This window comes from Prunus persica, chromosome G5 (genome assembly GCF_000346465.2).
Source record: "Prunus persica cultivar Lovell chromosome G5, Prunus_persica_NCBIv2, whole genome shotgun sequence".
In the NCBI taxonomy this organism is placed as follows: Eukaryota; Viridiplantae; Streptophyta; class Magnoliopsida; order Rosales; family Rosaceae; genus Prunus; species Prunus persica.
In genome coordinates this window covers 4,378,820-4,449,141 of record NC_034013.1, presented here as the reverse complement: position 1 = coordinate 4,449,141, position 70,322 = coordinate 4,378,820, and the positions used below count along the sequence as shown (strand labels likewise).

Here is a 70,322-nt window from a genome sequence, read left to right as displayed (position 1 = left end):
GTCTAATACGGTGCACCAAATGAGCCCTATACATTTTATTTTTTTAAATTGTGAAGTGTGAGTATGTATGTATAGTTTGATATTATGCATTTCAATAATGTCCTTTGGTTTATTTTTATTTTTATAATCAATAAATTACATTGAAATCTCAAGAAAGCATATCATAAGAAAGAGAACTAATTGGTTCTTCTTTGCAGACATGGACTCACCAAAGTTAGTTAGAGTGGATGTATTCTCTACTCTGCACCTAAATTCAAATCCCCCTCCTTGTAATTTAGATTAGACTAAAGTAGAATATCACTTATATAAAAACAAAGTGGCTATTCTTCAACCCAAGTATTAAAAGCCAGGTTCCTTAATGTAAGGCTCATACAAGAATTCATAAATAATATATGATATTAACTTGAGAAATAGTCATTATGAAGAAGCCAAGAGCAGTAGTATAGTATTCTTCTCTATTCAATAATTGCACGATGCACGACTACAATCAAGATAGTATATATGGTGCAGCTATAAGTTAGGGGACCTTACTATATATGTTGTCTTCAATTAAGTTTCCCACACATAAAGGAAAACCCTAATTATTCAAGCATTGTGAGCATCCTATCTATTGACGAGTAGAATTGAATGGTTAACGTAGGACTTTAAAGAGATCAAAGTTAAAGGGCTATGGATTTGGCTTGAAGTGGTCAAACCTAGGGCTGGCTATTTCAACCGAAACTCTACCAAATTGATCGAACTAGATTGGTTTGGTCGGTTTGGTCTGGTTTCTTATTTTTTATTTTAAAATTCAATAGCATAATCAGACCAAATCAGATGAACTGATCCAGTTCACGGTTGCTAGTTTTACAAACCGCCGGTTTGTAGAACCGAATCGATCAACTCCAGAAGACCTTAAATATTTATAAAAACTATACTGAAGGGGTTTCAAACCCTTGACCTGCAAGTCTTTATTAAATGAGCATACCATTGTTGTGGTTGATATTATTGTGTTATAATAGTATAGAGATGATATTTATACACTTGCCAATAGGATTAAAAAAAATATTACAAAAGTGTTAGGGTTAAAACCCTAACATATATGCCTTTTTCATCTCAACACCGTCTTCTTCTTCTTCCTCCTCTTCCCTCTCTCTGCTTCCACTATTTATTCTCTCTCTCTCTCTCTCTCTCTCTCTCTCTCTCTTCTTCCTCCCTTTCTTTGTTTCCTCTGTTACTTCACAAAGTTGTCGTCATCGTCTTCTAGAGCCCATAGTCCAAGCCCAGTGAAGCCATCGTTGGTGCTCGCCAAAACCAACTGTAACTACCCCGATTTCTAGGCGAATCGACTGTAGTCAGTCTCTCGTCTCATTGGCTTAACCTTGGTCTATATAAAAGCATGGGAAAAAGGGAGTGTCAAGTGATCGTTTAGGCCATTGCTCTACACGTGGTAGGGTTTATGGTACATTAGCTGAGGAGTCCACCTTTGGCCAACATGCGACACAAGGTTAGGTCTACATCCCATAAATCATGGGCTTTGGAGGCATGTGTCTCAAACTACTCCCTTTTACAAAAATAGTGCATGAGACTCAACTTCTTTTAGGGGGTTGAGTCGACCAGATTTGGACTACCATGGGCTAGGTATGTCCTTGTGCTGACCTAATCATGAGCATTTCTTTAAGATCTCTACACACTGGGTCATAGGTGGTATATAAGGTGGTGATGACGTGGCCTGCTCATAAGGAGCCTTATTGGTCATTCAACTTAGGTAGATACATGTGTCAAAAAAAGTTCCCCAACTCCCTATTTTAAGGTTACTTATTGGGTGGAGGCTTGAATCAGCCTTTTGTTCCAAGTTGAATGGTTGATACTTGTAAAAGTTGCACCTAAGTTTGGGTGGGTTAGTCTGGCCAGGTTGACTTGTAAGGCATCGAGAGTCCTCCCCACTTTAGACCAACAAGAAACACCTCATTGTTGTTTATGAACCATGCAACTAGCGCACACACACAAACCACACAAAATAGAAGCGCACACACACACACACACACACACACACTACATAATAAAAGCAAAAACATAGAGAGAACACAAGAATTTATAGAGATTTGGCGTTGTGCCTACATCCTCTTGGTGATCGCCCTGAGAAATTCACTAGTAATAAGAACACATTTGGTCATAATAAAGAACCTCATTAGCTCTTACTATACCCTAGCTCTATTATTTTGCGTGAGTCTAAGAACAGCCACCTGAGCACGCCTTGTGTCTGCTCGAGCGACAACACACAGTCTTTGGATTAGCAGCCCCGTTCTGACTTGTTTCCTCTATTTCTTCAGCATCTTTTAGGTGAGCCAACATCAACACTCCTTTGTGTCTGAGTGTTTGCATGTAATTGACCACCATGATTGGTACTAAACTAGATGTCTCAGGTCTTGGGTCGAGGGCATATGCCCAACCAACCCTTCACTATCGAGACACCACTTGAAAGTATTTCGGTCTACACTTACAATCAGACCTAACAGGGTTGCCCTATCTCATGGTTGGCACCGTCATGATCGGGTCATATAGGGGTAATCAGCTCATAAATTTGGCCTTGAAGTGTCTAGAACAACAAAGGCACCACCTTCCCAAATTATGGATTCAAACCTGCAGCTTTCTACATGTTGGCCACTTATTAGACCTTATGGTCGACAAGACGAAGGACAAATGAACCCTAAGCGTCACCATTTCAATGAATCACGAAATATCCTCTTATGATCCACATGTTAGTACACTGTTAGACCTCTATTCAAACACTCGTTTGGCTTAAAAGTAGCCGCTTCTTCCCATGTTGATGAGATTGTACCTCTTCACTTTGCCTATAAAAGGAGGTCTTGGTGCAATGGGATAGGAGATCTCACTTTCTTTCCCATCAAATTCAAGCATTCCATGTTTCTCTTGTAAACCATTTTTTCTTTTGTGCATTCCACAAAAACTTAAACTAAACACATGATTGAATAATTGTGATTGATATTATATGTTTCCAAGAGGAGAATATATATACAAGTATAAGTTGACTTTTCTTACAAGGAAAAGTAATTAGGTAATTACAAGGAATCCTAACTAAGTAGTTATTCTAATTAGGTAAATGTGGATTACACCAGGAAAACATAGATCATGAAATCCCTCGACTATGGCTCACGCTAATAGTCCTCCTCAAGTTAGTGCATAGATATCTCATATGACCAACTTGTCAAGTGATTCATGAAAAACTTTTGCTGACACCGCATGCATTAAGACATCTGCCAGCTATTCTTCTGACTTTACGAAAGGTATATCAATTAGATTAACTACCAGCCTCTCCTTGATATAATGCATATCCACTTCAACATGCTTAGTTCTGTAATGTTGAACTTGATTATTTGTTATCTCTCTCACAGCTTGGTTGTCACAGTAAAGCTCCACGACTTTCTTTGGTGCAAAAACAATTTTGGACAAGAGGATCCTTACCAAAGAAACTTACAAACTCCCTGTGCTATGGCCATGTATTCTGCCTCAGATGAAGATCGAGCCATTACATTCTGCTTCTTACTTCGCTATGTAACCAAATTACCCCAAATAAAAGTGAAGTAACTTGATGTAGAACGTTTATCTGTTATAATCTGCATGTGTATAACCCTTAACATCCAAATGTCCCAGTTTTCTAAATATCAAGCCTTGGCCTGGAACTTTCTTCACATAACTTAAAATTCTCATAACTGCCGCTAAGTGATCCTTGCTAGAAGAATGCATGAATTGGCTAACGACACTAATTGCATAAATATTATTTGGTCTAGTGTGCCAAAGATAAATTAGACTTCCCACTAAGCTCTGATATATCTCCTTGTTGGTTGGCACTTGATCAGGATAGATTGCTAGGTGATGATTTTGCACAATAAGGGTTTTGGCTGGTGCACACCTTAACATACCAATTCCTGTCAATAGGTCTAGAACATACTTCCTTTGAGAGAGATAAATAGTAGTAGCAGAGCGAGTTACTTCGATTCCCAAAAAATACTTCAAAGCCCCTAAGTCCTTCATCTTAAACTCTTAGGCTACTTCTGTAACTTACCCATTTCAACAACATCATCACTAGTAATTACCAAATCATCGACATAGATTATCAGCAAAATAATTTTACCGTCTATACATTTGATAAATAGGGTATGATCTGAGTTACCTCGATGATATCCATACTTATTCATTACTTCAAAGAACCACCCAAACCACGCTTACAGAGGCTGCTTCAATCCATAAAAGACCTTTCAAAGCCCACACACCTTCCCATTGCTATTAGACAACCCATAACCAAGTGGTATGTCTATGTACACTTCTTCTAGATCTCCATGCAGAAAGTCATTCTTTACATCGAATTTCTTAAGAGGCCAATCTAAATTAACTGCTAAGGACAATAGAACTCGCATCATTTCATTTTTGCCACCGATGCAAACGTATCCTGATAATCAACTCCATACGTCTGTGTATACCCTTTGGCCACAAATCTTGCTTTATATATGTCTATTGTGCCATCAGCTTTATGCTTAACTGTGTACACCCATCGACATCCAATTGGTTTCTTTCCTTCAAGTTGTGGAACTATCTCTTATGTTCCATTCTTCTATAAGGCCTTCTGTTTGGACCTAACTCTAGCACGCCAAAGTACAAAAGACAGGCCCATGGTAAAATTACCTGCCCAGCCCAAAAAGCTTGAGGATAACAAAATTAGGATCCAGACAGATTGGGCTTCACGCCAGGATGTCAAAACAAAGCCCCCAGCCCAAGAAAGACCAACGTGGAAACTGTCATTTGGGCTTCAAGGATCAGCCCGTAATTTTTGTTGGGTTCAAACCCAAGGGATTAAAAACATACCCACGTGACTACCTCAGCTTTGAAAAGTCAGCAATTCCAACTAAAATAAAAATATGAGAGGGACATCTTTGAAGCACTGCCAACAGAAGATCAAAACCCATCTGTGTTCGGAGATTTTGCTCCAGAGCAATACACCATCTTCCGAGGAATTCACGGATCGCACTTTCTAAAGTTAGAATGGGAAACAGAGAGTTGTTCAGAAAATACAAAAAGAAAACCAACCGCCATAAAATTTAGCCCACACAGACGGTGGCGTTGGTTGAAATAAAAATCTGCTACCCAGGAAACCAGGGAAGGGACTGCTTTAGGAGGTGACTACTGAAAGCCTATCTGCCATGATTGATAAAAATCCCTTTTACTTTACATTAGGGAAATCTTTTTACCGCCCATTATTAAAATTTAAACAAAAGACCACCTCCCTAAAAGGGTCTCTTATAAAAACAGAAATAGGCGAAGAAGAGGGGACACTCAATTGATCAATCAAAAAAAAAAAAACAACAAGAAATCAACCAAAAGCTCACTTGGATTCCAGGGGAAACCAGCTTTAGATCAGAATTCCAAAGTTCAGACTTAGAAAATAAGTCTTCTAAAACGAGATCTTCCTCGTTACAAATTTGGTTAAGCAAAAGCCAAGGCAAGCAGAGTTTGAGTTTTCACAAACGTGGAGACCTCAGCGAACTTATGAAGAGTCCTGCTCAAGCAGAACAACACTCGTAGTGCAGTCCCTAGCCTACCAAACCCCCGAAAATAGCCACTTCTGCCCCTTCAAACTGAAGAAACTGCAGTTCTGTCCACTCAAAGGCCTCACGAAGCGTGAAGCAAACATAAAACTCTGCCAAAATCAAACTTTGGTATCGATTTATAGCTTAGCCTAGCATCTGAAGTCACGAAGCAGTACGGACCGGCCCAGACGCGTCCAGTCCAGCCCAAACCAGAGCCTTCCATCCAAGCAGAAGCGGAGTTCCGGCCATCTTTTAACCCTCCTAGCGTTGATATGTATATTTATTGTTTTGTAAAAGGCAGTTCTGCCTAAGACAGCCCAACTTCTATCGAATATTTCTGGCCAGAACAACCATTTAATACTGAGATAAATTATGAAAGTCCTCACCAGTCTGAGGCAAGAAAAGAACTTACTTGGGAGATATTCCTCACCCAAATTCACAGTCATTTGTTTTAGAAGTCAGTAACTTGGGGCGCAAGTTATCCACTCTAAAAAGAAGTCTGCTAGGATTTACATTGCTAGCAATGGCACGCTCACACACCAAAGAAAGCTGACTTGTCGACCAACAAATGGTCTCCAAGCCAGTGGGGAACTTCGCCCCTCCATCTCAGGAGTAAACACCAAAACGGGTGAACACCTTCATCTTCACATTCATTGCTTCCACCCATTTTAGGTCTTACAAAGCTTTTTCCAATATATTAGGAATTTTAATTCCTTCCATCTGACTGACAAATGCTTTAGCTTGAGGAGACAATCTGTGTGTGGAGATGCATTTCACCTTGCCTTTTGGTGAGAATCTGTCTGGTGGTATTCCCCTGTTTGCTCGTGTATGTAATTTTTTCACAATTTCAACAATATTTTGAAAAGCACCAGGATTTGAAGGACTTACCACAGGGATGTTTAGTGGAGCATGAGCAGGTATGTTCAAGAAAAGGGGGTCACTGTTGTACAGTGCAGGGTTTTCAGCTAGGCTCGACTGGTCGGCAGCTTGCCTTTAGCAGCTGCTTGGCTCTGCTCAGCTGAGCTGAGCGGCTCGAGTTCCTATGCACTATTTTCTGCTTCTTTCCTTTGTATTTCTATCTCAAACCAATTATATGCTTCTTTTACTGTATTCTCCCCTTGAAGAACATGATTGGGCACGTGTGACAAAAAAAAAATCTCATTCTCCACAAACGTAACATCTATGGTAACATAAAAGCGGTGACTAGAGGGATGGTAACACCAGTTGTTGAGACCCAAAAAATCCACAGTTGGGCCCAAATGAATTCATAACCAAAAATGATACATTATTTAGGAAAGGCCTAAGTTGGAGCATACAAAACCCGCCACGCACAAGTTACGCTCCGCATGCCATGCCAAATAAATAAACTTGTCATGCTAGGAATCGAGATTAAGGTCATAAAAATAGGTAGCTCTACAAATCCATCAAGCATCGTAATTAAAAAACATGCCAAGCAACATGCCATGCCAAGCGAGAAATCGTTATACCACACCCAACCACACTACAAGCCTAAAGTGGGCCCAAGCCACTCAAATGCTCGAGGCTTGCTTGAGTGGGTTGTGGTATGGATGGTAATAGGTTGTCATGAAGCCCATTGATGGGCCAAGAAATGGAGGTTCAGGGTTGCTTAGGAGCCTTGAAGCCCAAGCCCATATCTTAGGCCCAAATATATGGGTAAGCACAAAAGGGAAAATAACCTAAATAACCCAACCATAAAGCCCAGTCAAAATAGCCCACTAAAACTAACCCCAATAACCCAATATTTGATAAGGGTGGCCCATTTGTTTGGTAGGTTGACTTCCTATCCTAGAAGACCCATACAATTAGAAGTAGCAAGCAACAAAAACTCCATCTTTTGGCTGAAGGATAAAGCCATGAAGAAGCATGGAAGACCATGTGGGTTGAAGGGAAGGAAGAAACAAGTTTCAAAGTAAAAAACATGCAAGGACCCAAGGGATATTAGCATGTAAGTTGCCAGGAGGAGAAGCACCCTTCAAACCAGCGTGTGCACCTATTTGCTTTCCTTCATCAGATCTGGCCAGGGAAGGAGGAAGGAAAGAAGAAGAAAAATAGCTAAGAATGGAGTCTCCCACTGAACAGCTGCAGGAAATAGGGGCCTTGAACTCCCAAAATTCCTGATTTTGTGCAAATAGACAGAGGAAATTTTACCAAGATAAGAAAAGTCAAGGGAGGAGATGAGAAAGGAAGGGAAAAGCTTGACCAAATTGGGTAGAAACCATTAGGATAGTTTCCAGCGGCTATAAAATGGGGCTTCTTCTACCCAATGAATCATCCACATCCAAAGAGCAAGCTTCCTCTCTTACTTGCAAAAACTCAGCAATTTTGTGCACTGTTCACCCTTCTTCCCAATTTTCTCTCTTTTGGCAGATTGCTCTAACATTTGACAGAGTCACTATCAAGCTGCCGGAAAAAGCACTCTAGCCACCCTCTTCTCTCTCTCCCTTCTCTCTTAGCCAAATCTACTTGCAAAACCTTTCCCCCTTTACTTGGACACCCCTTCTTCCTCCTAAGAACACATAATTTTCTCTTTATTGCTAAACTCATGCCAACTTTGCTTCCATGCCACGATCTCTTCATGTCAAGCTAAGAATGCATCTGTAAGCACTAAGAATCTACATGTAAGCAGCCATCATTTTCGTTGGTGAAAGTAACTAAGGTGATTCCTAATGCTTTACTACCCTTTCAAAATATTTTGGGGCCTAATCTTTTAACTCAGACATAGGGGATATTTTTCTTTAGTTTGCTCCTTACGGCAGCTCGGTCCATCTGTAGCTGCCAGAAGAAAAAGACCCCTACACCACTAACCCTTTTATTGAGGTGCAAAACCCACAAAGATACAGCGGAGGGTGCACGAATCCAACTTGGTCCGGTGAGATTGATTGAGATGGGCATACACCACATAACCAAAAATGAGCGGAGTAAGATTAAGATGGGAACAAACAGGAACATGAGTAGCCAATGTCAGAAGTGGTGTTTTAAAACCCAAAACACGTGAAAACATGCGATTAAGAAGGTAGATATACTGAATAGCTACAATCCAAAGGGTTTGGGGAACACGCCCCCCAATAAGGAAACAATGAGGAAAGCCCCTCAAGAATATGACGATTTTTCCATTCAGTCATGCCATTATGTTTTGGAGTTTGTAGACACGTAGTTTCATGGAGAATGTCTTTTTCAGTGAAGAAGTCTGCGAGTGTGTGGTTAACAAATTCCCATCCATTATCTGAACGAACAACTTTAACCGAACACAAATTCTTGAATAAAGAATCAACTTCACTTTTATGCTTCAAAACATAAAGCCAAATTAACCGAGTATAATCATCAATGAAGATCATAAAACACTGAACACCAAAGATAGTAGTAATCAGAGATGGACCCCAAACATTTGAATGGATTAAATCAAAAGGAGATGTGCTTTTATTCAAACTAGGGGGATAAAAAGTTCGATGACTTTTTGCAACAATACAAGTCTCACACTGAAAATCAAAAAGTTTTACTCCACTAAATAGAGATGGAATAAAAAACTGCAAATAGCCAGAGGAAACATGACCCAATCGCAAATTCCATAACCAAATCTTCTTATGCTTCTCACTAACAATGCCCTGAACCTGATGAACCTAACCCGGTGCAATGTCATCCACATACTAAAGCCCTGCTCTCTTAGTACCACTCCCAATGATCTCACTGGTCTGAACATCCTGAAGCAAACAAAAGGAAGAGAACATGAGCGTGCAACAATCCAACTGTTCAGTAACTTGCCCAACTGATAATAAATTATGCGACAAAGCTGGAACAAATAAAGTTTTATGTAAAGAGAGGGTAGGAGTTAGATTCGCCGTTGGCAATAACCACACTTGTTTTGGTAGGAGTAGTCATAGAATGAAAAAAGGATTTATCATAGGCCATATGATTAGTATCACCCGAATCAAATCCAACCTATAACTCGTTGGTCAGAAAACACCAAAGCTTTTCCTAGTTACCTTCATAGTTAGCACACTCTACAATGGATAACTGAAAGAGAACAGTAAGAGAATCATCAACTAAAGGAACTATCGTGGGCGAGGTTGAGACACCTGAGGTAGCATCGGTGACCGGGCTAACAAAAGACCGGTCGGCAGAGGCGACAACAGCTACACCTTTCTCGCCATTCTTTTTCTTCGCGTGCGTCGTCTTTTAAGGAACCACTCCGAAAACCCATTCTTGTGAAAATACGCGGCCTCTGTATGACGATTCCCATTACAGTAAGTGCAATGCATGTTTTCTTTTTCCTCAAGCGTTGGAAAAACTAGTAGCACGAGCTTTGGAAATTATTATAGCAGAGGATTCAGTCTTTCCATCCTTCTTGAGCATCGTCTCCTGTCATTGGGCCTTTTTATGAACAAAACAAAAGGCTCCTCCAATTTTGGCAATAGACTCAACCTCAACAAATCTCCTCTAATTTTGTCAAACATCTTTTTTAAACGTGCAAGAAAATAATAAACATGGTCTTTCTGTATCCCAGCCTGTCGCATCTTCACATCATCAGGGCACTTCATGTTGATTGGACGACGACAATCTAGTTCCAACCAAACGCTCTTGAGCTCATTAAAGTAAGATGCAATATCGTGACCTCTTTGAGTAATACGGGTTGCTTTATATCGTAATTCATAAATCTATGACTCATCAGATACATCATAATACATCTAGGCTGTACTCTCCCAGACATCTTTAGCTGTTGGTAGATCTAAGAACAATTCTACTAAATTAGGTTCCATGGTTTTTATCAACCATCCTTTAATAATGGAGTCCTCAATACACTATGAATCAAAGCCCAGAGCATTTTCCTCTACTGGAGCCACCTTCCATGTCAGATAACCTTTTTTTCCCTGGCCTGACACATGAAGAAACATCATATTTGACCAAGTGCTATAGTTCTTTCCATTCAATCGTATGGTGAATGGGCCAACGGAAGTATCATTGCACACTATAAAATTTTTTTGTACCATGTCAAGATTTTTGAGGGGTTTCTAAAGCACTGGAAGCACTGAGTTTTGCGATTACGGTGGGGTTGTCTGGGTTATCTTAGAAAGCCATGGAGGAGAGAGAACAAGTTTGGATGGGTTGGTGTTGTAGGAGTCTTTTGCCGCACTAGGTTTGTGACGACAACGGATTAGCTGCTGTTTTGGGGCCACTGGTTTTTTTTTTTTTTTTTTTTTTTTTTTGTATTCGGCTCTAGAGGATGCTGATAGGTAGGGTTTGTATTTTTGTTTGAAAGACCAGGGTTAACCGGCTCTGATACCAACTCAAACTAAACACAAAATTGAATAATTGTGATTGATATTATATTTCTCCAAGAGGAGAATACATATACAAGTAAAAGTTGACTTTTCCTACAAGAAAAAGTAATTAACTAATTACAAGGAATCCTAACTAGGTAATTATTCTAATTAGGTAATGTGAATTACACTAGTAAGTGAGAGATCAAGGGATCCTTGAATTATGGCTCACGCCAACGCAAAATACCTATGTCCTTGTAGTTATGAACATCAAGTGTGAATAACACACCACCTTAGTTTGTCATTAATTACTTTCTCAACCTCATTTTGATCATGAACACCTTGTCCACTTGGTTAAGGTCTTGCGACCTAAACTCTAAAGCAACAAAGTTACTTGGTTCTACACTCATTCGTTTTACTTGTACTGTTTTTGGCTCCTAGATAACTGCTTATATCAATCCTACAAAACACCTTCACATTCTTATTTCTATGATCTATGCTGCCAAGGATGGTATTGTTCACAGGCTTAAGTGGGTTGTAGTCCAATGCAAAAATCTGTAGAAAACTAAAGAAGGTCCAAATTTTATAAGCTATTTCTACTCCCCAAAAATTTTAGCCTCCCCACTTGCCTTTGTTTAATATTCTTTTTCGCCAAACGTTGTAACTTGCCTTTGTTTAATATTAGTCCAACCTTTTTTGGGTTGACTCTAATATAATAAGCTAAAAATATATATACATATTGTTATTTAATAATATATCTTCACCCTCCTTACATTCTCTTTGCCTCCTTACCTTTTTTTTATTGTCAAATTTTACAAAATAACCTTAAACCGTATTCTTTGGCTTTTGTTTGGCCTAACAAAACAGTCCTCTATTTTCTTTTCTTTCAACCACTAAAAAGTATCTCATATTTCTTTGAACTTTAATTAAGAGGCAATAAAGAATCATAGGTGTTTTTACTTTATTTCCTCTCAAGGTAAACTTGATTGTAGTTTTTAATCTATTTGCTTTTGTGTATTTACAAAAGAATGCTATTCTAAATATTTGAGTTTATATTATATGTATTTCTACTACAAGTATTGACAAATTAAGGTGATTTGAAACTCCACCAATGCTACAATACGCTCAGGTTCAGGTACAATAAATCTTTTTTTTTTTGAGTTTTCTGTACGATAAATCTTTATAGTATGCACAATGAATATTATTATTAAATATTAGCTTTATGTTCCATGGCTACAATTGAATTGCATATTTTGGATTGCTTTCTGTTGGATTGCATTTGCATTGCTTCTAGCTTTGTAGTATTCTTGTTTGGACATAATGTCATATGTTGATGATAACACACCAACAAAGAGGGGAAAAACAATTGATTCATTCTTCAAAAAAATGGGTAATGATACTTCAATTCTGGAAGAACCTATGCATCTCGAACCTCAAATAGTTGGACCTAAAGAATTTGATGCTACTTCTTTAGAACGGGATCTAGGGAAACGTATTGCAATATGTGAATACCCCATTAATCAACATGTTGAGATTCAAAGGGAGTATATCAAATTGGGGCCTTATCAACCTAAACTTTTTGAGTATCCAATGACTTTGTTCGGAAAACAGAGACATCGGTTTCAGTATTCTTGGTTCTCACAATTTTCATAGCTAGAGTATTCTCCTTTGTCACTAAGGCATATTGTTTACCAGGCTTTGTTTTAGAAAAAAAAATCTCGCAAGTGGGTCTGCACTAATTACTGATGGGTTCAACAATTGGAAAAGAGTTAATTCTGAAAAAAATTGTGCATTTTTGCTTCATGTTGGAGGTCCATCTTCACTCCATAACAAATCTGTAAGATGTGCTGAGGACTTAATGAAATCTTCTCAACATATTGGGAAAGTTATTCATAAACAATAGAAAGAGCAAATTTTGAAGAACTGATTACGGCTCGAGGCATTAATTGAGAATGTTCGATGGCTTACATTTCAAGCATGTGCTCTTAGAGGTAATGATGAATCGATAGACTCAATGAATCGTGGTAATTTTATTGAATTGATAAAATATACAGCTATGAATTTAGTACATAATACGAAAAATATTCTTAAAAAATTTCGATTGGATGGATGGGATATTTTCCAAGAAAATGTGAAATCATTTTGCAAAAAACATGACATCGATATGCCAGATATGAATGCTCGTTATAAAGTTGGTACATGTCGTTCTTGTCAACAACGTGATGATATTACAATGGAGCATAATTACAGGGTTGATTTATTTAATGATACAATAGATTATCAATTGGAAGAGTTAAACAGTAGATTCAGTGAAGGAACAATGGAACTTTTTATTCTTAGTTCTGCTTTGGACCCTAGCAATGATTTTAAAGCATTTAAGATTGATGATATTTGCAAGCTTGCAGAGAAATTTTATCCTACCGATTTCATTGATAAAGACTTGCGTTTGTTGAGGTGTCAGCTAGAACTTTTTGAATTTGAAGTACATCAACAAGATATTGATACCTTTCAAAATATGTCTACTCTTTCCGAACTATGTCAAGTATTAAATGAAACGAACAGAGCAAAGGCATATTATTTGATTGATAGGTTGGTGCATTTACTGTTAACTCTTCTGGTTTCTATAGCAATTACAGAACGAGCATTTTCAGTTATGAAACATGTTAAGACTATACTTCTCAACAAGATAGAGGATGAGTATGTTGCAGATTCCCTTATTGTCTATATTAAGAAAGAACTTTATGTGAATATTGATTCAGATTCAATAATCAATGACTTTGGTTCACTCAAGGAGCGTAACTGCGTAGGGTTGCACTTCACTAGGTCAGCTCTTTTTTTATTTTTTTCCAATGTAATATTTGTTTGATGTTTGACAATATGTGTTTAATTTAATGTTTATTTATATAATTTTTTTTTAAAGAAAAGTAAGCTTATAATAGATATCTCATTATATATAAATTAATTAATTAATTAATCCACTTCTAAAAAAATTCCTGATTCCGTCCTTGTATGCTGCTATGCATTATGGTGAAAATAGCCATAGTACGATGGGATTATATGCTCAAACCAACGTCAAGAAGATGAAATAGTATAATCGGTTTCAAACTGTCAAGTGCATTCGATATGATTGAATAAAATTAGAAGTTATATATTAGAAAGTATTCTTATTATTAGAGAGGTGTGTAATTAGTTAGGATATGTCATACATTCTTGTTATTCCAATGGATGATTAAAAAGATGAACTAATATTGAAACTTGTCATATATAACTTAAATTTACTTCTCAAACTAGCTATTCGTATGCTTAAATGAATGTTTTACATTACCGTTTGTTTATGTCAAAAACTCTCCCTGCACCATTTTTCCAAATGCCTTAAAATTTGTGAAGTCAAATGGACAAAAGAAGAGCAAGTACAAACCGTGAAAAAAAAAGTGCAAACTATAAATTTGATCACTGTTCCGGCCAAAAGAGATTTTGATATCTTTACTTTTGTCATTTTCCTAGTGTGAAATGCCCATATATAGTTCTATATGTTCTCAATTACCCATATATAGTTCTTTCACCAAAAACTTACAATTTTATGATCCAAAAAAACAGAAGAAAAATATCATATTCAGCGTTTCTGATAGACTTGAAATCAAGCACTGTTCAAGAGTATCAACAAGCTAAGCACACCTTAGCTTAGCCTGGTCCAAAAGCAAGAATTGAACTTACCAAAAGACAAAAGCAAGAATTTAATTCCATAAAATTTACTAGTGTAAAAGCACTAATAGATGTAAACAGTGCGTCAGTTGGTCCCACTTAAAGACTAGGCAGATCATTGATCGAGTAACCATTACATCTCCAGACTGTGAATTAAGTGGATTCAACAAGAGTCTTCATCTTCCCACTAGGTCCTGTTTGCTTAATTCCAAAAAGTTGGAAAACTGAGTAAGCACTTTTGTTACTTTCCTTTAGGGCAGCGTGGGGGCCAAGAAAGAAGATGACACCATCACTTCAATAACACAAGGAAAAAGTGCTTTTGTCCGACGCAGAATGATGTGGAAGGAGCTTGGTGACTACTGCAGCTCTACATGGAAACCCAAATTCCCCAAAATCACTGCTGGCTTGAGTTTAAGCACTTTCAATTCTCTAGCTTTAGGCATCCTCATATTCATTTGTGCTTGTAGATTCATCTACATATCCATGAATAACTAACACAACTAAAAATTTATTCAAATGATTATATGCCTAACAAGAAAAAAGTTGAAATGCGATAATATTTGTCACATTCTAATTCTATATATCTTTTAGTAGTTTATTTCACCAAAGTCAAGAAATGTGGATTGAAATCTATCTCACCAATTAAAATTTCTATAACCTAATTTAACCGCGGTTCGAGCAAGATAAAAATAACTTGTATAGCATAATGTGCAAAAATGCATTAGAATGACGAGGCCACATAATCATGTACCCTATGATGAGGGGTACAATAGAAAACATGTTGTCGGGTTACTTTACTTCACTATAATATATAATCTGGTTATACTTTGTAAACGTAAATAATTCAAGTTGTATACAATTATATGTATATCTATCTTTTCGGGTAATGAGAAAAATACACTGCTAATGACCTGAACAATTATTAATTATGTACTTAAAAATTACTCTTATATTTTAATTATTACGTGATGAGGGAGATAAATACATAATCTTAATTGAGTTACTGCAGTGTGTGAACTGAGTTCAAGTTATGTGGACGTGGGCCAGTCCCATTTAGAATTTTGTGTACGCGTCAGACAAGCAATCTTTTGAAACTTTCGGTGTCTGTGTGCAATTTTGGACTGTTTGTTCCCCCAAAAACCTATATATAAGCACACCCCATTTCCCACTCCTTTTACTCTACCTTTCTTCCTCCTCTCCTATTTTGTCTTCTTGGCACTGGCTCTTGTTCTAACAACATCTCTTTATTGGTCACATTGCCGCTGCCCCCACATTAAATTTTTTTCTTCAATTTCTAGCAAATTTTGAATAGTTTTAACTTCTGGGTACTGTGATAGGTTCCAGTTTTGGAAGTTCTAACTAGTTTTGTAGTTGAAGTCCTTGTGCATTTTCTGTTTGAATACAAGGATAGTGAAATTTGAGCAATATCACCTTCCGGGTATTGCTTCAAAGCCTTCAATTTTGTTCCTTCTCATCTTATTTTGGGAATTTAAAGAAAATTTGTGAGGGGGGTTGGTGGGGGGTGACAAATCGATCATAAGAAGCACATTTTCAAAGACAATGATTCTGCTCTTCAACGGGTTCAACCTGTGGAAGTTTTACTCAATTCTTGATAAGAAATTAATTTTTGATAAAAGCTTTTATTTCTGGATTTTCCAGATCTTTAATACGTACAGTTTGGGCTCATAGCTACAGCTTTCATATCATTCCTCATTATCTTCCTAGCTCTCTGCTGTTATAATTTTCATATATTTTGTTCTTTCAAATTGGGATACTTTTAAGAATTTGGATTAGTTAGGAGGAGAGTGGAGTTATGGGTGGAGCATCACTACCACCAGGTTTTAGGTTCCACCCAACTGATGAGGAACTAGTGGGATATTATCTTAAAAGAAAAGTGGAAGGTCTTGAATTTGAACTGGAGGTTATCCCTGTGATCGATTTGTACAAATTTGATCCCTGGGAGTTACCAGGTAACCATTCAAGCAATTTCATTACATTTTTGTCTAGTGTTTTGCTTTCTCAGAGATTGAATATGTATGTTAGTGTGTGTCTGCTTACTAGTCTGAACAGAGGATGCCATAAAGATAGTTTTTTTTCTTTTTTGTTTATTTGAACTTCTTTTCTTCTTCTTCTTTATGAACTAAACCTGTGCCAGCATCTCCCTTTTCTGATTGGGCATGTGGGCTTCTTTATTTCCAAAAAGCCAAGCTAATTGGCTTTAGATATTCTTCTATAACAATTCAAATTAAATAAAGTACAAGAACAGTGAAACTTGTTTCCTTTCCAAATTCCAATTGGTTTCAGTAATTCTGGCAATCTGATATATACCTGTGTTTTTATTGCAGAAAAATCATTCCTTCCTAGATGTGACATGGAATGGTTCTTCTTCTGTGCACGTGATCGAAAGTATCCAAATGGCTCAAGAACAAACAGAGCTACTAAAGCTGGCTACTGGAAGGCCACTGGAAAAGACCGGAAGGTTGTCTGTCAATCCACTGTCACTGGGTACCGCAAGACCCTTGTTTTCTATCGTGGACGTGCTCCTTTAGGAGATAGAACAGATTGGATCATGCATGAATACCGTCTCAGTGATGATCTTGCTCAGGGGCCATCAGGTCATCAGGTACATCTACAATGTTATTGTGTTTGTTAGACAGTTCCGTAGCTGAATACTACAATTTTCGTTTTAGAGAGCTTTAGATACCTATTAGTTCAAAAAACTGAAGTTATATTTGGCATTTTGATAATCTCCGCAGGGAGTTTTTGCTTTGTGCCGTGTTATTAAAAAGAATGAGAATGCACAGAAGACAAATGATTCCCATGGAGAGCCCAAGGCCAAGAGGGTTGGAAGTGCTTCGAACAGTGGGGAGGATTTGAGCTCAACAAGAATCTCAAACGAGCCCTTGAACATCTCTGATGATTTATCCTCTCGAGCGAGTTACCAGCATAACGAGAGTCATTATTCAAGCCATGTTACTTCTCCATATGAAGTTAATCCAATGGCAGAGTTTGATCCAACTTCAAGAGAGACCAACCCTGCAGACTTCTGGGTCTCGCCTGATTTTATTCTTGATTCTTCGAAGGTATTAATGCAAGAAAAAGAAAACGAAGAAATTTTGAAAGACTAATGCTCATATTCTTATAAATTTCTCAAACATTTTTCCTTGGCTTTACTGCAGGACTACCCACAGTTACAAGAAGCTATGCCTAATTACTTTCCACAGTACAAAAGTGCAATGGCATCATGGCAGTCATATGAAAACACAGAATCACCTTATTCCTCATACCCAAATTTCACAGGGGACGTAACAATGGCCGATAATGCGAATCAAGTAGCCGACATGTCACCTTTCTCTGGACACACAGGCTACATGGGCTATTATGGGAATGAGGAAATGCAATTTGAAGGTTTTGACCAGCCTAGTTCACTGAGAAATCCAACATCCTTCTGAAAAGAAAAGAAAGGAAAGAGCATTGTCACTCTTTCTTTTCAATGCAGGGTCTGAAACCAAACTCTATTTTGTATGCAAGTTAGCATAGATGGGAGTTTGGGGGAACTTGGAGAACTTTGGTCGCAGGAAGACAACATGGTCATTGTGATGTAGGGGTCTGCCCGGTGCCGGATTGATCAACCAGCGTACAATGTATTATGTCATCCAGAGGGGATATCCAAGACAACGCCTTTTAACGTTGTTTCTTGGCAGTTAAAAATAATTATCACTCTTCTTTTACGTATAATGAGTGGTTTGTGTTCTCTGCAGAAGTACTGTGTGGACTTTATCTGTTGTTTGGAGTTGTTTCAGAAGCTACTTGTAATCTTCCCCCGTTTTTTTACTATGCAGTGTATTAGTATCTCTGGGTGACAATCACTTTTTTCGATTGCACTTGGAGTTGGTTTTTACTACCTTGCTGTGGTTACAATATATAGTGTAATTTTCCATGCCATGAGCATGTGGAACCCATCTTTATGTATTTGATTCCTTTTCTATGATACTAGAAATTATTAACTTGTCTTACTTCTTGCTTTCTAAATGGTTGATCTCCTTGAACTATTTCCACTTTTCATAAGGCAAAGAACAATAGGTTTGTAAGTATTCAAGGTAAAGACTAAAGATAGTCATAGGAACAAAGAGAAAAGTGGCTACATGTGAACTGAAAAATAGTACTTGTGTCTCAACTTTCAACCAACAAAGTTATCATCTTCAATCATAATGCTCTTCAAATTATTGGAGTTTTCCAAACTTAATATTCTCTTGAGATTTAAAGCTAGTGAGAAAGTGCATTTTAAAAGGGTTGATAAGCCATCCCATTAAGAAGTTACATCCAGACACATCCTTTTAAACTTTTTGGTTGGTTTGTAATCAATGGAATTGGTGGGGGTCACTTGGGTTTTGGTGGATAGCTAAAAGAGCTCACTCCTAGAATTTCATCACCAAATTAAAGATTCACTTCCTATTGCACTTGATCTCTTGTTTTTGGCTGATTCCAATCAAAATTACTTTATAACTTTCAGATCTTACAGCATATCTGATAGTAAATGGAAAACTCAAAGGGTAAGGGATTGACGGGCCCCATGATACATTGCCACCACCTTATCTCTTCTAAAGCTTTTTTTTTTTAATGGTTAGCAATCAAACAATGGTTGTCTACAAAGAACAGGAGGGCCTTTGTTCTTCAAAAGGAAAATGGAGTTGAGGGATCTCATACAAAATTTAAGTTGATCACTGTTCTAAAAAAAATTCAGTTTATGAATTTACAGGTTGCAGGGGTTCAAACTTGAAATCTCATGCTCTAACAGGATCACATCCTTTCTGGTTGTGACTTCTGAAAGCAAACCTTTGTAAGAGTTCTGTGTTTGGTTGTGAATTTAAGCTGGAATCTGCAGTTGAATGTGGAAATAAATAGTGGGAAGTGCTTTTGTATACCACACTTGGACAGAAGTGGTATGGGGGTGCTGCTGATGAAAGCTAAGACAGGCTAAGAGCTGTGCTCAAATTGGAGCTTCCAGTTTTGTTACCTAATTTAGTAGTTGGTGTGGTTTGATTTTGGGGCAGCAGCCACCCATCAGAATTTCAACCATTCTTCTGCCTCTGAGGTGCTTTAGGAAACCCCAAACTGAAGATTTTCTCATTGAAAAGTGCAGCTCTTTATGGTGTGAACATTCCACCAAAGTAAACAAATTATAACTTTAGTTTTGTGACAACAGATTAAATAAGGGCAGGATGCCTTGGAAAGGTCACAAAAGGTGTCATTCCAGACCCAATGAGTTTCAAATAAATGTACATTTCTCTCAGCTCAAGTTTTCCAATTGTTCCCTGCCTCCCCCTTCATCACTTTCTTAAGCATCTTGGTAAAAAAGAGACTATACTATTGTGACTTTAGGAATGCTATCTTAAAAGGCCTATAATTTACTCTTTTTCTATCCAAGACCCACCATTATTTTCTGAAACAGAATCTCCCGCCCCCTAATCTTTCACTCTCAGCACCTACTGCTTGGCGCCTAAAGTATCGAATAAGCACGCCCAGCTACTTTTCCCTTGTAGTGGAAACAAATAAACGAGTATTCTCCACTTGTTTTGGTTGAAAACGAAATGAAAGAGGCAGCAGCTACATCTGCAAAGTCAAATGACCAAAGCAAATGAGGCAGGTTCATTTCTTTGCAAGTCTCCTGCTGCAAAATTTGAGACGTTCGAAGAGTGCCTAAAACAATGATTTCTAATGCCACAAAACACGTATAGGTGAAAATCTTATATGTAATCTAGTCGAGGAATAGTACGTGACCAATTATTGTGAGAAGAGGGTTGTTTATTGAACTTGAGCAATAAGCATACCCTTTTATTATGTTTAGTACAAGCTTGCAATTTGAGGGCTACAATAAACTTCAACTTCTTCAAGGGTTGCTCTAGACTCATCCCCAAAAAGTGACTCCTTCCCATCTTCCCTCTTTGCATATGACAATCCTAATCTAGATTTGGCTTGCCTTAAATCACCAATACCCGAATTAGTATCCGGACCTGCAAAACCACCCATAACCGGCGCTAGAGGTGGCCCGATAAGCAGCCCATCGGCCCCAAATTGTGGCCCGCCCCGAGCATAATCGAAAAGGGCTGCACCACTGCCTCCTACTTTGGGTAGCACAATTGGGTCAGCTATTTCATTATCTGTCCAGTAGAAGAGGAATGCATCAAAAGTGTCATAGTAATCATCTGTGCTTCTGTAGCCTTCAGGGTTGAATGCCCCAAACTTGAAGGACTTGTTTGTGTAGCCAATTATGGCGCATGGCCCCTTGAAATCACAGCAGTTGTGGAAATTAGCTGCACTAAATCCATCAATGGTGGCCTTATAGCAACACTTCAGTTCCCTACCTGCTCAAAATCGTTTCAAGTCTTAAAGCGTAAGGACCCTATGATTGGATCTGTTTTCATATTTTATGCCCTCTCATAATGATATGTGTGTTGGTGTATAGGTGTAGCTGCTGTGATGGAATTAGAATATGAAGGTTCTATTCTTGTTAGGAAGGCTGCCTTGGATCATAGTCCAAGTGTACAGCAGAGAATGTAATAGCATTTTGCCACCTGTCATTATCTTATAGGGTAATGATTGAATGGCTAGATTTAGTGATGTAATAGGGAATATCTCCTCCCTAACGGTTTTTGTCAGTGTCATGATATATACATGTTTTGGTGCTGGGCTGATACAGCTAGCATTCTTCTAAAAGCTCTCTCTCTCTCACACACAGAAATCTGACCTCTCTTTACTCAAAAGCTCTCTGCATTTTCATTGAGATTTATTACATGTTTTGATTGAATCTATATGCATGATAATGTTCTGAATATGCTAACATGGTATCAGAGCCAGGTTTGATCTTGTAATACTGGGAGTTTCTCTGTGCTAAGCTATTGAAGCTGCAGCTGAGCTTGAGTTCTGCAGATCTAAGTCTAACATGGCTGGATCAAGTGGTGGTGAGTTGAGAGCACCAATTTTCAATGGTGAGAACTACGATTTCTGGAGCATTAGGATGAAGACCATCTTCAAATCTCATGGACTGTGGGATTTTGTGATCAAAGGACTTGATGGTATGGATCTGAAAAAGTCAGATGAATCTGGTGATCAGAAAAAGGAGACAGAAGAATCAAGTGGGAAAGGCATGGTTGCTGAGGTACTCATGAAGGATGCCAAGGCCCTTGGATTGATTCAAGGAGCAGTTTCAGAGGAGATATTCCCACGAATATCTCATGAAGAGACATCAAAAGGTGCCTGGAGTATTCTGCAGCAAGAATTCCATGGAGATAAGCAGGTAAGGAGTGTTAAATTGCAAGGCCTTAGAAGGGAATTTGAATATACAAGAATGAAGGATGATGAATCCTTAACTGTCTATGTTACTAAACTATTTGATTTAATTAATCAAATGAGAAGTTATGGGGAGGAATTGCCTAGGGAGAGAATTGTTCAAAAACTGCTTATTAGTCTGCCATCTACCTATGACTCTATATGTTCAGTTATTGAACATTCTAGAGATCTGAATGAGATTGAGGTGCAGGAGGTTGTTGCCTCACTAAAGAGCTTTGAGTTGCGTTTAGATAGGCATTCTGAAAACAGAACAGAGAAGGCATTTGCTAGCCTTAGTGTAGATGCCAAACAGACTAAGAATGGAGAACAGAACAGCAAGCAGAATAAGAATTGGAAATCCAAAGGCAAGAAGTGGGATAACAAGGCAAGTGAAGGCACTAAAACTCCCTGCAAACACTGTGGTAAGCTACATTTTGGTGAATGTCGATTCAAGGGCAAGCCAAAGTGTTATAACTGTGATAAACTTGGTCACATTGCAAAAGACTGCTACAGCAAGAAAACACCACAGCAGATCAACTATGCTACTCAAGTGGAAGCTGCACCAACAATGTTCTATGCTAGCAATGTAAGTGGTGCTGATGTAACAAGGGATGAAGAGATCTGGTATTTGGACAGTGGGTGTAGCAATCACATGACAGGAAAAGAGGATTTGTTGGTGGATATTGACAGAAAAGTGACTGCCAAGGTTGAAATGGGAACTGGACAGCTTGTAGAAGTAACTGGAAAAGGCACTATTGTGGTTGAAACCAAAGCAGGCAAGAGACATATCAAAGAAATAATGCTTGTACCTGGACTGAAAGAGAACTTACTCAGTGTAGGACAGATGATAGAACATGGCTATTATTTGGTATTTGGTGATCACAAGGTGGAAATCTACAATGACAGCTCTCATACAAATCTGGTGGCAAAGGTTCAGATGAAAGGAAACAGAAGCTTTCCTTTGAAGTTGCAAGCTGAAATGCACTTTGCTTATAGAGCAAGTGTAGACCATTCCACTGATCTCTGGCATAGAAGGTTTGGACATCTCAATATGACTAGTCTAAAACTATTGAAAGAGCAAGATATGGTAGTAGGGCTGCCAGAAATTAAAGAAGATAGACAGGTATGTGAGGGGTGTGTTCTAGGCAAGCAAAGTAGAGAAGCATTCCCAAGAGAAGCTATTTCTAGAGCATCAACCCCACTAGAACTTATTCACAGTGACATCTGTGGTCCTATGCAGACAGTTACCAAAGCTGGAAATAGGTTCTTTCTCACTTTCATTGATGATTGCACAAGGATGTGTTGGGTCTATTTCTTAAGGCACAAGTCAGAAGCTCTTTGTGTGTTTAAGAAGTTCAAAGCCACTGTGGAATTGCAAAGTGGCTACAAACTAAAACAATTGAGAAGTGACAGAGGAGGAGAGTACACTTCAGTGGAGTTTGAGAGGTTCTGTGACAATGCAGGCATTGAAAGGCAGCTCACAACCCCATACACACCACAGCAAAATGGTGTGGCCGAGAGGAAGAATAGAACTATAGTAGAAATGGCCAAATGTTTGATGTTGGAAAAGAAAATTCCACTTGATTTCTGGGCAGAGGCAGTCAACACATCTGTGTACATTTTGAATAGATGTCCAACTAAAGCCTTAAGCAAAAAGACACCATTTGAGGCTTATGGAGGGAGGAAACCAGGAATTAAGCATCTGAAGGTATTTGGTTCATTGTGTTATGCTCATGTACCAAAACAGCAAAGACAGAAGCTAGATTTGGCAAGCAAAAGGTGTATTTTCTTGGGGTATGGCAGCTGTGAAAAGGGATACAGGCTCTACAATATTGAAACTGAAAAGGTTATCATTTCAAGAGATGTGATATTTAGTGAGAATGAGTGTTGGGATTGGAATACAAAGAAGGAGACTAGTGTGAACATTCAGCTCACTGAAATTAGAGAAGAAGAACAAGGAGCAGAAGGGAGTTCTTATGAATTTGAAGAACAATTGGAAGTGAATGAGATGCCTAGCTTAAACACTGAAATCAGTGACCGGGGAAAGGGAAGCAGGATCACAGGATGTTGATCACACTCCTCTCAAGTACAAGAGCATTGCAGAAATTTATGAAAAATGCAACATGTGCATTATAGAACCAGAAAGTTTTGAAGAGGCAGCAAAGGATGACTCTTGGAAGAAAGCAATGGAAGCTGAAATCACCATGATTGAGAAGAACAATACATGGGAGCTTGTGAATAGACCATTTGATAAACCAATCATTGGAGTCAAATGGATCTATAAGACTAAACTGAACCTAGATGGATCTGTGCAGAAGAATAAGGCTCGGCTGGTGGCAAAGGGATATTCTCAAAAGCCTGGAATTGACTTCAATGAGACCTTTGCACCAGTGGCTCGACTTGATACTGTGAGAACCTTGGTGGCTGTTGCTGCACAGAGAAACTGGAATCTGTTTCAACTAGATGTAAAGTCTGCATTTCTTAATGGAGTGCTAAATGAAGAAGTTTATGTAGATCAACCATCTGGTTTTGTGATGCAAGGAAGTGAAGATAAAGTGTATAAGCTGAAAAAGGCTCTATATGGTTTGAAACAAGCTCCAAGAGCTTGGTATGATGAGATAAATTCCTATTTCATCAAGACTGGTTTTTATAGAAGTCCAAGTGAAGCTACTTTGTACACAAAGATGTCTACAAGTGGTATTCTCATTGTGTCTCTATATGTAGATGATATTATCTACACAGGAAGCTCAAAAGAAATGATGGCTGCATTCAAGGATGATATGATGAGACAATATGAGATGACTGACCTAGGACTACTTCATCATTTCCTTGGTCTTGGGGTCCTACAAACTGATTCTTGCATCTTTCTTCACCAGAAGAAGTATGCAAAGACTTTACTTGACAAATTTGGACTTAAGGATTGCAAGTCTGTTGCAACACCTTTGGCAGTGAATGAAAAGTTGTCAAAAGTGGATGGAAGTGAACTAGCAGATGAGACATTGTATAGGCAAATGGTGGGAAGCTTGCTATATCTGACTGCAACCAGACCAGATATCATGTTTGCAGCAAGCCTCTTGGCTAGATTCATGCATAATCCAACCAAGAAGCACATGGGAACAGCAAAGAGAGTGCTGAGATATGTTCAAGGCACCATAAACTATGGAATTGCCTATGATAAGGGAAAAGGAGCAGTGTTAATAGGCTATTGTGATAGTGATTGGAGTGGAAGTGAAGATGACATGAGGAGCACATCAGGCTATGCTTTCAACTTGGGGTCAGGTGCATTTTCTTGGGCTTCAATCAAGCAAAGTAGTGTTGCTCTGTCAACAGCAGAGGCTGAGTACATGAGTGCAGCAGAAGCTACTGCACAAGCTATGTGGCTGAGGTTTGTGTTATCTGATTTTGGAGAGGAACAGGTAGAACCAACTCAGTTGTTGTGTGACAACACTTCAGCTATTGCTATATCAAAGAATCCTGTTCATCATCACAAAACCAGACACATCAACCGCAGGTTTCACTTCATAAGAGATGCTCTACAAAATGGTGAGATTGATTTGCTATATTGCAAAACAGAAGTGCAGCTTGCTGACATTTTCACCAAGCCATTAGCAAGAGACAGATTTGAGTATTTGAGGAAGGCTCTAGGTGTTATTTCAGCACAACACCTAGAAGGGAGTGTTGGTGTATAGGTGTAGCTGCTGTGATGGAATTAGAATATGAAGGTTCTATTCTTGTTAGGAAGGCTGCCTTGGATCATAGTCCAAGTGTACAGCAGAGAATGTAATAGCATTTTGCCACCTGTCATTATCTTATAGGGTAATGATTGAATGGCTAGATTTAGTGATGTAATAGGGAATATCTCCTCCCTAACGGTTTTTGTCAGTGTCATGATATATACATGTTTTGGTGCTGGGCTGATACAGCTAGCATTCTTCTAAAAGCTCTCTCTCTCTCACACACAGAAATCTGACCTCTCTTTACTCAAAAGCTCTCTGCATTTTCATTGAGATTTATTACATGTTTTGATTGAATCTATATGCATGATAATGTTCTGAATATGCTAACAATGTGAACCAAAAGAAATCAAAAACAACAAACCCACCATTATGTTTGTATTGAATATTTTTGGGGAGAGACATGTGATTGCTAGAGGCATTATGCATTAGAGATGTACAAGAATTATGGGTTTTGATTAATGATTAGTGATGCATGTGAAATGCAATTGGGGGAGAGAGAGAGAGAGAGAGAGAGAGAGAGAGAGAGAGAGAGATGAGAGAGTAAATATACCACTTAAGAAAGTTTTGCCAAGCAGAGAAGGAGAGAATGGAAGATCAGTTTCATGGTACTTGTTGGTCTGTGGCAATTCATCCTGTTTTCTCTTGCCTATGTTCCACCCAAACAAGCTACATGGGCTGCTTCTTCTCTTCCACAAATAACATACAGTGTGGTTTGAGAAGCAAGAAGCCATGCTCAGATGAAATGATTAATTACTAACTAGTCTACACCCAACAAACACTCTCTCATTCACTGACATCCTCACAAATATTGGCAAGAGCTCAAGTATCTTATCCTTATATTTTCTCTACCCCAGAATTAATATTTGTCAACTATTGGTTTCATTTTTTTTGAGTCAATTAGGTTTTTTTTTTTTTTTTTTTGGTTGACAAATCATCATACTTATATGTTGTAACCCAGTTTGGCTATATCATTATTGTGCATCGTATTCAAGCTCATCCAGAATTATAATTTATGTAATTCGAATTGTAAATAAAAATAGTTATTAAAATTCTTTATGGGCCTATATATTATTTGAAGCCCATGAAGCAAAGAATCAAAACCTTATTTACGGTTAATTTGTACGATTGTATAACAAATGGGTCCATAGCTCAGTGGTAGAGCATTTGACTGCAGATCAAGAGGTCACCGGTTCGAACCCGGTTGGGCCCTTAAAAACCTCCTTTTTTATGCTTAATTCTTCTAAGTCATTTAGCTGCACCAGATTTTAAACTGAATAATTGAAGTGCAAATTATTTTTTACAATAACCACAACAGAACCTGGAAAATGAATAATCTGATCAAAACAATAAGATTGATGCCTTTGGTTTCAATTATTTGAACTAGATTATTATTATCTGGTATGAAGATGAATGAACATTTGTCTGTAAAAAAGACAGGTAAAAATATGTCAAATAGTTTCATTTAACAATAAGCCCGCCACTGCCAATAAACAAGACATAGCAAAGTACTTTTAGATATTTTATTATCAATCAGCCCCATGAGAAGGCAGTTGATTTTGAGCAGGATTCACTGGTGGCTTCTCACAAGTCACAACAATATCCTCAACTCCATGTTGATACTCTTTGAAGCATGCAATCCTTCCCAGTTCTTCAACTTCAGTAATAACATTGTCAAGCTTTGCCACAGTCTCCACCAGCAAGGAAGCAAAAGCAGCAAAAGGAAGTGCTTCTGAGAACTCAAGGCTAGTGATTGCAATTTTGCTCACCTGGGGCCTCAAGAATTTCCTCTCCGGCTCCTTTGACTGCTCGGTTGTCCTCTTGTTTTTCCAGTCGAGCAATGCTGAGCTGTCGGTTTTCACACTCGATAGTGAGACTCCTTGCTTTTGGGTGGCGTGAGCAGCTGCCAGAGCAAGCATGTTGGTGGCCTGGTTGCTGTTGGAGCCTAGGAACAGTCTTGGTTGTGATTTTATGGCAGTGTTAAGGTCTTGCAAAGCTTCATGGAGATGATCGGAGAGTATCTCAGGGGAGCAATGGCGACGGTTTCTTATACTGCTGGCAAGTTCCCTTAGCCCTTTCGATACTTCTCCCGCAAGTCGAATGCTGGGGTCCTTGAATAGAGCTCTAACAGATCTTGGTGTCTGCAAGAGAAATTCCCAAAAAAAAAAAAAAAAAAAACCCTCATCAATAATTAAGAAAATCACAGCAAAAATGAGATTCCCTTTTTGGCTGAAGCATGTGAAACTATTTTCCAAATCTGTGATCTGTCATAACAAGAAGCATGTGACAGATTTCCATATTCATTATGAACTAATTATGAGGTTCTCTGACTCATAATCATAATTCATAACCATCATCACCCTTTAGAATTTTGTTTTTTTTTTTTCTGTCTCTTGGAATGAATATTATTACGTATCATATGTATTATTAGAAATAAAAAATATAAAAAAAATTGGGGCATGCATACCATATTGTCTTTTTTAGCTGAATAGATCCATTCAAGTTTTACCTGAATTTCAGTTCGTATGCATCCATGTAGAGCAACAACTGTGTAGCCAAAATGGCGAAGAACGTTTCCCAACTTCACGTACCGCTGCCATGGAAATCTGTAGCAGTGTCTTGAGTGCCTTGGTTCCCAACTTGCATGTAGCGCCTGCTCATATTGCAACAACAAAAACATTCAAGAGGCAGAGAAAGACTCATTGTCTATCCATGACATCGAATTTAATGAATAAATTAAACCAAAAAGATTTCAAAGGACCTACCATTGTTTCGTCCATAGATTTTGAGTCCAAAACAGCCTTATAACCGTCATATATGGGATCCTCTGTCGATTGGTCTCCGGATACTTCTTTTTCTGCATCGCTGAAGTATTCGTTGACACAAGCTGCAAATTCAGAAGCTACTCATTACTTGTGTCATTGGCATAATCATATTAATTTGAGAAGTTATTTAGATTAGGATTAGAAAGTAAAGACATAATAATAAGCAGCTTTGCATACCTTCAATAGCTCTAGCTAGGCCTTCAAGCTTAAACACTGTTGAATTATGGAGCATTTCTCCTGACCAATTTGGAAATACCAGTAGACTCATTAGCAGGCAGATACCACAGCCTATGGCAATGGTGTAGAAACGCTCATGTGCAATCTTCAGGACATTGTCGACGCGGTAGCTTGACACGGTTATCAGGTTGAAGGTCAAGAGAAATATCACAATTCCATAGTCATAGTTCTTCCTAATATAAGGAAAGAACCTCATGTATGTAGCTGCAGATCCTGCCAAATCAAAAAAAAAAAAAAAAAAAAAAAAAGATATCCAAGTATTAAACTAGCGATTTTTTTTTTTCCTCTAATTTTAGAGGGAATTCATAATAGCATAAGGAACTGAAAATTTAACAAATGAGTAAAATTTAGATTGAAAAATCATGCTAAAAGAACTACTTTCGATTAACATAAACGCCAAGGTCCACTTGGAAATCTTGGTCTTTTTTAGCTCTCTAGAAAATGTCTAAACGTTGCTTAGCTAATAAAAATGAGCTTACCTATAAGAAAAACTGCAGCTCCGATGAAAACTGCTCGAGAAGTCTGACCAGATTTAGTTGCAACATACTCGATGAAAAATGCCAATGATCCGGCTATCAGTGTTCCCAATCCTCTGTTGAGTCCTTTGCATAAAGTTGCCCCTATTTTCAAAGAGCAACAAAAACATCAGACACATATATACTTTTGTTCATCACATATGTATCTTGATTAAACCAAGCATAGGCTAATTTGTACCTGACAGCTCTAAGTCTAATAAATAAGATTCAAAAAAAAGTTTGAGCAAACTAATAACCTGCAGTGAACTCTAGCACAACAACCACAGTCATGACAGCCCAAATGGCATTCTGGCCAATTCCAACATACAGCGGCTGTATCAGGTATAACAAGGAAACCAGTGTCAAAGACAAGCCAACTTTCAAAGCATGGAACACCCTTCTTGGGTCCTCTCGTCCCACCTTCCACACTGTCTGCCAAACCAAACCCGGAAATCGCCTCATCTTATCAACAAGAATTCGCAAACTCTTTTCTGCATTCCCTTTACTTTTTCCAGAATTTGTGTCATCCATTTCCATGCCTGCATGAACTTTGGGAAACATATAGGAAAACCCCCAAAAAATTTAGAGGACACACAAACTGAAAATGGTGGAGGGAATTGTTGTGGAGAAATTGGCAATTCTAATGCAATACAGTGATCAGATGATTCTGATAACTATATTTTGATACACACATACATACATACATATGTATATGTGCATATGTGTGTGTGTGTGTGCGCGTATGTATATAAAAAAATTCAGTTTAAGGAACAAGACCATGCAGCCATAATTTGGGAAGTATTAAAATAATGGCTAGTATATGCTTTGGCTGGCTGGCTGGCTGGCTGGGAGTCTTGTTGTACTATTCAGAGAACCCCAACTTTCTCTGATACAGCTTAGTGTTACTTTATATAGGGTGTGAAAGTGAGATTGGTGACTCTTGCTACATTTCACATGCCTATCACAAAAGTGTGCTCATATTAATTGTGGGTTGCTTTCACAAGTGGTAAGAGTCAATACACAATAGAAAACTGATTTCCTCACTAAGACTCAACCCTGATTAGAGGTTCCTATAATTCACACTTTTTTTTTCTTTTATACAGGAGAAATTGAGGGAGGGGGAAATCGAAGTGCAGGAATAATGCTCTTAATCACTTGAGCTACAAGCCCCTCGCCATTTTCACTCTTTCTCGTTGCAAAAGAAAAGAAAATTCATTTTAACTTTTTGCGCATGGGGTTTCACTGACTGACACATTTACCACTCAACAAAGTTAAAAACTTGTATTGAGCATATACCTTCTTAGATCTCAAATACTTAAACCAATTGTCCATCATGTCCATATCTCAACTGTCAAATTATAATCTCATACTCATATAAATTAAGATTATTACGATTATTTTTGAACTTTTCTCTGCATAAAGATGTCATCCAAATGAAACCCCAAAATTGTTTAGCAGAATCTAAACTTGTTTATTAATAATCTGCATCTGCTTAATTCGCAAAGAAAACAAATATCAAAACTAAAGTTAATTACTTTGTCTTCATCAAAACAAGGGGTGGTAGTACAAACCAATTGTTTGTGCAAAAATCCTCTTAGGAGAATATTCGCTTGTGGATTCTTCCGATGTTGAAGTTTTGAGTTTGGTCAACGGTGAAGCGTTGACCAGTGGCACAAAGTTGGTGTGGAAAAGAAATAATGCACGCAGCATTAAAAAGTGCAGCTAGCAAGTCTTCAGGCTCACGGGTAACAAGTTATCACACAGCCAATACTAGCCAGAAAGGGAAGGAAAGGTAAGCTTATTGTTAAACCTAACATTATGATTTTCTTGAACCACTTTGTTGCATGTAGGCATAGAGAGGCATATAGATGCATAGCTGTTGTTCTCAAACAGCTGTGTGTGTTTGATTTTTTTGGTTTTGGAAACATCTCTCGTGCATTCTCAACTTCTCAATGTGAAGCTTAGGTTTCACCACTTGGCATCTTCTAGCTCCTTCTCCTCCATCTGACCTGCTTCATGCCACCGGCCTATGAGGGTTCGTGGCTGATTTTTATTTTCTCCCTCTGTAATTTATATTTGCTTAGTTTGTATTAATAATGAGGTGAGAAACTGATCAAGCAGTACAATTTGCACCACATATTGTAGCAAAAAGAAGCAGAACGGCTAAGAAATCTGTTGAAAAATATTCCAACTTGGCCTAACCCAGTGCCTCCTATTATTCGATGTGATAGTGAAGCAATACTATTCAAGGGAATTGATCTGATCACTTATTAATTCCTCCATTGCTTTCTGGAAAACAAAGTCACCAGAAACTAATTTCTGTAGCATTGTTCCTATTTAGTCTGAAAGAAAGCATTTCTATAACGTTTCTTGAAACGTTACTTTCTTCATAGACACATATATATCCAACACTTCCTGTATTGATGATATGTTTGTATTTTTATATAATACAATAAAAAATGACACCATAAAATGAATAAAAACCCTCGCCTCAAAGAAAAGCTTTAAATTAGAGATGACAAATTTGGACACAAAACAATAACACAAAAATGACACAAGATAATCGCACTCATGCCATAACCCGAAAATGCCATTAATTAACATGTTTAACAATCATATCGTATTGTGTTAACTAGTCGTGACATCAATGTACGTACCCCATTCTCACCAGGATTCGAGAATATCACCACAACTTCAATCACTGCACCTAGACTTGGACATGCCGGTCTGGAAACCAAGCTGCAGATCATTTGGCAGCTGCCGCACTACGAAGGTTGAGCCTGGAAAGTCTGGATATCCAGACCCCACACCTCACTTGTGCACGTTCTCTACAATGACGGACGTCTCCCTTAACCTCCAACAAGTGCCTAATGTCGTGTGCCGGTCTAGATAGCTCTAACTCCTCTGAGTGTCTTGTCGTGTCTCACCCTGCGATTGGTTGTCTGGACGCGGTTCTTGTGTTATGTCAGATGTTTTGTTGTTGGTTTCCTTTGTAATGTTGTGTTTTAGTAAAAATTAGTTAAAACTTCAATGTTGTTAGCTTATGTACATGCTAATAAACGAATTAATCGTGTGAACCTAGATGTAACAGAACTGGACTTATGTGTGTCATCTCATGTTACATGTGTAATAAAAATTTCATGTGCGTCGGTGCAAATTAGTTGACAAGATATATAGTAATTGAATCGTGTTCGTGTTAATTCTGGTTGTGTAACTGTGTTGAAGTATTGCCAACACAACACGCGAACACGAGTTGTTATCCCTACTTCAAATCAATAACGCTTGACAACCCTCTTAGAAAAAATGTATCAAACCAAACCAAACCCATTCCAAATTTCAAGATCTTGGTTCAAAATAGAGAGAGAAATCTCTGTTGCCAAATTCTGTAAATTTTAGTCCAAGCTCCAGATCTGAGAAACCTTATGATTTGGCTGCGTGCAATATTCATTCACCTTGAGATATGATAATTATTATATGGGCAATGTATTTAGGGCAATTGATTTTTCATGAATCACCACCTAGATTTGCATTAATTCTCAATGCAAGCACTCGGATCTCTCATTACCAAATAATGACATGCAGAAAGATTTCTATAGATCCTCATATCCACTATGATTCTCATATTGCATGCCAAGGAACAATGGAAATGCACAAAGATCTCAAACCCTATGTATAGAAGATCAAAAAGTAGCATGAAATTGGAGCCATATCTTTGTCTTCTGTGCTAGCTTTTGTTCAACAATTTCTCAACCCTACCAGTGAATAATTATAAACTTTTCATCCAGAAAACCACCATCAATATATTAGAGATTTCATTATGGAAGGTAATTGCAAATCTACTAGCTTCTTTTATAGTAATTCCATATGTCGCTTGTTCAGTTCTTTACCTTTGATCAAGATGCTAGGGTTTTTACTAACATTTGTTTCTCTACGTGTGGTTGCTTTACCTATTTTACTACTTTACTAACATTTGTTTCAAGGTTCGAATAACTCTATATCTTTTATTTTCATTTCTTACATAATCTGCTTGGAATGATTTGAATCAAAGACCTTGTACCATTAACTCATTGCTTAGCTCCTTATGCATGCGTAAAGAGTAGTTTTTTCCTTACGATAGCTGAGGCTGGCAAATCACAATTTGACATATGCTACTAATTTTTTCATGACGAGTCATTCTCATGTATTAGGTGTCGAGCTGTGATTTGCCCTACCATACATCATAAATCTTCACCGAGTTTTTTTCTTTTTTCTCTCTTTTTAGAGGTCCAAGTTGTTAATGCAATGTATGCTTTGTTCATATAATTTGAGTTTCTACGTCTAAATGATGTGAAATCATTATAGATGCTTCTTGTTTTCAACATTTCAGATAAGAGAGATGCAGGAGGTATTGATGCAAGGCAAAAGGTGCTTGTTGGTTTAGTGCCGCTGCTCTTTCTCATCTTCATGGTTGCGTATTATGTGTATACCCATAGAAAACGAAGCCAGCAAGATGGTTAGACATTGGAGAGTATTTAGTTCCCAATTCCTCTCATCATGGCATTGTAGCAAGTCATAATTTTTTGTTGCTAATTAGGGCACTTCCACGATTTTTTTTGTTTGCCTACCACGCATCATGGAGAAGATGTATGGTAGGGAAACACATTGTGGGACAATGGTGAAAAAAATCCAGCATTAAACAAACAATCAAAAAATGGAGAAAGAAAAAAACAATTTACACACCGGACAACGAAGAGACCATTATACACTTGTAATCAGCACATCTCCATGGAGGAAATAGGAACAGAAAAACTCAGATAGCTCATATCTAGTTTCACTGTTTCAAATTTCCAGACTATATGCTACTGCCCTATAACATGCTCCAAAAAAAAAAAATCAGCACCATTTTACAGCAATCATAACAATCAATTATTTCCTCGTTGAGCTGCAAATGTATGTTACTATATAAAAAGCATTAGCCGATTTCGCTAATGAAACCAGGATGGAAACAACCGAGAAACAGATGTTCTTGTCACTCCAAATTGTAAAAACACAAGCTGGAAAGAAAAAAAAAAGCTTTCTTTTTATATTAGCACATATCTATTTTGCTGATGTGCTCAGCATGTAGCCTGAATGACCAAGGAAATTTGAAATGTATATTATTTGGTATACCAGAAATAGTCATACTCGGGGAGAAGACAGAATCCTTCTCTAGGAGAACTAAGAACTTGCACCAAAAACACGAATCCTATGTTCAATGGGAGCCCGGCAACACGGGCAGGTCACTTTACCTTTTTTCCCATAATCATCATTGCAATTGGCACAAAGAACTTGATGAGCACATGGCAGGAAAACAACGGAGACTTCATCTTTCATACAAATTATGCATTCCCTATCACAGCTGACTTCTTTCTCTGATGAATTCTCCAGGTTATCTAATTCACGAAGCAGCTTAGCAATAGTTTCTCCTTGGGGTTTTGCACCCTCAGAAATTGCTTTTGGCAAAGCATTTGATGGATGAAGCAATTCGGTAGACTGGGCAGATATTTTTAGGCGTGAGAGTTCCTGCTCAAGTCTTTGGAGGTCATCCTTGTGACGCTGGAAATCTATTTCTATCTTTAGGCGCAGAGCCTCAAGCTTTCGTTTATTGCTAGCCTCAGCTGCTTCCTTAGCACGTCGTTCCTCTTCCACTTGTGCTAAGGCTTCCTCCTTAGCCTTCAGCTCCTGCCCCCATTTCACCTGTAACAAGAAAATAGCTCAGCAGAATTGGTGCACTGGTATGGGATATGTAGAATCCAAAGATCAATAAATATTAATATGAAACTCCAAAGCACATTATGGAAGCACATCAATGGAGAGTTATTTTTTACCACCAACCAAAATGCTCAACCCCACAAGCTTTAAAAAATAAAAATTTGGAAAAAAAAGGGTTAGCCATGGCAGCCCAGCCAAGGAGTGCTGCTGCCATTGAAAGTTGACCCAAAAAAAAAGGTGGGCTTTGGTTTAGAGATATTTTGAGAGTAGTGAAGGATTATGTGAGCACTTCAGTGATTGGTACTTTTAATCTTATCATATAAATTTTATAGAACAAAAAAAGTCAAAGGGAGGAAGAATAGAGGGAATCGTAAAGGAGAGAGAGAGAGAGAGAGAGAGAGAGAGAGAGAGAGAGAGAGAGAGAGAGAGAGAATCAATATGACAACAGTCTGAAACCCTATGACAATTATGACTCTTTTACATGGCAATCCCAAAATGATTAAGTATAAAAACACCTTACAATTAAACCCTGATAATTAATACCTAAACTATAATAAGCAAAAGCTGAATATATAAAATAAATATCTTAAATTCTAAAGTTCATAAAAATAATGATTAAATCAACCTAATTTCTAGGTTTGGGCTTATGGCCAAAAATAAAAATTGTTTTACCTTGCATCCTTCACTGGAGGGTTTGGTATCACATTCCATATAGAAGTGGGTTGTTCTAATTTGAACCCCCCAAATTCCTCAATTGATTCACTCACTTATTTGTAAATTTATAAACCCATTGAATAAAAAGAAAAATAAATCAAAGATAAAATTTGGGGGAAAAAGACCTTTCATCCCCTTCACACCCCCATCCAAGGGGTGCCAGAATCTAGCATCTAAGGTTTTTACTACGTTTAAAAAATTAAAAGACAAACTTTGGAATAGAAAAAATGGATTTCTAATCTGTCCCTTACACAAACCCTCTTGCTACTAATTTTACCAACCAGTTTACTCCATTCAAAATGTAAGGAAAACTTTACCTAACAACAAAGCGAAAACTTCAAGAAAAATGGATGTGAGTCCCAATTTGGTGGCTACACTCCCTATAAATAACAGGATAAACAACATAGCAAATGTACCAACTTCATCAATGTCAATATTGACTTGGTGATTGTTGCAGTTAGCCATATTTATACGGCTACACAAAATAGCTACAGCAAAACTGAACTGAACTTTAGAACGATTGGAAAAAACCATATACATATTCATACATAATTGCCACCAAAAAAGAAGTACCCATGTAAATATGAGTACACAAACAGAACAAAAAATAAAATAAAATTTATTGGTAAGCAACCCTTAGTCACCATCTCAGCCTTTACCACTAAAATTCAACTTCAAAACCCATCAAAATCCCCACCAAAACAACCATTAAAAACAACAAATCCACCCATCAACTTGAAAACTACAGGCCCTTTAACCCAAAATATAAAGCCTACCCCTAAAACTCCCAAACTAGGGAGAGAAACAGAAGCTGAGTTGTTTAATAAAGCAATGCCGATGCCAACAAAAGTCTAAAGACTATACTCACACAACTGAAAATATCACAAAGTTTCAGTCAACAACTTAAGCTGACCAAGGATGGGAAGCTAATTTTGCCTGAGAAATTACCAGCGTAAAACTATATTTTCAATTACCAAAAAAAATTGAGGGGGGTCAAGTTAGCAAATTTGGGGTTCAAACAGAACCACCTTTTGGTTTATCATTTATGATACACAGAAAAAGGCAGCTAAATATGATGACTAGTTTCTTTGTGCGTATTTGCAACGTTTCAGATACAATTGTAAAAAGTATGATATAAATACCCATTACAATATAAATATATATAAGCTTACTACATTTCTCAAACATGGTTAACCCATTAAGATATCCGCAATGGTTGTTCAATACTTCAATGCAATAATGTCAGCATTCTGTCATCCTTGAACTATTGAACAACCATTGCGGATGCTCTCATAAAAAGAAATGAAAGTAAAAAATTAAAAATAAAAATCCAATCAACTATCAAACCTACAGCCAACAATCACAGTTCCAGTGATACAAAAAACTGGTAAATTAGAATTTAGGAAAAATTAAAACCCCAGAACCAACCTGAAGATATTAACAGTTTAAAGCGAAAGGAGCATCTAGCTAGGACACAGTACAGGATTTGCTATGAAAAAATTTTAAGTCAAGAAAACTTTACCCAGAACCCAAGTGATATAGGACCAATTACATGATAAATGAAGTATTCCAAACTTCATGGAATTACAACAATACACTTCAGTACTTCACAAGTGGCTTCTTAGGTGTAGAAAGATTACAAAACAGCAAGAAAAGGTTGGAAACTCCAAACGCCCCATCATATCATAAGCATATTCGAAGTACAACAGAATGAAATCAGACAGATAATAGACCAAAGAATACCAGCCTATGATCCTTGACTTCTTCATTACTCTAAACCAAACTCTAGAATCCCATGCTTTTAGATGGCAAGGATCCTGAGCTTGCATATTGTAGTATCTAAACTATTCCCCCACTCAATGATCCCTCTTCCATTAAACTGTGAGACCTTAAGTTTTGAGTGGTTGCTTCACTTTAGTTAGTTGTTCGAAACTAAACATTTGGTTCTAATCAAGGGGTTGCTTGACTTTCTATGAATCAAAAAACATGGCCCTATGTAACCAGACATATTAACAACATGTAAATTCAAATAACATAAACATGCACTATGTAAAGAGACACCTGAGGTGGGTACCAATGTGCAGAGATAAAATATATGGAGTCAACAAACCTCAGCTTCTTTCTGATCATGCTTCATCCGAGCCAAATGTTGTTGCAATTCTGAAATCTTCTCTTTCTCCTCTGCAATCTCTTCCTGCAGTTTAATTTTTTGTTTCTCCCATGCCAACATCCTCTTCAGGCACTTTTTCTCCCTCTTTGCAACCTCCAAACAGGTTAAGACTGACTCTGAAGCACTCAGTTTAGAAGCCTCCATCTCTGCTCTAATTTCTGCATTCTCAGTCTCAAGCCGTCTCACAGCTGCATTTGCCCTGTCCACTTGACCACTGGCCTTTCTTAATGCATTCTCCATCTCCGATAGTCTCTTCATAGTTGAGTCCTCGAGAGTTTGTTTCCCTTTCTTCAACCTTTGAGTCTCCTCCCTTTCAAGCCTCAGCATTTTAAGCTCTGCCAGGTCGTGGCTGAGCTTTGTTGCAGCTTGCATAGCCTTTTGGTGGGCCCACTCCTTCCGGTCCTTAACTTGCTTCTCAAGCTCTTCAACCTGATGAAGAAGATTTACTATCACCTCATTCTTTTGATCTTCCCCCACAAACTCTAAATTCTCATCAAGATTCAAATCACGAAACTTACTCATCACTGAGTTAACCACCTCCTGGTTCTTCGAATTTCGTGCTTTCTCAGACTGCTGAACCGGAACTTCAGACTCCAGTGCAACCGGGGTATCCCCACTCGCCAAATTACTCAGGCAACCCTGTGGTTGTGCATTTAACTGTTTTGAGTTTGCTCGAAAACCAGCTGCAAATATTGCAACATTCCTTTTCAACAATGACTTCATTGAAGGAGAAAGGTTAAACCTCTTGGGACACTCAATATCCCTTTGCAAAGTCAACTCAGCACCATAAGGGAAAAACCCATGAACAGGAAACTCTGAACTTCCCCCATTTCCAAACCCCCAACCACCATGAAACCTACAAAGAGCCGGAGCCATAACACCAACTGAATGGTTACCATTACTACCAGACTCAACACTAGTAGATATCGAACTACTATTTTCAATACCTCCTCCGGGAAGCACAGGAATTTCCATAGTACTTGCTCGACCCACATGAAGATCACTCATAAGCAAACACCACATGGCATCACCTTTACTCAAATGTGGTCTAACTTGCTGCAACATACACACCATACCCGCAAGCGAGTACTCCTCTAACTGCCTCAAGTCAGCAAAAACGGGCTCAGCCTCATCCGACTTCCCATTACTGCTACCACAATTACTATTCAAATAAGCCAATGAGTTATGCAAAATGTTGGTCAGCACATCCATGCCACCATAGCAGTGCCCATTTCTCAATATCGCTTTAAGCGCAGCATCCTCATCATAACCCAATGCAACTAGCTTAGAAATAGCCTCATTGTACAAAAATTCTAAATTCTTCAAAAGAATTTCTTCTAATTGTTCCTCAGTGCAGTAACCCCACCCACTCTCATCGAAATTGGAGTTGGGGCTTGGGCTCGATTTAGGGTTCTGGGTGGAATCGTTGTTGGAACCCAGATGGTGATTGAATGGTTTGAGACCCGATTCGAGTATGGATTTAGAGATTGATGCTCTATCAATGTGGCAACAATAATCGAAATCGGGTTTTGCAGATCGGGGCCTACGATTTGTACGGATGTGCTTCTCTCTCACAGTGCAACCCATTGTGTGTAGTATATGTAATTATATATCTAGCTGTATCTATAGGCTCAAAAAAAAAATTATAAAAACAAATCGTTAAAATAAAAGCAGGAGAGTTACAAAGAAAGTGCATCGAAATATGATATTAACCAGAATGAAAATTTCAAGAAACTCACATGGAATTGGGGACGATCGGCGTCTGGCTGTTGTCTCAGTTGCCGAAACTGAGAGAGAAAGCGAAGCGAGAATAGGAGGAGGGCATGCAAAACAGGAGGAGCTTTATATTTCTTTTTTCTTTTTTTTCTTTCTTTTTGGTTAGGTGTTGAGTGAGTTGAGCGTGTGGAACGGGAAATTTGGAAACCCGACTGCTAATGTTCCTACTTTTTTTCTGTTTTTGGGGGCAAATTGGTAAATGCATTAACCAGCCACACATACCATTACCATGTGTATTGTATGGTAAATCACCAAAAACATACAAAAATAACTCCAATGGCAGTTCGAAACCGCAAGAGGTTTCTTTCTTCCCAATGTAACCAAAAAAAATAGAAGAACAACAAACTAGCGCAACACAACACTGAAATCAGATCAAGTGACAGCGCTAGACATAGCAAGGAGACTTCAATATCCATCCCCTGATGTTGAGGGAGGAGATTTCTCAGGAAACTGGTGCAGTGGTGCCCGGCCCCCTTTTAGTTCATAATCATAAGTTGAATATTGATGCAACCTGGGAGAAACAATCTTTGCTGGCGGGTTTGAGGACTGTCATTTGCGATGCTGAAGGAAAATTTGCTACCTTTCTGATTTGAAGAATAATATACATGTACTTTACGGAACATTCTTGGGGAGAGAATTGAGCCCGCCGTTTTAGAAAATGACCCTTTTTTTGTGTGTAGTTTTTGCTCAAAGTCAGCTACTCTTTTGCCATATGAAACTCACAAGAGCCTTCTTTTTTTGAAAAAATAAATAAAACAAAATGGATTAGTTTATTGGACCGTTATCTTGGAAAAACAGTGTCAGTAAGGCTACCAATTGGATTTCAAGAGTAATTATATTATACTTTGAAACATAAATTCATCATTGCACCCTTTAATTATACAATAATATTCCGATACCATACAATAATTTCTCTCTCGAATTTCAGCATATGAAAAATATGAAGGTTATTTATCCATACATTTCAACCAACTGAAGACAATTTCATAATTGTATCAACAAAAATTATCTCAAAGAGTAGGAGTTATTAATTTATTATCTGCACATATAATATAATAGGGCTATGATGTTTTGTTACATTTTCTCTCTCAACCCACTAGACCCAAGCAAATCCACTCTACAAGTAGAAAAGTTTTTGGTCTCACTCGAATAAATATGGACAATAGGCCGTTACTGTGGCACAATTTCTTCAGAGGAAAAAAATGTAAGCAAGGTTTCAAACTAGTACAGGTTTGTTCTTGGTTGAATTTCTACAAATGGAGCAAAGTTTTGAGCAAAACCAGAACCAAAGTCCCTTCTTCTTCTTCTTCTTCAATGGTTGAAATGTAGCATTCTCTCTCTTGGCAACATAATCTGCCATGTACTGTACAACTGCCTGGTGATCAACAAACAAGTTGAATATGAGTTTTTTATATATCAAAGTTAGACATACACAGACTAAAAACCGTAGTAGCATATATATTTTGCATTACCTGGGCACCCATTTTTATAACTTCTTTTGGTGGAACTTCCAAAGGTGTCTCGTCAGCACGAAAGACTCTCAGTTTTGACAAAAGTCTGAAGGAGTGTGGTAAAGTTCTAATCTGATCATCACTGATATCCAACTCTTCAAGCATCTCAAGATTTCCGATTGATCGTGGCAAGGCTCTTAAGTCTGCAAAATTGTTTGCCAGAATCAGGATTTTTAAGCTCACTGCAAAGCACAAGTTTTCAGGTATGGATTCTATTTCGTTGAAGCTGACATCAAGCTCCTTCAGATTGTTAAGATTCCCAACAGTTGTTGGCAACCCTTTAATTCTGTTGTAGTGAAGTGTAAGAACCTCTAAGCTTTCCAGCTTTCCAATTGCCTCTGGCAGAGCTCTTAGCTGATTGAAATCCAAATGTAGCTCCACAAGTGATGTGCAGGATCCAATCGTGTAAGGCAATTCCTCGAGCTCATTTGTTTCAGCATTCAATATCTTCAAACTGGCCAATTTCCCAATTACATCAGGCAAATGTGTGAACTGATTTAAACTCAAATCAAGGGTAATGAGGTTAATCAAGTTCCCAAATGAAGCTGGCAGAGACCTCAACAGGTTTGCATGGAGATCAAGATCAGTGAGATTGCTCAACTCACCAAACGACTCTGGAAGGTTTATAAGCTGGTTTGAGTGAATGTCAAGCTTTGTTAAGGCTTTAAGGCCACCCATCGTGGGCGGAAGGGCCATGATCCGGTTTTCAGAGAAGTCCAGTTCAGTGACTTCTGATAGTTTCCCAAGCGATACAGGAAGCCACTCCACTTTATCTTCCAACTTCCCTTTAAGATCAAGAACTACTGCACCACTTTTAGCAGTGTTTTCAATGACAGCTGCCACCTTCATTAGACTCATTTTCTCAGAGTCCACTGCACCTATGACAATATCAAAACATTGAAGAAATTTTCAGCTAGCCAAAAAACCCATCTCCTTTTTTTAAGATACACATCTTTTTGCCCTTACAATCTATACAAATATCTACGCAACCATAATATGATAGTTGAACAAGAAAACAAAATGAAGAACAGAAAACATAGCTCATAAAAACATTCAATAGTTCTCGTAGGATGGAGACTTTGAAGACAGAACAAGAAAAGACTAATATAAGACCTTTTATTTATTTATTTGAGGTTCATCAAAACTTGAACATCGTATTGATTCAAAGGTTTTATACCCTCATGAATAAAATTTCAACATTCTTCTTCTCCATGTGATAGCGGATAAAGATTTAGGAAAAGAAAAAAAAGTTATCATTCCTCACAGAAGAACCAAAAAAAAAATACAGAAAAAAAATCATACCACCTAAGTACATAATTAGTAGTCTTTCAAAACCAAAGTATAATCATCACATCAAATATTATCTCGAACACATAATTCTTTTATAAATTCATGGTTTTCATAGACTTCAATTCTCAAATTAAATTGAATTTTTTTTATGCTAACCTGAAGACAAAGTGGAAGCACTTCTCACCACACCCTTAAACCCATCTCTCTCTGATTCCTTATCTTCCTTCTTCATCGTCAAACTTTCATCACTGATCACAGTTTCTCTCCCAATTTTCTCAACTGGGTCCTCTAAATTAACATGTTTCTGAACCTGAGTATCACCAGAAACCAACCCAGAAGCTGTCTGGATAAGATCATCAAAGGTCTGAAACAAACCCTCCATCTCAACCACATGAACAGCCTCTTTCCTCTGGTCCTGGCTCTGAAACAAAACCATAGTTTTCTTCACCTCCTGCAACACAGAGAAGAGCTCTTCAGGGACATTTTCGGGCTTCTCTTGCTTTGATATCTCCTCAAGCTTCTTTTCCTCCTCACTGTTGACTGTTTTGAGCACAGACTGGGCTGCTTCAACCTCTTCAATGGAGGGTCTTGGCGGCAGGGACTTGTAGAGTTTCATTATTTCTTCTACTGTTTCTACACTGGCAGAGGATGGTGGAGGGTCTTCTTGCTTGCGCTTCACACCCATGGCTTTGGCGCTGTGGAGAGAGGTTGGAGAGTGCCAAGCAAGAAAAGGCTAGTTGGGAATTTTGAATTTCTATTTGATTCTATGGGCTGCTAATCCTCTCTACAATATAAAACAGGGGAACCATTTTCTTGTACCCTCTTTCTCCTATTGTCTTTTTCCTCTCTTTTTTTTTCTTTTTTTTTTTTCTTTTTCTTAATGTAATATAATGTTCATTATTTTCTTTTTCTTTTTCAAAGATATGTTGGTTTTAGTAAGGTTTTAACTTTCCAAGACATTACTTCAACTTCTTGGAATTATTAGTGATCAAAATAAACCTTTTGTAAATTCAAAATAATTATTAAGATGACGTTTTTTTTCCTTTTTTTTTTTTTTACAATAAAGAGGTGAAACGCGACTAGAATCTAGAAATTTTTCGGTGTGATCATAACACCATCACGTGGTGTTACCAATCCTTCCATCATGTTTTTTTAATAAACTATTCGTGCTTGTTATAGCACATGTTTTATTTATCATATTATAACATGTGAATTTGTAATATCACATAATAATTTGACTATCACAACTCAACGATAATGACTTCTTCAATCTTTAATTTGCTTGAATTATATTTAAGTTACTTTTTTCAAAAAGAGATAATAACAATTTCCTTTTCAAATACTTTAAAATTAAATCTTTACTTAGAATTCCATCCAAAATTCGCTGACTTATTTTTTTTAAAAAAGAGTTTCTATTAGCATGTCCCTTACAAGTTCAAATTTGGACAGTAATCTTCTCTATTTAAAGAACAAGATAACAATCAATAAGATTTGATCGGAATTTTTTTTCTTTTTCTCTTTCATGATAAGATGGATGGGATTTATTTGGGAAAATTTTGTCTCTTTGCACGACTTACATGGCCTCTATTAATTAATATAAACTGATTTTAAAAGATGGTAATTAATCTAATCAAGTTGATGATGGTGATTTTATTTAGAACGGACGCATCGGACGCATTTGACCTTTTCCAGATACATCATGCATGGGAGCCAAAAGTCTTAAACAAATGTGAAATGTTTTCCTCATCGATGACACACTATGTGCACATACACTACAAGGTTTCGTTCCTATCAAGGTATGACTGGCTGCCCTACAATTTTTCATTGACAAAGATTCCTACTATGTCTTGTTCTTATTATAAACAAGTCAAGAACTTACATGTTTAAAAAAAAGAGTGACGAATTTGTTTAAATATATTATGTAATTGTTGGAATAAGCATAGTTTATAGCTACATGTTAGAAGGCCTGACAAACCCAAAAATAAATAAACATAATATTAAAAAACACTTCGTGCCAACGTCCGGCCTAATCTATCATCATCAAAAGGACTTGTTTTTCATTTATTTGCATTACAAACTTGCTTTCGTTTGCAAGAGAAAGAGAGAGAATTGAGAATTTTTGCCTTTTTCTGTTCTCTTTTTCTTGTCAACAATGATAAAAAGGGTTTCATTCATCAAAGAAAGCATTAACATTTGTCTCTAGTGTTGGGAGGCCCTCACTATAGAATTCTTGCCCGAACATATCTCTTACATAGGCTTTTTTTAGTACTTGGACATTCGTTTGTGCTAATATGTCAAGAGCTCAAATTAATAAGGATCGAAATTGTACGAGGAGATTGTAATAAGAGGTTATAATGAAGGGGTCTTTAGGCCATCTCCAACTCATGCGGTCAAATCCAAAAAATTTCAATTTATTGTCCAAAATCTTTCCCAACCCAAGAAATGAAGGGGCCAAAATTTGAAAAAATCCAAATTTGGACCCAAGTATTGCTTGGACCTAAAAAAAAATTAGTGGAGCCCACCTGTTGCATTAGCAGCCCATGTGCAAGCTTTCCTTGCTGGGGCCCGCCAACAGCCTATGTGGAAGATGCTGCCTTTGGCTTGTAGTGATGTTATTTGTTTACTTTTTAATATTCTAATATTAACTTAAATCAACAATATATATTAAATTTAAGCTATTTTAACGATTAAAAAAAAGGGATCTTCACTAATATACCCAAAATAGGAGTTGAAATTATAAAAAAACCCCACATGGAAAACACTTCATAAACACACCCAAAATCCATTTATTAAATAACAAATTAGTGTTGAAGTTCCAATAAATTACAGCACTGCCACTATCAATCCCAACAGAAAAAAACTCAAAAAACACCCAAAACAAACCCAACCCAAATTTATAAACAAGCCCAAACATTGTACCATCTCGTATTCCATAACTTTCGGCCCAAAAAAAAAAGTAAACCGTAAAAGTACAATGTTAATACCATCTCGTATTCCACAACATTGTTAATACCATGTCATAAAAGTACAATGTTAATACCATGTCATAGAAGTATATTGTTAATACCATTCCATAGAAGTATATTGTTAATACCATTCCATAAAAATACAATGTTAATACCATGTCATAGAAGTACATTGTTAATACCATGTCATAGAAGTACATTGTTAATATCATTTCATAGAAAAACATTGTTAATACCATTTCATAGAAGTACATTGTTTATACTATGTCATAGAACTATCTTGTTATTACTATGTCATAGAACCATCTTGAGTCCTTTCCAAAGGCATAAACTTTCTCAGCATCACTGATAAGCATTGTCTTGCCAACCCCAGCAGCGAAGAATACTAGTAATAACAAGATACCTCTACAAAAAAAAAAAAAAAAAAACACTCTTAATACTACGTCATAGTAGTACACTGTTAATACTATGGAATGCAAGATGATGTTGCACCTGGAAGTGTGTCACTTATGTTGGAACTGTTGCCTGTCACAACACTCAACATCTTGTTAACTATATTTGGTAGAGCAATCATCTCTCTCATAATATTAGGTTCTGTAGTGAGAGGGAAGCCATTGTCAATCATTTCATCCAGAAGCTGCACATTGCAGTAAAGATTTTGGTCAATTTAATAAGCAAAACTCAATATGGAAAACACCAGATTCAAACCCTAATTGGACAATACTAGAAAAAACCATGAATATGGAGCTCAAACCTGATCAAATTTTGAAAGTTGATCAACGACATCATTTCCAACAAGTGCCTCTCCAACAAACAAGACAAGATCTGGATTGTTAAGATTGACTAGCTTTGACAGTGCCTTCATTAATTGTTCATTATCCTGAAAGGCATAATACAATATATTTTCACATTATATATAAAAAATAATATATATATATATATAGCAAAAAAACCAGGCTAGATAACTTATAGGTCTCAACCCGATGAAAAATGAATTTTAACAAGTAAACAACATTTTTTTTTTCTGTAATAACAAAAGCAGTAGTAAGACTGAAACAAAAATTGCTAACTAACAGTAGCTCAGCATGTACATCATACAAACAATAAATGTTTATGTAAATGCTCAACCATTCTGCTAGGAACTAGAAACACAGTACCAGCATTACAAATCATATTAGAACTCACACAACTAAACAAGCAAGTAATTTTCAGATTTTTTTTTTCAATTTATTTATCGCAATTTGTAAACGAAATGCCAAACTAAGGGAAAGAACCGTAGACGTATTCAAATTAATCACAAAATCGCAAAGAAATTGCTCAACGAGCTTCGAATTTCGGCGATAATCAAACCGGATCATATCAATATGATTCAGCTGACCTTGAAATGGTCTCTTTGTTCTTCTTAAGCTCATCCTTGTGAGCCTTCTCTCAGATCTGGTGCAGCATGTGGCCATGAGCGTCTGGCTAAAATTACGGCTCAAAAGCTGTGAGCGTCCTGCTCGTGAATCAAATGAAAGCTTGAGAAAATGACGTCATTGAGGATTGAAAATTTGAAATGGAGAAGAGAAATTGAAAGTGAAAGAAGCACCGAGGAAGATAACGAACCTAAGTCTTGGAAGAAGAACCGATAAGACCGTTGCCTAGAGCATCGAAAGGATTGGCGGAAGAAGATGAGCCTGGAGCCGCACAAGCTGCTGATCGCCATGGTCGATGCTCTTCTTCTTCCTATTCTTCTTCAATCTACAACATAATTGTTATTAAATAAAAGATTTTTAAAAAAAAATTAAGTCGGCTATTTCTCAAAATTGCAAAAGGGCAAAATCGTAATCCAATATAACTGTTAAATTGAAAAAATCGACAGCTGTCGATTTTTGGGTTTATTTTGGGTGTGTTTATATACAGTAAATAGTATAGGGTTTATTTATAGTTTTATGTCTAGGAATGGGTATTTAACTAATTTTGTATAAAAAAAAATCAAACGGTTGAAATTTAAATCCAATAATCAAAATAATATTTTAACTTAATCTAAATTTGATCCAACATCAAAATTCACCCCAAACTCTATAAATACCCACTCATTTCTCAAATAATCTACCAAAAACATTATATTTGTAGAATTTCAATTTTTTAAGGTTAAATTGTTCAAAAAAATTAAATTATAGAGTTATTTAAAAAGATTAAATGAAGAAAAGTTATCCATTAAAAAAAAAAAAAGACTTAAATCATTCTTAAACAATTTAATTAAATTGCGAACTTAAAATTTGAGTCTGGAGGGCTAGAAGAAAAAATAATTTGAATCTGGACAAAATCCAAATAGTTACTTTTTAAAAAAGAAAAATTTAAATTTAGACCCACATGGGTTGGAGAAGGCCTTACTAGCCATCAGATCCATTGCAAAGCCATTATTGGACGGTCACATTGAATCCCTCACTTTTGAATATGTATACCTTGTTGTGGGTCCTGTGTGGGCTGTCAAAAGCCTAAAAAAAGTAAAATCTGGGCTCGGGCTGCCTGTACAGTTCAGAAAAAAAATGAAAAAGAGAGCTGTGCCTGAGCTCTGGAGCCCAAAGGAAGTCGCTTATATTTACTCTCTGTTTTTCGTTTTTGTTTTGCGTTGCCACGATTTTACTGCCCCAGCTGACCTCAAGGTAAGAATCTAAGCTTGAATGCTTTTCATCATTAATCTGAAGTTGTGTTTGATTCTGTAGTTTTTGATTGCAATTACAACTGGGTTGCTGTTTCATTCTTTTTAGATATCTTTTAATACAACCCATCTGGGCAGAAGCTTTTGTTCTCCGATAATGTTTCTATATAGCCTTTGACAAATCTTTTTTGTGCCCCTTAATGTTTCTGCTCAGTAAAATTAAGTCTAGTTTTGTAGTTGTTTGAAAAGCAATGTGAAGTTTGTGTGTGTTGTTTTCGCAAATCAAGCAAACTGTTTTCATTGATTAGTTTGGCTCAGAGTTACAAAATGTATATTCTGATTGTTCAATTCTCCAGTCTCCAGGCTGGGAACTAGCTCCTTAGGATTGACACCAAAATTGAAGAAGATAATGGGTGAAAGTACTAGTGTGACAAATGGGTTTTCTCAAAGCAGGATGGATCAGAAAATAAATATCTATATATGGGACATGGATGAAACTCTTATACTGCTCAAGTCTTTGTTGAATGGAACGTATGCGGAGGCTTTCAATGGTTTGAAGAATATCCAAGAGGGTGTTGAAATCGGAAAGATGTGGGAGAAGCACATTCTTGCTTTGTGTGACGATCATTTCTTTTATGAACAAGTAAGTTTAGACCTTCAATTACAAATACAGATAGTCGTATTTATGTGTGTATGTATACTCTTTGCTGAGTTACATGGCATTTGAAATTTTGAAATTTTTTTGGGATTGGTGATGCAGATTGAGAACTACAATAAACCCTCTCTTGATGCCTTGAGCCAGTATGATGATGGGCGGAATCTTTCTGATTATGATTTCAACCAAGATGGGTTTGGTCCTCCATATGATGATTCCAACAATAGAAAACTGGCGTATAGGCACAGATTCATAGCCCATAGATACAAACAGGTGTGCAAACACATCCTATTTGTAGAAGAAGTTTTTGTTCTTTTAATTTTGTCATGGTTTAAGTTTTACTTGTAAATTGGTGTATACATGCAAAGTTTTCTTAAATTCTTCTACACCATTGAGACAAGCCTTTTGGTTTCAGGGCTGCGTTATTGAGAGTGCACTGTTCTAGCAGTGATAGTGATGCATTGGTTTCTTTGATGCACATGATCAACATGCAACATTTATCATTTTCTTATATGTTATAGAAATATAATTGGTCATAAATGCATTTAAAATTGGAAGGAACTGGCCCTAAAGATGTTACAAAACTCCAAAAATAGTCATGCAATGTTTTCCTCTTGCTTAAAATTCGATGTAGATAGGAAGAAATATATATGTACTTTACCGTCATGCATGCAATGTTATCAAGGTAGTGCTTAGGGATGATTCTTCATCAAAAAGGTGTATAGAATACAATATATGGTCTTACTCTGGTAACAATATCATTTTCTTTCAAAGATTCAAGGGACAAATAAATCACATAACTAGCAAAATCCTCACTTAAAAAAAAAAAAAATCATAAGTCACCTGGGAAATTTATGTTTGATGGAGACAATCCACAGAGAGCTCATGTCATTTTGGAATCATGAACATATTATGCTTGAGGAAAGAATTATTCTTGCCATGTGACTTAGCTTGATGGCTGTCTAACAGAATTTGGCTCTGCAGGGCTAGCTCCTGATGGACTAGCTACCCTGCACCTATTAATACCAATCTCAATTCCATTCTTATTAACAAATTTGATGTGTTAAAAAAAGTTAAATTAAGCTACCATACTCATTTGACATCTGTTCTTATTATTCATTTGTATAAAGAACTAGTGTGCTTTTGTTTTCTGATTAAGAAAGCTGCATAGGCTTCTGTAAACTATTTTGGATGTTTTAATGTTAGAGCTATCTGTAGAAAAAACTCAAACATTTTCTGTTATTTCAGGGTTTGCACAGTTTCCTAAATCAAGAGATGATAAAAGACTTGGATGAGTTGTATGATATGACTGATAAATATACAGACAGATGGCTCTCCTCAGGTATTTGGTTTTATAATGTCCCAGCTTCTAGATTTTGGTATCTTTGCTTTTTTTTTTTTTTTTTGTGATTGTTGTTTATCGGCCTATAAGCTTCTGGTTTACTGCTTTGAATACTTCCCTCTTCCTGGTGATATATTCCACAAGTCCTGGCCTTTTTTCCAGTATTCTAAATTGCAAAAATGAATAAATACTATTAACAGTCCAGGGAAAGCAATCTGATTGTATAAAAACTGATTCATTGTTATATTAGTTGATACTGGAAACCCATTGCTAAGCAAGCTGAGATTAATGTTTGGTGGGTTGGTGTAAGTTCTCCAACTTTGTTTTACTTTGGGTATCCTGAATCAGCATGGAAAATACATCGAAATACTTTCTATGAATGAAAAGTTGGAACACAATCATTGAAAGGTCTATTACCAAGTCATACTAATAGTTTACAACTCATTGATCCCATTGTCCTATAACTTGAACTCTTTGTGGTTATTCCACTTCAAGACACAGTGTGCAACATGCAAAATGAATTTCTTTTATTGAGGACTGTTTTTTTTTTTTTTTTTTTTTGGGTTACTGTGAAATAAGGTTTTCTTATTAATAATTTTGTGGTATGTGAACCCAAAACAATGCTTTCTCTTTTTCGATGGGAAAAAAAATTAGGAAAGCAGAGGAAACGGATTATCGAGAAGATATATCCATTAAACTAGACAAACTTATACAACCATGGTGGGAATGGAGCTACCAGAAAATAAGGAAGTTAGCATGAATGGTTTGCTAATTCGTACAGAATTGAGCAGTCAAACAAGAGTATTTTTGGTCTTTCATAAGACCCACTAGTGAAAAGAATGCCCCCAAGGAATGTAATGGTGTTGGCTGTGATTGAATGAACAATGCTGGACAAATTAGTTTCTATGGGAACAGATTCAAAATCCCTGTTAGCTATCAAGCAGTTGATGTGGTATAGTGGCAAGCATCTGAACCAAAGAAGAATGTCAATACTTGGAGGGTCTAGGAAAGTCAAGAGGATGAAGTCACCTGTTTGGTAGGGAAATAGCACTTTTAATAACCCATCCTATGCCTATTAGACAGTAATTGATTTCTAAACTTTATAGTTGCTATTTAGCTTTATGAGCACAAAAACGAAAGTTTTTGATGATTGGTTGAGGATATGGAAGATAGAGCTAGTGCCTGTTTTGAACACTGTCAGAAAAAAATGTTTCTACGTTTAGGAATTGTCTACCATCATCATCTTTTAAACTGTAACAAACCCATGCAATGCCAGAAAATAATTGGCACACCCCTCCATCTTCCATCTTTCAGAGACATCGCCTCCTATAATAGATACTCTGCCATCACAAATTAAATTGTGTTACCTTGCTTCTCTTCACCTTAATGATGTTTGGGATGCACCCGTCTTTCTGGTAATCCTAAGGAGCAGTTTTCTCTGTGTAGTGTCAGAAATGCATTATGCCTCGACTTTGTTCTCTTCCATTATTAAACATTCTTCTATAATTGCTCAAGAATCATCTTCCTCCTGTATTAATGTAGCGCGCATCTTCTTGGAAGAGTGTTCTGCTGGGCACAAAAAGACATCTCTTGTGGCTGCTGATGGGATCAATGAATCTTCTGCTTCGAAGTATCAGCATATTAATCTTTTAGTGACATCTGGATCATTGATTCCCAGTCTTGTAAAATGCTTGCTCTTTCGACTCAACAGCATGATAACAGATGAAAATGGTTAGTAATCCTTATCACTTAATGTTTGTGAAGCTTGTTATTTTTCTTTCTAGATTATTTTGTCTTTAACGACACTGTAGTTAGTGTTAAGAATCAGAATTAATGTCCTCTAATGCAGATTAAAATTATTGGAAAACATGTTTTGAAGTAGTGCATATGCAAGAAGTGGAGTCCTGATGCGTCACATAGTTTTATTTTATTCTATTTGTTTCATGGATTCTGGTTATCGACATTTAGACCTTGTTTTATGCATTAGTGGGGCTTTTAACAACTTATTCATAAGTTGTGACGATGGTTACTGACAAATCTTTATAATTTCTTCAGTCTATAGTTCCTGGGAAGTGGGAAAACTACACTGTTTTCAGCAGATCAAGGTGCGTTTTAACCACCCAAATGTCCGCTTCTGTGTAATTGGGGATGGATGGGAGGAGTGTGAAGCTGCGCAAGCAATGCGATGGCCATTGGTTAAGATTGATATGCGACCAGGAGGCTCTCACAGGTTTCCAGGCCTCACATTCAGGACCCTCGGATTTTATTTTTCTGTTGTATATGGGAGCTCTGATGCTGAAGATGAAGAAGAGTGAAACTCACTGGATTTGCAATAAGCTGTTCTTGGGACTTCTGCCCGTACATAAAATCCAACCAATGTTAGGAATTCTGTCTTAAAACAATTTGTATCAATCAACTTAGTTAGACGAAGATGACCACCAGATTAGCCAAAATTGATTGTATTTGTTCTTGTAGATTAATGGTTGGCTTCATGCTAGGAATTGTAAACTTCTGTCTCGACGTGGATATTAATCCACAGAGTTTTGGATTTGTTACCCTGAAAGTGATGCAAGATATCAACTAAACTGACAAGAAATTATCTCGTTTGTTAGAGGGGATTAGACTAGACTAGACTAGCAAAGTGGCTATATTTCACGTGCAATCAAGGCATAATATGGATATTGTTGTCTAACTTGGAGGATAAAGGAGGACTATTCATAAGAGGATGATGACTAAAATTTATCCCTCCTAATCCCATCATTTTCAAGGAGATTATGGAGATAAGTTTTAGTTATCAACTTCTTATAGATAGTCCCCATGTTTCTTCCTAGTTAAACAACATATCCATGCTATGAATTGAATGCAAATGAAATGTAGACATTTTGCTAATCTTGTATAGTCTAGTCTAAAATCCTGTGACATTATTTGTGTTTAGAGGAACAAAAAAAGAAGAAGAAGAAACAGAGGAGAAGGGAGGAAAAGAAAATTAAAACGAAAATCCTGTGACATTTGTGACATCAGTGTTGGACAATGACAAGAATTCTCAACCAATCCCTTATTTTCTCAGCAGGAAAAATAGAGAGCAAATTCACATTGTTTTCAAGCCAAATAAGATGAAGACAGATTTTGAGTAATGATAGCATTTGCAGGTGGTGTGTATGGTGCTGGAGGAGTTGGATATGGGGCAAGTGGAACTGGCATTATAAATTAAAGCTCAAAACTCTTTCACTCTTTCTCTTCTTAGATTCTAAAAGACAACTGCCTCAGATACAGGGGACATCACACATTCTTTCCATACCTGGAAAGAGGAAAAGAAAAGTTAGAAAACCCAACTGGAACAGTGTTTTAGCTTTAAATAGAGAACTATATATAATGAGCATAATACCAAAACTGGAAGGATTATGCAACTTGTCAGTGACAAATTTAAAGTGAATTGGAGGAAAACTGGAAGGAGAAAATCTCAGAAACTTGCATTACCAAAAACCCAAAGGCTTATTTCAACTAAATTGAAAGGTGCACACATATATATATATATGTATATATATATATATATATGTATGTGCCCAAAAAAGCCATACCTGAAGATGCCCAGAAAGAGAAAGTGTATGCAATAAGCTATGGAATTCATTTGAATTCCTCCCAATGCAATCAAAATAGACTATCTAAATCGCAGAGATTAAAGTGTGGAATTTGGACATAGGAAACATTCATATTTCCTATGAATGAGGGTCGGGATATGAACTTAAAATTTGTCAACGAAGTTTACCTGAGTTAAAAATGGCATTGACTTGTAGACCAGTAGTCTTAGGTTCGCACCCCTCTATGACACCCTTATAGTGTGTGTGTGTGATCCCTTACAAGATTGGCAAAAAAATATCACAAAATAAATAGGTAGTTGTTAATGAGATATATCTTAGTTGGTTGAAGTCTTCCACCTCCAATTATATGAGCAGAAATTCGAAATTCCTAAACACTTATAAATATTTGTGTAAACCTCCCATCTCAATCGCTTGTACTAATAAATAAATAAATAGGTAGTTTTATATATGTAAGCATGACTCAAAAGTGTGTCATCATTTTTGTTTCTCTACTCCTTATTTTTTGGGTCATAATCTGTCTCCTCCTTCTAGTAGTCACTTTTTAACAAATGTCACCATCCTAATTAATGAATCGATCCATAAAATCCTCCCTTCCCTTATCCCCCTATTCTCTCTTCCTCATTTTGGGTTTCCCCTAGCCTTGACTATGGTAAGGCTCAGAAGGGTGGTTTAGGTTTGATTGAATAGCTACGAATTTTAGTTTGGAGCTTAATCTAAGGGCAGCAAATTGATCAAGATGTCAGCATCCGATGTGATACTGTTGCAAGTGTCGACAAAATTGATTATATATTGTTCTGATTTCTCTGTTGTTGTTGATATACAACTCTTTTTCTTCTTCTTGTTTGTTGGCTGTTGCTTTCTTCAAATTATGATGCCTTGCTGAGTTAAGGGTACTTACCAATGAACATGTTACGTACCAAGACCGTTTCATGAAGCGAATTCGCATTGAAATTAATCGAAGCTAGTTTGGTAATTTATTCATTTTTTTTAATCTTTTTTTTTTTAAAATAGAGAAAAAATATATGAATGAAAAAAGAGATGGAAAAAAACGAAGAAGAGGCCATGAAAAAGATGAAGGACAGATGAATGAGGATAATTATAAAAAACAACTTAAAATTGTTTGTAGCTTGTAGTTTTTTTATTTTCATTTTATGTAACATTCCATACACATTTCTTCCGTCTTCCTCCCATCACCTTTTCTCCACCCATCTTCATCCTTCTCACAATCCTTCCTTTACTCTCATCTTCGTTCTTTCCTTTCTAACGCAATGAAAATAAAAAAACGGAACCCAAACATGCCTTCAACATTATCATTTATTGGAGTTGATAATCTAATCTCATAGAATCAAATCCATTTTTTTTGGCCGCAAATGCAAACCTTATCTAATCTTTGGAGGATGGTTTTTGGCACGTTGGCCCTTTATTGCTGGTTGGTTGGCCAAAGTGCCACAAGATTTAGTTCAAGGTAGATGCCAAAAACCCTTGATTGTCACTCATTAGCTTAATCAAGTAGTCAAGTAGTTTGTCTTTGATGAATAACCTAATAAGTGGCTGGTGTTAAGACACATTTCCATACATTTTTGGTGGGTGATTTATACTGTAAACAGTTTGCTTGATGTCACAGCTAAGGATAATTTTAATTTTGGAGCTTATCCTAAACCATTTGTGTTGGTAACAGTTCAAAAAAGACCAGCCAAGTTGGAGAAAACTTTGGAAATTTCCTTGGATTTCATGCCAAAATCACTAGATTAGAATCTCAAAAAAGTCAAAAATTCTGATTATTTGGTTCATTTTGCGATGAGGCCGAAGCTAAGCCTTTTGACTACTTTTGAGGCCACGAAGAAATTGGATTGGATAGTGGGTGCTCTTCGGATTTTAAAAAAATGCACCTCCAACATGTTTTTCTCATGTAAAGTTGCATGCAATGTTTGATAATTATTTTACATTATTCAGTACTGGTCAGAAAGATCAGCTTTTTCAACTTTGCTACAAAAGTACAAAGAAAGAGGCATTAAGTGGACCTTCAAATGAAAATTGTAGTTCTAATTAACTAGTACCATAACTTTTTTCAGAACAATGCTTTCGTTGGTGGTATTGGGGTGAGAGTGGTTTTGAAGCTGTAATGCCATCTCCAACCTTTTGTTTTGTTTTGTTTTTTATTTTTGTTTAATACTAGCTATAGTATGAATTATAAGAGAATAAAAATTTCTCACATACGCAAACTATCGCAGTGTCATGTAAGTCAATACTTATTTCTACTGGTTAAACCCCATTGGCAGACCATTTCCAACCTAAAAGATCTCAAAATGAACTCAAATACAATTATTCATCAATCCAACCTAAATGGCCGTTAAATGAGTTTAATTTTTGAAATTCGTATAGCATGTAGATTAAATCACATTCATCCAATGACAATTAGCGTGGTGGAAGTGCTCATCAACATTTAAGAGTGGTGAGCAGAACTGTTCTCGACTTGATATACTGCTAGAATATAAAAACCTATGAGAGAATATTATTTGTGGAAATTTTCTGTGTATTTTTCTCCTTGTAGGAGGTCATATTTATAATACAATAAATCTTTGTAGGTCAAGGAAAGTAATAACTCTTAATTCTATATGTAGTAGGAAATCATGAATTAAAGTAAATCAATTACATTTAATATAGGAATCCTTGGTGTGTACGGAAAGTAAATGCGGATCCACAAGTCATGCCAACACTCTCCCTCAAGTTGGTGCATAGATGTCGCCAATACACAACTTGTCCAGTGAATTGTGGAACGCTCTACTGGAAATTTCTTTTGTCAAAATATCCGCCAATTGGTCCTCGGACTTTACTAGAGGATATTGAATCACTTTAGCTTCGAGCTTCTGTTTGATATAGTGTCAATCTACCTCAACATGTTTGGTGCGATCATGTTGAACTAGATTATGTGCAATAGATATTTGAAGTCTGCACCCGGAAAAAGACTTGTGTAACCATCAATATTCAAATGACCATGTTTTGAGAACATAAGTCCTTTTCCGGGTGCAGACTTCAAATATCTAAGTATTCGGAGAACTGCATTCATGTAGTCTTCACTTAGATAATGCACTGTATAAGCAATGTCTGGTCGAGTATGTGACAGATCAATTTTCCCACTAACCTTTGGTGTTTTTTCTTGTTAGTTGGAACTTGACCCGAGTATTCTCTAAGATGATAATTATGAACACTAAGAGTGTCTACATGTTTGCAGTCTAACATTCATGTGTCTGTCAACAAGTCCAAGACATATTTCTTTTGAGATAGAAATATGCCGTGCTTTAATTGGGCCACCTCAATTCCAAGAAATACTTGAGTCCACCTAGATTCTTCATCTCAAATTCAATAGCTAAATAGTTTTGCAGCCGAGATATTTCATGTTCATCATCCCAGTAATAATTATATCATCAAAATAAATTATTAAACCTGTTACCTTTCCTTTCTAATGTTTCAAGAATAGAGTATAATCTGAATTGCTCTGCTTGAACCTATAATTTCTCATTGTCAAAGTGAATCATCTGAACCATGCACGTGGTGACTGTTTCAAGCCATATAGTGCTTATCACAAGTTGCATGCCATACTAGTCTGAGTAGATGTTGTATATCCCGGTGGAACGCCCATGTAAACTTCTTCTGTGAGTTCACCATGCAAGAAAATATTTTTTACATAAAATTGATGGAGTGACCAATCCAGGTTAGCTGCAAGAGATAGTAGCACTCTAACTATGTTAAGCTTTGCTACATGGGCAAAAGTTTCTTCATAATCGATGTCATAGGTCTGTGTGTACCCTTTTGCCACAAGTCTGGCCTTGTATTGTTCAATGAACCCATCAGTATTGTGTGTGGCAGTAAACACCCATCTGCATCCAACTGTTCTTTTTCCTGGGGGTAATATCTCCAGTGTCCACGTCTGATTTTTCTCTAGAGCCTTCATTTCTTCATTCATTGCTTAGGTCCACTTCGGATCTTTCAATGCTTCAGTCACCTTAGTAGGAATGGCAATAGCAGATAACTGATGCAAAAATGCCTTCAGTGGTTCAGGAAGTCTTTGAGTGGACACATGATTGGCAATTGGGTACTTTGACGTCTTCCTAATATCAGAAGAATACTGATTCGGTGGTTTTCCATGGTTCTGCGTGAAAGGTAATTGGTATCCAATAGAATCATCAACTAAATTCAAAGGAGTTGTAAGGATATTTATCTCAAAGATATTATCAGGAGATTGGTTGTTTGGTACTGTTGAATGAGAGGGGGGTCTTCAGTGTGTTCAGGTTCGTCTTATTTTTCAAGATCGCTACTCTGATACCATGCTAAAATATGAAAACCTATGAGAGAATATTGTTTGTGGAAATTTTCTGTGTACTCTCCTCCTTATAGGAGGTATCTATATATATAAAGCAAAATGCAAAGAATGGTGAAACATTCAAAATGCCAGAAAATGCATTTGGTATGCAAACATTAGAATTGAAATTATTAATTAAATGAGGATAATATGATAAATTCACACTTTTTCATATTTAAAAAAATTAAAATTAAAAGAAAAATCAGATAATGAATCCTATTTTTATGGAACACAATTATCCATTATCTTTTTTAATTCTAAAATAAATTTAAATTTATTTAAAAAAAGCCTCTTGCATGTGCAGAAGCGCGTACGAAAAGGCTAGTATTTATAATACACTAAATCCTTATCAGTCAAGAAAAATAATAACTCCTAATTCTATTTATAGTTAAAAATCATGAATTAAAATAAATCAATTATATTTAATATAAGAATCCTTAATATGTAAAGAAAATAAATGCGGGTCACAAGTGCCAACATATACCTCCAAGGCTAAGTGGCAAAACCAAACTTGTGAGAATGTTCATTGTCAAAATTGAATTATTGAAGGCCTTCTCTAGAGCATTAATGGTAGGAATATCCACTTGGGATCAAGTTGAGAGTGTGGAGAAAAATGCCAACAGAAGTAGAACCATGGTGGTCCTTTCTTCTTTTGCAAACTTATCTATGGACCCCGCAATCGTTTTTTGTATTGTTCCCTCAGGCTTTTACACTGGTTGCAGGCCCATACGTCATGGACTCTTCTTCACTGTTCATTTTGTCCCTCCCTCCCTCGTCCATCATCTTTTTATACTATTTTCCCTCTTATGAGATTTTTTTTATTTATAAAAATAAAAATAAAAATTAATAAATCCGCTCAAGGAAAAACGACCCTCCTTGGCTGCCCTGCATGAATTGATTAAGAAGTGACCCCATATGTAGTAGAAGAGTAGTTACCTTTCAAAAGGGAAATGTGTCTAGTATCGGTTACAAATTTACAAAACGTGGTGTATAGTCGCTATTTTGTGTTCACAGCTGGTAATATCGATAATGCATCGATCGATCACGCTCCTACTAGCCATCATTATGTTAAAAAAGAAAGAAAAAAAATGTACCCTCAAGTCTGAAAGATAAAAGATAGTAATTGCATCATGCTGCATGTATGTGTATGTGTAGATGTTAACTGAATATTATGTATCAGGTGAAGCAGCAGAGTTCAGATACCTGGCTTTTACCATCCAAGTTCTCAACTATACTGTATATCCAAAAGCTCTCATAAATTTATAATGCTATAGATTCAGGACCACACGCATTGCATTTTCATGGTTCAAAAAAAAAAAAGGATTTTGACAGACGGCCCTGATTATTCCTTTGACTGACGTGGTTCACTGTAGGCCGTCCAACAAAGGAGAGCGTGTGGCTGAGTTGCATCCCTCACATGCATGCAATGCAGAGGCACCAATAGTAAGAGAGAGAGAGAGAGAGAGTAGGGGCTGTGTGGGCCCCATTTTCCTGACAAAGTTGATCTTGATACACCACCAACAGAAAATGGAAGTTAATCCCTCCCCATCTATCTATAGGAAAAAGGAGACAATGAAAGTTTCATTGCACCTCAAAAATGAACTGAGTTGGAAGAAAACGTAACAAATTTGGTTCTGGTTTTAACACAACCTTTCTCACTCTACTTAATTTACTCCAGTGTATTTCAACTCTCTCTCTCTCTCTCTCTCTCTCTCTCTCTCTCTCTGCGCAAGTGGCAAAGGTATGCGTTTGCTTGCCCCACGTAAGACTCTTCAACTGAATTCCATAGCTTATTGCATACACTTTCTCTTTCTGGGCATCTTCAGGTATGGCTTTTTTGGGCATATATATATATATATGTGCATCTTTCAATTTAATTGAAATAAGCTTTTGGGTTTTTGGTAATGCAAGTTTCTGAGATTTTCTTCTTCCAATTTTCCTCCAATTCACTTTAATTTGTCACTGACAAGTTGCATAATCCTGCTTCTTGTATTATGCTCGTTATATATAGTTCTCTATTTAAAGCTAAAACACTCTTCCAGTTGGGTTTTCTAACTTTTCTTTTCCTCTTTCCAGGTATGGAAAGAATGTGTGATGTCCCCTGTATCTGAGGCAGTTGTCTTTTAGAATCTAAGAAGAGAAAGAGTGAAAGAGTTTTGAGCTTTAATTTATAATGCCAGTTCCACTTGCCCCATATCCAACTCCTCCAGCACCATACACACCACCTGCAAATGGTATCATTACTCAAAATCTGTCTTCATCTTATTTGGCTTGAAAACAATGTAAATTTTCTCTCTGAGAAAATTGCTGAGAAAATGAGGGATTGGTTGAGAATTCTTGTCATTGTCCAACACTGCTGTCACAAATGTCACAGGATTTTAGTTTTAATTTTCTTTTCCTCCCTTCTCCTCTGTTTCTTCTTCTTCTTTTTTTGTTCTTCTAAACACAAATAAAGTGCTCTTACAAAAATACTCTCTGATTATGATTGTATGAAAAATATAATCTGCTACCTTATTGTTATGAAATTATTCATTTACAATCTACCAATCTAAATCAATAATTTATTAAATTTTGTAACTTTTTCTTTAGGTGCACAGAGCCAACTTGTGTGCTCTGGATGTAGGAACCTTTTACTCTATCCTGTTGGAGCCACCTCTGTCTGCTGTGCGGTTTGTAATGCAGTCACTGCTGTGCCACCTCCTGGTATGTTCTTTTCTTGCTACACATTCCCTAAGCTTATGTTAATACAGCTTGATTATGCTGTCATTTAGTTCTTGAAATCGATATAATTTTCGGCTGTAAGACTCGGTAAAGTCTGAATGTGTTACATTTTTGTGCAACTCTGAGTAGGCACAGAAATGGCCCAGCTGGTTTGTGGAGGATGCCACACCCTACTCATGTATATCCGCGGAGCAACGAGTGTACAATGTTCTTGCTGCCACACTGTAAATCTAGCCTTGGAAGGTATCAAATCATTGACAGATAAAAAGCTTTATGAAATATGTTTTTGTGACAGCAATTAAAGGTGACCGAAATCAATTAAGTTTGGACATACGAATCAAATGTGCATTTGTGACAGCAAATCAGGTGGCGCATGTCAATTGTGGGAACTGCAGGATGCTGTTAATGTATCAATATGGAGCAAGATCTGTGAAATGTGCGGTTTGCAATTTTGTCACATCAGTTGGGGTGAGCACATTATTCATTTTAGCTCAGTGGATGTTAGCTGAAGTCATGAGTTTCTGTTGTGTTTCTTCATACATCAATTGAAGTGTGTTCAAAATGAGATAAAAGTAATTTGAACAGAAGTTCAGGGCTTCTGTTGCAACACCAATTATTTCGCGTTCTTTTCGATTAAACACCTTCTGATACCATAAAAATTGCGTCCTCGTTTGGATCCTAGCTCACTTCTGAATTTATACAAACTACTGCATAGTGCATTACATTGATAGAAAGTTTAGAGACTTTTGGCATTCCTCTTTGGTTAATGTGATGTTCATTGGCATTTTCAGGTGTCGACAAGCACTCCCGAACAGAAATTCAACAACTAAAAATTATCATACACCACATAAAGCTGGCTATTACAATGCTACAACCTTGGTTTTGCATCTCTATAGTAGTTTTCCTCCAAGATTGCATCTCTCAGTGAGAACAGAACGTCCTGCTTCTCACATGTATAGAGTTTTTCTTTTCTTTTCTTTCTTGCGTGATCCTTGTATGAATAAGTAGTTATGTCAAGATTGGATGTATGAGAATATTGTACAAGAGAAGAGAGACTACAAGAATTTGAGTGAATTTGGAAGTCTTTGGATAAGATTTACTTCATTTTCCTTAGCTTTGACATGATAAAACTTTTATCTCAAACTCCTTTCTGGCTTTGAATTGTCAATTCTCATCTAGAAATATAATTGCTTACCAGTCAATGAAGATGCCCAAAAATTTGATCCAAGAAAGTTCCACTTGGGACCAATAGATATTTCAAGAGTAAATTTGAGGTGAGCATTCATCAATTTAGGTATGGCTTTTAATGTATGATTTTGACTTGCAAGTTCCCACAATAAGGTTTGTTAGATTGACCAATCTATTAAATAGGGCACGAGTGCTTGTTGAATCAGTTTTGGATAAACTTATGCTACAAAAGAATGTGTTTTTTATTTATAATTTTTTATAACAGATAGGTTAAAGTACTCTAAATTAATCTAATCTACGGAGAGGGAGACTAGAACTTGAGTACAAAGAGCCTAACTCACCGCCTGAGCAATTGACTTAACCCGTATTTACACCATGTATTCAATAATGGTTAACCAGAATGCGACTTCGCATTTAATGCAAACACAATCCAATTGCTGTAACAAATCTAATCAGTACAACGTATGTTGGACTAATATAATATATGTAGGGTTTGGTGAGCCCCCACTGTCCTTGTGTTTGGCTTGACTTGAACAGTTGAATACTTGAATTATGTGAGTATTTTGTGTCTGGAAATAATCCGAAAATCTGAGTTTGAGCTCGTGAGATCCTGCAAGCAAACATATGGTGGGGAAGCTCAAGGCGTTACAAAATTCAATTACAGATTATGACCAGCTTCTCTGCTGTCCCCCACTGCTGCGCTTTTCCCCATCACGTCCTGCTCATTTGATGCAACTTTTTGTGAACTATTTATAAAGTAAGCACCAGTGAACCCTCTGCTTCAATCACAATAATAATGCATGATTGCATTAAGAGTATAGAAAGCTTTTTCCATTTCTATCTATAAAGTAAGCACCAGTCAGCCTTCTACATCATCCGTCATTCTAAACTTTACATCATGAAAAACTTCGGATTCACTCATTACCAATTAATGTTGGATATAATATCTTCGAAGTTTAAGGCCTAGTTTGGCATTGTTGTGTTATAAAAATAATCGCTGTCTGATTTGCTGTGAGAAAAATCAGCTGTGAAGGAAAGCAGTTTGACATTTGGTAAACTTTTTGTTAAAAATGTTGTTGGTACTGATTTCCGCATAATCAGAAAATGATTTCCACATAATCATTAAACCCAGCGCATCTTCGAAACTGATTCATTTATAATCAGAAAATAAAAACACCTTATTCGATGTCTTCCCTTATAGTTTTCTCTCACAACAATTTTTAACAATGAATGATTTTCTCATAGTTTACCAAATGGGTTGGGCTTCCCAAATTTTTTTAAAAATCACTTATCACCCCAAAATAAGCAATGACAAATGGACATTAATTGTAACGTGCAATTTTCAATACCAGATAAAATCGGTGTATTGGGCTCTAATGATGGAGAGAGATCCGCGTAAGGCGAAGAAAAAGTCTATCGTTGCTTATTCAAATCCTAACAGCTTAAGTTTTTTTAGATTAGTAGTAAATTTTTGAAATTTATCTTATATATTGATTTTGTATTGAATGCTCAAACTTAAAGATGTTAATTGAAATTGACCACACGTAAAAAGGCACGATAAAAACATGATAAATCCTACATTTTGTATTTCATCTTAAAGTGAGAATCTTGGAACCTCCCCAATAACCTTTGGGAAGAATGTTCAAACTCCAAAAAATTGCATCCCACGTAGTTGTAAAGAGGTCCAAAATTTAACCCTAATTGATTTTGTTTTTCAAGCATTGGTTCTAAAATATCTTTCTAAGCTCTTCCCTCCTTTATGTGTGTCGGTGTTACATGTGAGAGACAAGGAAGGCCACTTTTAACCACTGTTAATGACAGTAACTGCAGCTGTCAATTTATGTTGGTTGTTTTGCTTAGGTGATTCCAAACAAACAAGTTAGAGCTTTTTTATCCTGTCTATTCAAAATAAAAGGAATTTTATTTTATTTTATTATTGTAAATTTTAATTTTAATTTTTTTGGTTGGCAATCTTGGAACATTGGTAAGCAAGGAATTATATAGTTAACGTGTATGCTTAAGAAACACCAAATCAAATTTGGAAGTTAATCTTTGTGTGGATAAGCTATTTAGAGACTTGTAGCGGACCCAATTTCAGCCATTGCTTCTATTCCAAAACGCTAAAATTTGATTCCTTATGCTTTTATCCCAAGTCATTTTCAGAAGTGCTTTTCAAAAACGTACTACCAAAGTGGCTCATTCCATGTGTATGCCGACTGCTTTGTTGATATCATATACCATCAATGGACAACAATATATTAGATGGACTAAAAGCATAGTAATCAATTGGTCCCTGGACCCAATTGTCAATTGGTCCCTGGACCCAATTGTGTACCTGCACTCATGGTTCATTATGAATGTTTCCACCGTCTATGTCACTGGCCAGGCCTAATTCTAGGCTCTCTAAAAGCATGCATTGTACTCAGAAAAACAATAATACTAGAGTTAGTCGTCCATGCAGAAATGTCCAAATCCTTCTACATCAATGGTTAGGAATCGTTAAGTAATTATAGTGCAATGCATGCCAGGAATAGTACGAATAATAATGTGCAATTTAATTCCGAATGGTAAAAAAGATGGGAGAATCAAACACATGAAAGGGATATGTAGCAAAGCTAACCCTGATTAAATTGTCTGACTTTAGTTCCCCTCACATGAGTGATAATGATATTTTGAGTTGTGCCAAAATGATCTGATGGAGGCATGTATATGGCATTATGGAAGATAACAAAAACTGGCATAGGATTAGTTAAATGTTCCTAATAAAACGACAGTGCTAGAGTCAGTCACTTATACAGACGTGTTCGAATCCTGATATATCAACGGTCAAGAATCATTCAGTAATTGTAATATAATGCATGTTTGGAATAGAATAACAATGTACCGCAATTGCAATTCAATTACACATGGTACTTCAATAAATAAAAGAGAGAATCAAACACATAAGTGATAATGATATTTTGAATTGTGCCAAAATGATCTGATAGAGGCATTTATATGGCTTTATGGAAAATACAAAAATTGGTATATGATTAGTTAATGTTAGCATTTAAGCCAGCAAAAAAAAGTAATAAAGAAAGAAGTGAAAGTGAAGTACCGTTGTACTAATGCAGAAACATGAACATGAAATTAACATCATCACCAAACGTTAACTCACAATGGAGAATGACAATAACAAACTGTTGGAACCTCAATAATTTGAAGTCCTTATGAAGAGATTTGAAAAATCCAAGATCACACAATCTTAACACAGCCAACCTTGTGTTTTCTTTTGGAATTGAAAGACTGATTATTTTTCGATGGTTAGGTAAAAGGAGGTCGAAGGGGGACCGGAGATTCGAACTCTAGCCCTAGCTGTGGGGATGATGCTCACCACCACCTGGCACCAATGCAAATGAAAAAAGAATTCTAGTAACTCATAAGAAAATTGAAACGAACAGTGAAATTAAAATTCAAGGGCAATGAAAAGAATAGAAGGAAAAAAGAAGGAATGCTTTTGTTACACTGAAAAAAGGTTCATAGAAACTTGAAACTTTCAGTCGGCCATGGGAAAAATCTTACCAACCCCTCTTTACTAACTGAATGACTCTTCTACTCAAAACCAATTCCTATCATCCCCTTTTCCAATTAGGTTTCGATCGAACTACCTTCACGTTTCACCAAAAACCACATCTGTACTGAGAATTCGACTCACTCTTCTCCCTTCCTGCTTCTCAAATTGTCACCTCACTTCCAGTACATACCTAGCACCACAATCAAATTCCATCAACACCCTCACACAGCCATGCTTGATCAAACCATCACATGCACTAGTACCAACAGTCAAGTTCTAGTTTAATAAGCTACTCAATCTACATAAATATTAGCCGTGCAACAGAAAATTAATGATAACTCTAAGAGTAACACTTCAAGAAATGTCTTGGGAGATCAAAGGCAAGCTAGAATTCACAAGTTATCACCGATTTACGATGCCTGTCGCAACATCATGCCGCATTTCTTCAGCTAGATCTTTTCTTCACCAATTTTCTTGAGGGTTTAACAATCCCTCCCAATATTCTACCCTGTTAGTAACAAGTACCAAACAACAGAGAAAAAATACATAGCAAATGGGCCACTGAATCTTTTCACATCAATTCATAGCTGATCAGTAAACTAGCGCCATGATATTTCAATTTTCTCCATGCTATGTCATTGTAGATAGACATGTTGGACAAGTTATCCATGCCATTCTTTTAATCAGAAAAGTAGTTTGTATTGCATATGAGTCGATTACATTGAGGTCATCCGGGAGGGTTGAAATAACATTATCCAGGCTTCGCTACAATCATACTTAGCTTAGGATATACACTCAGTGGAGAGAAAGGAGCATAAAAGTCTAGACTGTCACGGGAGTGAAGATGGAAATGCACAGTACTTGGAAGGGAAAAATATAGTCTGCATATTTTACTCGGCAAATCCTAGGTCCAAAATCAATACCCTACATTTCTTATTCATCGCCCATCGCTAACTCCAAAGCATAATCATCTCTTTCCTGCAGCATGAATAGAATGCAGAGGTAAGATACCATAAAAGGAGTAGTTCCTTGGCAACAATAACTTAATCATTCTTCTTTCATTCCCCCCATGATATCTTTTTCTCTTGGTTTGAGTTCCCCCATGATATCATTCCTGCATTTTTTTGGATTAGATTTTTCTAGAGTTTTAGAGGATTAAGAACTCACAATTGGTCCCCGTGCAAAATATCTCCCAAATTGAAGCCAATACACCTGCATGTGCCAAGAATTTCAAAGTTCTATAAATCAGATGAATGGAAAGGCAATTAAAGGAAGCTGCAAAATGCCATCATATACCAAATAATTCCATAAAAGAAAATTGAAGAGTAATTGCATCAATTAAAGGTACAAGAAATTCTATATCTAAAGCTATTTGGAGGACACAAATGACTCAACAGATTCACACTAGAGGCTCATAGCATTTCCTGAAAGTTAATGGTAGATCTCAGAGCATTACCTCATCCTCGTCCTGTGTTTCTACTTCAAGATCAGACGATGGATAACCCACACAAAGAAGTGCATACCCCTGCATTCAGACAGAATATAATAACTCAGGCATTTCTCAAACACAACTTCTCAGTACCAATCTCCAAGTTTCCCCATTGTCTGGAAATATCATCAGGTTGTGGCTACCCGGAGTCATTTTCATACGATTTTGGTATGGGAAAGATGCATCGACACCTTCCAATCATAAAGGAAAAACTCATGTATCCCCAATTGTGTGTGTAGTGTGGCTAGGCGCACACAAGCACCCCTCCCAAGGGGCTAGTACCCTAAACCAAAAAATTTCCCATCATGAAACAATAAGGAATGTCATTTTTGCGATATTTTTCAGGTACATTAACTTACACAGACACTAAAACAGTAGTAATCCTGAAATTCACTTATATTTTTATTTTTTATACTATGATTTCTTCACTGAAACAAACCCAGGCTTAAATAAACTCGAAAACTATTGTTGGCTACCAAACCAACACCAACCCCATCAACACTTCCCTTACCACTTCATGAATAAATCTTTGTCTGAGAAAAGATGAGCTGAATACAGTGTGCAAAGCCAGGACACTTTGTGCATGCTAATTAATTTCATAAAAAACCTCAAAACACATGCCTTTGATTTCAATTCAGCAGAGATCCCTAGTGCCTCAGGCTGTCTAAGTTGTCCGGATTTCACACGTACAGCACAGCTAGTACAACAACCTGCCAAGTAAAACCAATTTGGACACTATTATTGAATGAATTCAAAAGAAAAAACCCACCTTACATTATAATCTATAGAACAAATTGGAAAAAAAAAAAAACCACCATGCATTATAGTCTATTGAATAATTCACAACACATTATTGCTCAAAAATGATAAAAGCGAACAATACCGTGCCTGCAAGCGAATGGAAGAGTGATGTCCTGTGATTCAGCAGTGTGCAATATGTACTGGTCCTGAAATTTCAACACCCATGAATTTTCTTGGGAAAATGGATAGAATTTCTATGTGATTTTGTCAGCAAACAAACAAAGAAACAGAGGGTTGGGACCTGGACAGTTACCTCTGGGACAAGGAACTGGTGGACGACACCTCGTTGCCTGTCGTGAACGGTGACTTTGTGAGTGGGAATTGAAGGAGAGTAGCTACCGGCTCGGTCGGTAACACCCACCGGCGTTTGGAGCTCCGACATCGTTTTGATGCGCCATTTGGTTACATTGGAGCGGCAAGCGAAGCTCTTTGGGCAAGTGGTTTGCCGGTTGAGTGCGGGTTTCCGGTAGATAGAAGTGCAGGGATTGCAGGGAATGGCGTAGTCCATCGGATTATCTGCTTGTAATTCTGGTTGCCGGGTACGCCATGCGCAGTGAAGAGGATAATGAAAATGGGTAGGTATTCACTGCACTCGTTAGTACAGAGTAACCGTGCAGACGAACTACCAATCGTTGGATTATTCACAGGCTTTAATTTTATTTTATTTTTGGTGAAATAGGCTTTAATTTTTTGGGTTACTACATAAAACACCCAAAACTATCAATCATTTTTTTCAAGTTCAAACATTATTTATCCACTATTTATAAACTCATACACAAACTGTTATAAATTCAGGCGATTATTGGATTCAATTGATGATATATGAGACATTTCTATAAATCTTATAAGGTCAAATAAAAGATATGCTCCAAAGCCACACTTTAACAGTGGCTGGCATGTATTACTTATATGAACAAGATTACAAGTTGTGATCAGTATGCTCCAAAACCATACGTCGGATAATTGAAGTGTTTGATTTGGATTGGGTTTGTCCTTCACACCCCCGCGAGCTGACAGAAAGGCAATGAACATGCAGTTGACAATGTCAGCAATCTTTTCATGGATGGAAAGGTAGCCGTCCTCCAATTCTTGATAGACAACATTTTCACAAACGTAGTGATAGCCCATCTTGACATGACGAGTTCGATCGTCGAAGACATGATTATATGCCAAAGAGATGGTGCTAATGTTGTCACACCAGAGCTTAGGACGAGCCAAAGTGAGATGGAGGTCACGAAAAAGAGAGGAAAACTAAGAGAAGGCAGCAGCGGTGTAGGCCAACTGACGGTATTCGGCCTCTGTATTAGAAAGAGAAAAATCACCTTGTTTCTTAGAACTCCAAGAAGAGCACCCAACCTATAGAACATACCATGAGTAGAGGTTCCTTGGAGATAGCGCAAAATACGCTTTACATCTAGCTAATGAGTGTTGGCGTGACTTGTGGATATTGACTTACTTTCCTTACACACCAAGAATTCTTATTATAATTGTAATTGATTTACTTTAATTCCTGATTTCCTACTGTAAATAGATTTAGGAATTTATTATTTATTTGCCCATTCAGGTTTCGTTGTATTATAAATATGACCTCCTACAAGGAGAAGAATACACAGAAAATTCCCACAAACAAATATTCTCTCATAATTTTCATATTTTAGCATGGTATCAGAGCCTGGTTCCGATCCAGGGACCTGTGGGTTATGGGCCCACCACGCCTGGAACAGTTTGCAGGTTACGAAAAGCATTGTATGGATTGAAACAGTCACCACGTGCATGGTTTGGACGGTTCACCATGGCAATGAAGAACAATGGTTTCAAACAGTGCAACTCAGATCATACTCTATTCTTGAAACATCAAAAAGGGAAGGTAACAACATTAATAATCTATGTTGATGATATGATTATAACTGGGAATGATAAACAGGAAATATCACAGCTACAAGACTATCTGGCTACGGAGTTTGAGATGAAGGATCTAGGTGGACTCAAGTATTTCTTGGGAATTGAGGTGGCTCGATCGCAGCAAGGCATATTTCTCTCTCAAAGGAAATATGTCTTAGACTTGTTGACAGACACAGAAATGCTAGATTGTAAACCTGCGGACACTCCTATTGTTCAGAATCATCATCTTGGAGAATATCCGGATCAAGTTCCAACTAACAAAGAAAGATACCAAAGGTTAGTGGGAAGATTGATCTATTTGTCACATACTCGACCAGACATTGCTTATGCGGTGAGCGTTGTCAGTCAATTTATGCACTCTCCAAGTGAAGACCACATGAATGCAGTTCTTCGGATACTTAGATATTTGAAGTCTGCACCTGGAAAAGGACTTATGTTCTCAAAGCATGGTCATCTAAATATTGATGGTTATTCAGATGCAGATTGGGCAGGTAATGTAACAGATAGAAAATCCACATCGGGTTACTTCACATTCGTGGGAGGTAATTTGGTGACATGGAGGAGCAAGAAACAGAATGTAGTAGCTTTATCCAGTGCAGAAGCCGAGTTCAGAGACATGACTAAAGGGATTTGTGAACTTCTTTGGTTAAGAAAGTTGCTTATTGAACTCGGGTATAAACCTACGTCCACAATGAATCTCTTTTGTGA

The 70,322-nt window shown here is 37.0% G+C and overlaps 8 protein-coding genes and 1 non-coding gene across 14 annotated transcripts; 4 read left to right on the top strand and 5 right to left on the bottom strand.

Annotated features, from left to right (window-relative positions):
• Nucleotides 15,759-18,579, top strand: LOC18776521 (NAC domain-containing protein 86). Its single transcript, XM_020563373.1, has 4 exons — nt 15,759-16,533; nt 16,909-17,186; nt 17,320-17,646; nt 17,743-18,579. Exons 1-4 carry the CDS (start codon nt 16,377-16,379, stop codon nt 18,013-18,015), a joined length of 1,035 nt encoding a protein of 344 aa, XP_020418962.1. The 5' UTR covers nt 15,759-16,376; the 3' UTR covers nt 18,016-18,579.
• Nucleotides 20,316-26,462, bottom strand: LOC18776721. The gene is made up of 2 exons (XM_020564115.1): nt 26,180-26,462; nt 20,316-20,928 (listed from the first exon to the last, which is right to left on the bottom strand). Exons 1-2 carry the CDS (start codon nt 26,358-26,360, stop codon nt 20,408-20,410), a joined length of 702 nt encoding a protein of 233 aa, XP_020419704.1. The 5' UTR covers nt 26,361-26,462; the 3' UTR covers nt 20,316-20,407.
• Nucleotides 26,768-26,839, top strand: TRNAC-GCA. Its single transcript has one exon. It is a non-coding gene; the product is annotated as a tRNA-Cys (tRNA).
• On the bottom strand, nt 26,990-30,063 carry LOC18777154 (aluminum-activated malate transporter 12). The gene is made up of 6 exons (XM_007209832.2): nt 29,461-30,063; nt 29,168-29,308; nt 28,629-28,901; nt 28,392-28,513; nt 28,136-28,279; nt 26,990-27,767 (listed from the first exon to the last, which is right to left on the bottom strand). The coding sequence occupies exons 1-6, from the start codon at nt 29,762-29,764 to the stop codon at nt 27,156-27,158; spliced, it is 1,596 nt and encodes a 531-aa protein (XP_007209894.1). The 5' UTR covers nt 29,765-30,063; the 3' UTR covers nt 26,990-27,155.
• Nucleotides 34,085-39,924, bottom strand: LOC18776716 (MND1-interacting protein 1). Its single transcript, XM_007210271.2, has 3 exons — nt 39,557-39,924; nt 37,758-39,440; nt 34,085-34,918 (listed from the first exon to the last, which is right to left on the bottom strand). The coding sequence occupies exons 2-3, from the start codon at nt 39,402-39,404 to the stop codon at nt 34,400-34,402; spliced, it is 2,166 nt and encodes a 721-aa protein (XP_007210333.1). The 5' UTR covers nt 39,405-39,440; nt 39,557-39,924; the 3' UTR covers nt 34,085-34,399.
• Nucleotides 40,588-43,418, bottom strand: LOC18776271 (plant intracellular Ras-group-related LRR protein 5). The gene is made up of 3 exons (XM_007209827.2): nt 42,551-43,418; nt 41,066-41,982; nt 40,588-40,968 (listed from the first exon to the last, which is right to left on the bottom strand). Exons 1-3 carry the CDS (start codon nt 43,077-43,079, stop codon nt 40,810-40,812), a joined length of 1,605 nt encoding a protein of 534 aa, XP_007209889.1. The 5' UTR covers nt 43,080-43,418; the 3' UTR covers nt 40,588-40,809.
• Nucleotides 47,868-52,560, top strand: LOC18776578 (eyes absent homolog 2). Of its 3 annotated transcripts, none has more exons than XM_020564170.1 (6): nt 47,868-48,008; nt 48,361-48,647; nt 48,765-48,932; nt 49,908-50,001; nt 51,562-51,732; nt 52,057-52,560. In XM_020564170.1, the coding sequence occupies exons 2-6, from the start codon at nt 48,414-48,416 to the stop codon at nt 52,314-52,316; spliced, it is 927 nt and encodes a 308-aa protein (XP_020419759.1). In that variant the 5' UTR covers nt 47,868-48,008; nt 48,361-48,413; the 3' UTR covers nt 52,317-52,560. The 3 variants fall into 3 exon arrangements, with proteins under 3 accessions (XP_020419759.1, XP_007209409.1, XP_020419758.1); XM_007209347.2 differs by having other exon boundaries at nt 47,869-48,008; nt 48,458-48,647; nt 51,544-51,732; XM_020564169.1 differs by having other exon boundaries at nt 47,869-48,008; nt 51,544-51,732.
• On the top strand, nt 59,504-61,803 carry LOC18776493 (protein LOL1). Of its 4 annotated transcripts, none has more exons than XM_020564172.1 (6): nt 59,504-59,722; nt 60,037-60,194; nt 60,550-60,663; nt 60,811-60,924; nt 61,040-61,149; nt 61,473-61,803. In XM_020564172.1, exons 2-6 carry the CDS (start codon nt 60,134-60,136, stop codon nt 61,509-61,511), a joined length of 438 nt encoding a protein of 145 aa, XP_020419761.1. In that variant the 5' UTR covers nt 59,504-59,722; nt 60,037-60,133; the 3' UTR covers nt 61,512-61,803. The 4 variants fall into 4 exon arrangements, with proteins under 4 accessions (XP_020419761.1, XP_020419760.1, XP_007209744.1 ...); XM_020564171.1 differs by having other exon boundaries at nt 59,505-59,701; XM_007209682.2 differs by having other exon boundaries at nt 59,505-59,786.
• Nucleotides 66,076-68,275, bottom strand: LOC18777663 (ferredoxin-5, chloroplastic). Its single transcript, XM_007209587.2, is given in 7 exon segments — nt 66,076-66,400; nt 66,590-66,634; nt 66,879-66,947; nt 67,533-67,621; nt 67,795-67,858; nt 67,966-68,235; nt 68,237-68,275. Coding segments are annotated over 7 exon segments (606 nt in total). The 5' UTR covers nt 68,261-68,275; the 3' UTR covers nt 66,076-66,355.

Excerpts from the sequence above, each read along its gene's own strand:
- LOC18776521 (XM_020563373.1), top strand. The coding sequence starts at position 16,377 with ATGGGTGGAGCATCACTACCACCAGGTTTTAGGTTCCACCCAACTGAT. Across the intron at positions 17,187-17,319 it reads AGGGGCCATCAGGTCATCAG|GGAGTTTTTGCTTTGTGCCG; the intron begins GTACATCTACAA and ends TAATCTCCGCAG. Across the intron at positions 17,647-17,742 it reads TTATTCTTGATTCTTCGAAG|GACTACCCACAGTTACAAGA; the intron begins GTATTAATGCAA and ends GCTTTACTGCAG.
- LOC18776716 (XM_007210271.2), bottom strand. The coding sequence starts at position 39,404 with ATGGGTTGCACTGTGAGAGAGAAGCACATCCGTACAAATCGTAGGCCC. Across the intron at positions 34,919-37,757 it reads ATGATCAGAAAGAAGCTGAG|GTGAAATGGGGGCAGGAGCT; the intron begins GTTTGTTGACTC and ends TTCTTGTTACAG.
- LOC18776721 (XM_020564115.1), bottom strand. The coding sequence starts at position 26,360 with ATGGCTTCTTGCTTCTCAAACCACACTGTATGTTATTTGTGGAAGAGA. Across the intron at positions 20,929-26,179 it reads TGGCAAAACTTTCTTAAGTG|GTAGGGAACTGAAGTGTTGC; the intron begins GTATATTTACTC and ends GATTTTGAGCAG.
- LOC18777154 (XM_007209832.2), bottom strand. The coding sequence starts at position 29,764 with ATGTTTCCCAAAGTTCATGCAGGCATGGAAATGGATGACACAAATTCT. Across the intron at positions 28,902-29,167 it reads AGCTGCAGTTTTTCTTATAG|GATCTGCAGCTACATACATG; the intron begins GTAAGCTCATTT and ends TTGATTTGGCAG. Across the intron at positions 27,768-28,135 it reads GCATACGAACTGAAATTCAG|ACACCAAGATCTGTTAGAGC; the intron begins GTAAAACTTGAA and ends TTTCTCTTGCAG.
- LOC18776493 (XM_020564172.1), top strand. The coding sequence starts at position 60,134 with ATGCCAGTTCCACTTGCCCCATATCCAACTCCTCCAGCACCATACACA. Across the intron at positions 60,195-60,549 it reads ATACACACCACCTGCAAATG|GTGCACAGAGCCAACTTGTG; the intron begins GTATCATTACTC and ends CTTTTTCTTTAG. Across the intron at positions 60,925-61,039 it reads TGTAAATCTAGCCTTGGAAG|CAAATCAGGTGGCGCATGTC; the intron begins GTATCAAATCAT and ends CATTTGTGACAG.
- LOC18776578 (XM_020564169.1), top strand. The coding sequence starts at position 48,414 with ATGGGTGAAAGTACTAGTGTGACAAATGGGTTTTCTCAAAGCAGGATG. Across the intron at positions 48,933-49,907 it reads TAGCCCATAGATACAAACAG|GGTTTGCACAGTTTCCTAAA; the intron begins GTGTGCAAACAC and ends CTGTTATTTCAG. Across the intron at positions 51,733-52,056 it reads CATGATAACAGATGAAAATG|TCTATAGTTCCTGGGAAGTG; the intron begins GTTAGTAATCCT and ends TAATTTCTTCAG.
- LOC18776271 (XM_007209827.2), bottom strand. The coding sequence starts at position 43,079 with ATGGGTGTGAAGCGCAAGCAAGAAGACCCTCCACCATCCTCTGCCAGT. Across the intron at positions 41,983-42,550 it reads TGCTTCCACTTTGTCTTCAG|GTGCAGTGGACTCTGAGAAA; the intron begins GTTAGCATAAAA and ends ATATTGTCATAG. Across the intron at positions 40,969-41,065 it reads TTATAAAAATGGGTGCCCAG|GCAGTTGTACAGTACATGGC; the intron begins GTAATGCAAAAT and ends GTTGATCACCAG.